A 69,252-nucleotide genomic window follows, 5' to 3' on the forward strand; every position below is an offset into this window, starting at 1 on the left:
CATCATCTGCCAGGCATTTTGTTGTAGAAGTTTATGGAGTTGGTCAAGCACGAGGAGGGCTATGAAGATGCTCAGAGGGCTGGAGCCTCTCTGCTGTGGAACCAGGCTGAGGGAGCTGGGGGTGCTCAGCCTGGAGAAGAGAAGGCTCCGGGGAGGCCTTACAGCAGTCTGTCAGGGCCTGAAGGGGCTGCAGGAGAGCTGGGGAGAGACTCTGTGTCAGGGGGTGTAGGGCTAGGACAAGGGGGAATGGCTTTAAACTAAAAGAGAGGAGAGTTATGTTAGATATAAGGAAGAAATTCTTCACTCAGAGGGTGGTTGGGCCCTGTCCCAGGCTGCCCAGAGGAGCTGGGGCTGCCCCATCCCTGGCAGTGCCCAAGGCCAGGCTGGATGGGGCTGGGGGCAGCCTGGGCTGAGGGAGGTGTCCCTGCCATGGCAGGGGGTGGAACGAGATGGGCCTTGAGGGCCCTTCCAACCCAGACCAGTCTGGGATTCTGACTTCCCCTTGACGAATCCATGCTCCCGTTAGTTTTCTTCTTTATGTTCCTGGAAATTGTTTCCAGGATGAGCTGCTCCAAAATTTTAGAAATAAATCTAAATAATCTAAAAACTGGAAAAGCACAAGAGCCTCCATACAGCTGAGGGCTGCCTGCAGATGCCTCTAGCACTGATGAAGTGATCCTGACCAGGTACAAGGCTGCAACCTTGCTCCTTTCCCAATAAATCAGGATCTTCTCCCAACTGCAGAGAACTGATTATGTTGCTTACAAGCACCCTCTGGTCCAAGAACCGCAGCGCTACGTGGCAATGATTGGGCTCCCTAGGGGAATGCATGCCTTCAGGCGATGAGGCCCTTGTCCTTAGAAGAGGAGTGGGGACTGATTGTGTTAGCAGTGCTCTCAGTCTGCTGATTTGCCATCAGCAGAGCAATGAGAACCTACAGCCTATTTGCAACTGGAAGGTTTGCATGCCGTTTTGAAAGCCCCTTGTGTTTCTTCGGGTTCTGTTTGGCCTTCTAAATCTTCTATTTGTGTTCCCGTATAGAAGGAGACCCTTCGGGAGGGACGGGCACCGTGACAGGTTGTCACACCACTGCTTCTAGGTCCACCCACTGGCCAAAATCCAGCTACTGCTCGGTGGCAGTCAGGGTGTGAGTTCAGGCTCCTGCCCTGTGCCAGAGGAAAGAATTGAGCTTTTGTGACATTCTGGGTCTGTCAGCCAGGAGCTTTGGCTTTCTGATGTGCTGAGCTGCGGAGGAGGTGGGTTTTTCATAGATGGGTTTGAGAATAGCTCCCGGGCTTGGGAATTTTTTTGGTGAGTCCTATTGGCAAGACTTCTATTAAATGGCTTTCCTCACCCTCTGATGCTGAAGATTTTATTCTAGATGTGTAGCAGCTAAAGAGCAATCTCAGAGCCTTTATCACCTGATCAGTTTTGGCTTATATGTGAAAGATCAGTATTTTTTCTCACTGCCTCGGGGCCTGCCTCGTGTGATTCACAGGCTGCCCTCTCCTTTGAAAACTTCCAGGGACCTTCAGAGATGTGAAGGCTTTGAGATTAGTTTGTGGGTTAAAACCATCAACAGGGAGGCACTGATGGCAGCAAGTACTGAGTGCTCAACCTCAGGAGCAAACACTTCTCACTGTTCCCAGGAGCTTTTCTCCCGTTGGAAATTCTCCATTTGCTGTACTCTGGTCTCTCCAGCAGCCTGCTTTGTGTCACCCACCAGCGACTTTCCTAAAGACTGAAATATGGGGCTCAGTACAAAATCAGTGTGATTCTCTCCCCTTACAGCGTGTTCCTCCAGAGGACAGAAGAAGAGACTACAACACAGCAGAACAACAGACTGATCCTTGTATCTGCTCTGTGAATAATGGACTCTGCTCTCCGAGACTCCGGCACTTGTTTCTCTTGAATGCTGTTCACCAGATCCAGATCTTTTCGAATTAAAATGTAAATACTTTATCCTGTGTTTATTGATATTGTGGTAGTGCCAGGGACCAGCTGCAGGTCAGCTTAGTGCTGTGTAACTGGGAGGGGAAAAAAAGGTTCTGCAGGACGTTGTTTGCACAACGCCACTGACTTCTGATAATCTGTACCAGGGACTTCTGCAAAGTCCAGATGGAGATGCTCAGGCAGCTCCTGGAAGGACACATGGTGCTTGATGGGGTGTTTAATAGGTAAACCACATCTCTCTTTTGGCCCAAAACTGCATTTTCAGGCACTAGTGGGTTTCACCTGGGGTGTAGTTTAGTGGACAAGTACGGCTGCTTTTATTTTTCTCAGTGTTGGCTTGCTGGAGAAAACTCTGAGCTGAGGAGGGGGAGTGCTGGTGCTGGGGGGTAACGGATGAGATGCGTTTTTGGGTATTTTGAGGTGCTGGTTGAATAACTGGTCTGTGAGAGAGGAGGCAGGTCTCATGGGAAGTCTGTTTTCTGTGCCTGTTACACGTTTGCAGAGTGAGTTTGGAAATGAACCCTTACCTCAGAGGACTACAGTGACATTTTATGCATCGTAGAGGAAGACAGGACTTTTCAAGGATGCAAAAATTGTCAGGTACGTGAGTTGCTTTTCATGTCAGCCACCTCCAGAGCCTACGGAGCCTTCACTGCTGGGCAGCTCTAGACTTTCTCATAGATATTTATGTCTTATGTCAGGAGCAATAACGGAGTCCTGCTCCTTTCTCCTCCTCACCAAAGGATCTGTGAACTCAAACTTTGTTTAATCGAGTGCTTAGGCTGTTAAGGTTGCCTTTCTCTTCCTGCAGGCCAGCAGGTGGGATGCGCTGTTTGCCTTGAATGTGCAGGGTGACTTCACCTGCTCTTTATTGCAAGAAGTCTCTAGCGTTACTCGAGTTGTAATTCATGAAGTTAGTGGTAAGGAGGAGAAAATGAAATAAAGTCTGCAGGGCTTTTAATTGCTGATAAAAGGGGGGCAAACCTAACGTTTCCACTTCTATGCGCCTTGGGAGAGAGAAACATGACAAACTCCCTGTCTGTATGGCTGTGCTTCATACCTTACCCCAAATTATGCAGTCGCTCACAATAAATACGAGTGTGATCCTGCAGTGAGTTGTGCTCTTTACTAAAATCTTGCTGTCTGTCTGGGTCAGGTGGGACTGGCTGTGTTTTTCTGTACCCAGGAGCAAACCCATAGCTTTCCACATCAGTAAGCAAAGCCCTACATGAATGGGGAGGGAAATGGACACTGGGGTGGAAAAGCTGCAGTGGAAGATCAGAACAGATGAGACCCAAAGACAACAAAGCAGTTAATTGCAGAAGGGACAGCATGCACACTTCTACAGATTTTTCCTCTCCTATCTGCTTTCTCCAGTTTCCGTTCCCCGCAGAGCTCGTGATTGTGGCTTTCTGGCATTCCCTTTTTCTTTCTGAGCATCAGGAAATTGGGAAATCCCAAAGCCTGGCGTTCGGTGCTGCATTCCTCTCCTGTTAGTGCAGGAATGCGAGAGCACAGCCTTATGTCTGTTGCTGACAGTCCTGGCTGCGGTCCCTCTGCTGCTGGTCACCGGCCAGCGTTAATACACCCCAAGCTCTCAGCCCTATAACTGTGGGCAGCAGGGGATGAGACCAAAGCTGTGCTCCCACCCTGTTGTGCCCCTTGCACGGGACACCCCGCTCTGGCAGGCGTGAAGGCTGGTGCTTGGCTGCTCGGGTCCTGGCAATTGTAGCATCTCCAATAACGTCTTTGGTTTACAAAACAAGCCAGGTGAAGTAGGTGCCAGGGATATTACAAGGAGGTTTTAAGCTGCACATGCTTTACTTGCTGATAAATCACAGGAGAACCTCAATGGTACAGAAAACAGGGTTTTTCCCAGAAAGATGCTTAACCCTTTTCTCGCCTCTCTTCTGCTTCTTATTCCTCCTGCAGGAAGAATGCATTTTTCCCAAAGCATTTTTTTCAGCACCGTACCACTTCATAGCCCGTTAGTTGTTTTTACTCTCCCAGTCCCTAAGGTGTGATCTCTAGTTTGAGAGCTCGCAGCAAGTGAAGAGCTCAGGAATCCCTGTGGTCCTGCCAAGACAGAGGTCTTCAGCTCATCGCAGACTTCTCCACCTATTGCTGTGGGCAGAAAGCTGGGTAACTTTTTTTGGACATTGCTGCTTCACACTTGTAAAACTCGTATAGCAGCCAGGAACCCACATTCAAGTGATACTCTAGCAAAACAAGCGGTGCTCCTCCAGCACCGCTCCTTGTGTAAAGCCACGAAGAGAAAATGGATGGGTTTTGTGTGGTTTGAGGCAATGCAGGAAAGTGCTGGGATTTTGCCATTGCACCGCTGCACCGTCCTCACTGGGAGAGGATGGGGGCTGGAAAAATTCCCAATAATTCTTCCCCCTTTATATGTGTGTGTGGGGGTAATACAGTTACCCAGCAATACATGAAGACCTTGCTAGGGAAGTAAGCCTATGGAAATGAACCAGGGCTCAGGAGTTTGCTTCAAGCACAGATTTAAGAGGAATGCTCCCTGCACGGAACCATTTAAAGCTCTGCTCAACCTCCCATAGAACACAATGGAGTTGCCTCTGCAGATGCAGTCCCAAAAGTATAATGTTCCCCTGCTAGGGCTCAGCTTTGGGAAGAAATCAGGAATTTAGGGCTAAAAAGGAAAAGAAGGGAAGTCCTGATAACATGGTCAGTGATCACAGTTATATATTTTGTCTTCCATTTGCTTTCTGCCTGATCGTTTCAAAGTGTTTTGCTTAGTTTTATTTCTATGCAGTGCCTTGCTTTATTCATGGGCAAAGCCTTGGTTGGCGATCTTTGTTTTTCCTGCAGTGCTTTTCGAGGCAAAGCTCAAAGAACAGCAAAACAAAACCAACCAAACAAACAAAAACAAACAAATAAAAACACAGGAGGACTGAAAATAAAATAGTTTTCATGTTATATAAATATATTGTTATTTTTATATAATTATATTTTATATATATTATATATTATATATTATATGTATTTTATATATAATATAAATTATATATTTATTTTTATATAATTATATAATTATATAAAAATATAAAAATGGTGGTGTTGGCATTGATTAAAACCAATACACACTTTTTTCTGATCTAAAAAAAATATATATATATTTAACTTCATGGCATGGATTCACCTTGCAGGCTCACTAAGCCCTGACTTTGTGAAAAGGAATTGATTGATTGTCACCCCAGATGCATCAGAAGAAGGATGTAGATGTTTTCTTTGAATGTGGCACTCCCTTCAGTGCCAGGAAGGTGTGTAGCAGCAGTTCAAAGCCATGGAAATCAATGGGAAGGTCCCTGGAGAGGCGAGGCTGGGTTTGCTGCATGGGAAGAGCACAATCACATTTAGGAACCTGCTGGAGCAGGCATCTGCAGGAAAGCCACTAAGGTATGTGTCTGACAGGGGGTGGTGCTGCTGCAGTAATTGCTGCATGCAGATCACTCTTGGGAAAGGCTGTCCACTGCCTCACACAGCTCCAGGGCCTTTCTCTCCAAAACCCCAAAGCTGATTGCCGTGAGCAGAACAGAAGACCAGGACCCAGAGCCATGCAAGGGACCAAGAGCACCTTTTCCTAAGTCTCTGACCTGCATCTCTCTAATCCAATCTCGTCTTGATGCCTTTACAGAGCACCTAGTCTTTGCGATATGAAGACGCCAGCTCTAATATTAGGCTAGCAAATGTAATCTGTCTAGGTCAGGCCGCAGTGCACGTGGGGCCTGGCTGGAAAGTCTCCAAAAGCTGCTTGTTTCCAGTCCGTGCTGCACCTTAAGCCCTGGTGACCTGCCTGTGCTGCCTGCTGTCTGAGCAGGAACGGCGTTGCCACTGCTAGTGAGAAGCCACAAGCCTCTCTGCAACTTTCCCTTCTGCTAAATTTGCAAGGCTGAAGCATCGGGCATGTTATCGGCACGTGGGGAGAGCTCGCTGTGCAAAACAGGGGCTCAGTACCATCTCTCTGACTGCTCCGTGGAGATGGAGCAGGGGATAGTTAGTAAAAACCTTGGAAATGTGGGCACAGGCTGAAAATAGAGGGCTTGGGGCTATTAACAACACACTGCTGGCCAGCGACTGGTCTCTGAATAGAGCTGGGAAATATTTATTTAGGGTAACAGCAGCAGAAAAAAAAATCTGAGCAGTGGGATAAGGTCTGGGAGAGCAGCACCTTCGAGCAAGGTGTCATCCAGGGGGTGAGGCCAGGGGCTAAGAGCCTGCCCAGGGACTCCAGCATCTTATAAAAGGACAAAATGGGATTATGCAAGCAGGGCTGCTCATGTAAGCATGCCCTACAGTGCATCCAGCGCCAGCAATTACGAGCAACCTTGCTTTTCTTGGGCTCGTGCCACGCAAGTAGTTTTTAGACATAAATATTTTAAACGAGCTGTTTGCGTTCTCGTTTGCTTGTAGCGTACAAACCTCACAGCGAAGGAGATCCCTGCGTCTGATTTGCAGCATGAAACAACCTCATGGCTCCAGCCCAAGACAAGCACCCACATCCCTGGCATGCAGACGGCTGCTTCGCATCATCTCACCGTGCCGCTGATGGGAAAGGGAGGTCAACTCAATACGGGTTTCCTGGCCGGGCAATCAGCGGTGGAAATATCCCTTGCTCCCTGTATGAGTTGTCTCTGATTCCCTTAGGTACTTGCAGAAATGCTGAGCAGCTTGGCGTGGCCGCGCATCCCATTTCTCATGCCCCTTGAAGTATGCAATATTGATGAAAATGAGCGGTTTGGGGTGTTAGCAGGAGTTTGTCTGGAGCCTGGGCTGGATCCTCACCCCATTTTGTCTGCATGCTCTGCCCTCCTGCCTGCAGACCCGCGTGCAGTCAGCATCCGGGCTAAACACAGGCTTAAAACCTGGTATAAAGGTAAAAGGACTCCTTTCTGGGTTACCTTTAACTCAACAACCCCACTGAAATATCAGTGGTCATTAAATCCTACTGTTGTTTCCCGTGGAGGTCTGTTTTCCTACAGACGGCATCTGGGAAAGGCGCTGGCACTTGCCACTGCTCCTCCCAGCAAAGGGACCTTGGGAAGATCTCAGAAGCCATCTAAACCATCCCTCGGCCCGAGGCAGGATCCGGGCTGGCTAGGACCGCTCCCAGCGGGTTCACCCAACCTGTTCCTAAAAGCCTGAGCGATGCCAAGCTGCCTTCTCTGCCCGTGCAGCCTGGTGTTTGTGCTCTACTGAGAGAAGACTCGTCCTCGCCTCGCCTCCCCAGCCTGAACCAGGTGCTGTTCAGACTCATCTAAATCCATTCTTGGTACCACTTTCCACATGTATTTATTATTATTATTACTACTACTACTACTTTTACATCATTCATCTTAGACCCCAGACAGAAATGCTGTTAAACAGTGGGTAAGGGATGGAGAATCCCAGTGTACCAGAAATCCCCAGACTATTTTTGAAGGCTTTCCCGTGCGTTTAAACTGCCTGGCACCACTTAGACGCCTGAGGTGCTTTCTGTGGGCAAACAACAGCAGTGGTATCTCATATAGAGGATGAGGCAACGAGATGCTCCTACTCCTACGATGGCCTTGGATGGAGCTTGTAATCTGCTTTCTAGAGACTGCCCGTGGAGAAGCAGGAGACCAAGAATGGTCCCGTCTGAGAGCCTTCTAGCCTGATGCACAGAGCAACAGGAGCAAATCCCAGTTAGCATCCAGGTGTTTTCTTCATTTTCAAATTGTTTCCTAGGGACCAGATTCGGTGGAGGGTGTAGCCAGAGAGCTGGAAGCTCATCACCTCGAGGAGCAGCACTTGGAGGAGTGCAGCACGGTGAGTCAGGCACCCGGTCCTGCTGGGGATGGAGCACCAGAGCTGCTCCACAGGACACAGAGGGAACAAAGCCAACAAATGGAGGGAAAAAATAAATAAATAACGGCTTTACCGGCAAGATGACAGCATGTCGGCTGCAAGGAATAGCCAGGGCTATGCGGTGCAGGAGCAGTCTTTGTCCTGCAGCCTCCTGCTGGGTAAAGCAAGGGGTGGAAGGAGCCTGAAAGACACGAGAGGCTCCACAGGCTGCGTGGAATTTTCACAGCCTGTGGCCATTTAGGGTTTCTAAATGCCCTAGGAAATTCCATTTGGGGGATTACTTGCCCTCCAAAAATGTTTGCCCACCCAACGTTGAGCCCTGTTGTGTTTGCTGAGACAGAAGCCAGCTGCCCTAACTGGTTCCAGTTGCTGGGGGGAAGGAAGCCCAGCAGCCTGTGCCACTAAATCTTCCCTGCTTTTGTCCTTCTCGCCGTGCTGAGGCTCAGGGACATCTCCATGTGCAGCAGCCATACCCAGAGCAGGGCAGAGACAGCGATGCCATATAAGTCATTGATGCCACTGCCACCCCAGCTGGTCGCAGCTCCTTTAATAGACCCGGGGAACATTTTGTGGAGTGCTCCTCACACACTGGCTTCAGCAGAGGTGTTAAAGCCCAACCTGGCTGATTCTCCCCTGGAACAGATGGGGAGGACTCAACACTGACCATTGTGGAGGTCTGGATGAGGCTGGAGCCTGCAGCAAATGGGCTTTCACCTCCTGCTTCAGCCTGAACCACAGGTTGAGTTGTGGTCACGCTGATGGTGCTTCAAAACTCGGGGTTTATCTCTCAGCTCACCCCAGCCCTGTGCTGATTGTCCCTGCTGTGGTCCCTGGGGATGAGAATTTGTATGTTAGCATGGCAAGATCTGATTGCCAAAAACCTCTGATTCCCTTGGTCTTGGACTTGTTTGTGCCAGGGGATACTAAGAGGGGTATCTGAGTTTCTGATGTTGGGAGTAGCTCCCAGTTTAGCCCAGCACCACTACACAGATGATGGGATCGATGCTCTGTTGGTCTCGGATGGGCAGAGATGAGTTACACCAGGGGAGGTTTAGGTTAGAAATTAGAAGACATTTCTTCTCAGAAAGAGCAGTCAGGCACTGGGACGGGTTGCCCAGGGAGGTGGTGGAGTCACCGTCCCTGGGGGTGTTCAAAGAAAGGTTGGACGTGGTGCTTGGGGACATGGTTTAGTGGGTGACATTGGTGGTAGGGGGATGGTTGGACCAGATGATCTGTAGGTCTTTTCCAACCTTAATGACTCTGTGATTCTGTGATGTGGAAGGCCAAAACTCCATTATCCCACCTTCATACACCCTATTCTGCCTAGTTCTATACTGGTCCTTCCAGGAAGGAAAAAAAAAAAAAAAAAAGAGAAGAAAAAGAAAAAGGAGAAGAAAAAGAAGGGAAGGGAAGGGAAGGGAAGGGAAGGGAAGGGAAGGGAAGGGAAGGGAAGGGAAGGGAAGGGAAGGGAAGGGAAGGGAAGGGAAGGGAAGGGAAGGGAAGGGAAGGGAAGGGAAGGGAAGGGAAGGGAAGGGAAGGGAAGGGAAGGGAAGGGAAGGGAAGGGAAGGGAAGGGAAGGGAAGGGAAGGGAAGGGAAGGGAAGGGAAGGGAAGGGAAGGGAAGAGAAGAGAAGAGAAGAGAAGAGAAGAGAAGAGAAGAGAAGAGAAGAGAAGAGAAGAGAAGAGAAGAGAAGAGAAGAGAAGAGAAGAGAAGAGAAGAGAAGCTTCCCTCCCTGCCCTGCAGTCTCCGGGGTGCCAAGGGTTAAAGCTGCAAAACCCCACGAACTTCCTCCTTTCCGCAGCGCCTCCCCCCAAATGACGCCGCTTTCTGCCCAAATATGTCCGTTTCCTTCTGAAGAAGGAGAAACCGGAGGAAGGAGGGCAATAAAACAAGAAACGGAGCCGGACAGCGCGCCCCAGCGCAGCCCTGCCTCCTCCCGCCCATGCCGTTCCGCAAAGGTAGGGCTGGGTGGCGGGGGGGCGAGGGGTGGCGGCACCCTAGGGTGCACCCCCCGGCCCGGGGTGGGGAGCAGGGAGGGCACTGGGGTGTCCCCGGGGCCTCCTTGCAGCGGTGAGAAATGGGGGCGCCGGGTTTTGTTGCATCTCCGGTTTTCGTGTTGTGGTGGGGCACAAGGATGCTGCGATGGGGTGGGAGAAAGGCAGGCTGCGTCCCCTTGGTTGTGGGGTTTTTCTTTCTCATTGCTACAGGGGAATAAGTCAGCTCCCGGTGGTGGAAGGGAGGAGAGGGAAGCAGGAAGGTTTCCGTGCTGTGTTTTGGGGATGCAGGCTGAGAACGGCAACTTGAACGCATTGTGTGGGTCCTTGGGAGATGCTCAGCCCAGTGAGCTGTGCTGGTGGGAAACTGGGAGAAGAAATGCTTTCAGGAGGGTCATCCCACCCAGGCAGCCCCCTATCACACCGTTCTGCTCCCCAATGCCCACATCACCTCTTTTTTTTCCATGAAACCCCATCCCAGCAAGCAGCAGTCTTGCCATTCCCCAGCTTGGCAGCATGGGGCAAGGAGGACCCAACCTTGGGTCCCCAAAGCCCTGGTGGCCACGTTTGCTGCCCCTCGGGTGGGTGGACGAGCTTCCCATCCTCCTTGGGGCTGCTGTGAAATGGAGGCCTTCACATCACCTCCCCTTCCTCATCATGGCGTGTCCCATCGGGGGATCGAGGTGGGGATGCTCAGGGTGGCTCCTTGTCCCAGGAGCAATACGGGGAGGAGAAACTCAGGGGAGAGAAGTCTTCTCCAGGAGGCACAAGGGCAGGGGGAGGTCGAGACATGCAAGGACATGGGGAGAAGGTGCTGCTCAGCCTCTCACCCAGACACTTTGCTGGAGCAGATGTCTCCAAGCTGGTGTGCAGCTGGTGCCGTGCTGGGGCAGGGGGTACCACCGCGGGGATCCTAAACCCTGAGGTTGGTGGGGCATGCAAGGGCATCAGGGGAAGAAATGGGGCTTTGGAAGAGGCGTCTGGGTTGGGTTTTTCTCCCTTCTCCCTCTTGTGGGGAGGACGGTTTGGGTGTGCGGTGGTTTGCCCGCAGCCGTGTTCGCTGCGCCCCTGGTCTCCGGCGCGGAGATTTATGTCGTCTTTTAAGGCTCAGTGAAAAATGATGTGGTTCACACCCTCGCATCCTGACAGCACAGCAGGTTTCAGGTCCCGATTTAATTTTAGGTGATAAATGGTTTCGTTTAGAGAGGAAGGAGGGAGTGGGCGGTGGGCAGTAGGAGGAAAGCAGAGCATGTCAGGCTTTAAAAGCACAGAGAGAGAGGGGGAGCCTCCCGTGTTGAAGGGCTGCTCACCTGGCCCTGCCGTGTCCTCAGCCTTGTTCCCAATAACAGAAACCCCACACAGGTCTCCAGCCCTTGGGGACACGTGGTGGGGCTGCAGGAATGGGGCTTTATTTCCTCGTGGTCCTTCCCTGCACGCCTGAATTGGCGAAGACCAATTTATCGTGGCACCATACCATGCCGCGCTCGCTGTCACCACTGGGTTCTTGGGGCACTGCAGGTCCTTGCCACCCTGCTGTGAGCAATTCGGTCCTGCACCTACCTACCTCGTGGCCGCTGTCCCAGCCATCGCTCCTCTACAAACCTCCTCTAGAGGTCAACCTTGAAACGCCAGAGCAGCTGCCAGCAGCTTGCAGCTCCTCCAAGAGGACCTTGGGTAGGTCCAGCGCAGCTCGGAGGCTCGTGTGGATGGGGTTGGTCCATATCCTTGAGCCAAGCCGAGCTCATGCCGATGACCCTCCCAAGGACCCTTTCTTCTTGCAGATGGAGGCTGGACAGTGCTCTGAGACCACAATAGGTCTGTGGGAGTTTGGATGAGAGCCTGCTCCTCGCAGGGGGAAATGGGGACTCCAGCCAGCTTGGCCAGGAGGCCGAGCAATTCCTTTGGGAGCCTTTTTGGGGCAGCACCTCACCACAGGGCTTGCTCCGAGCATCTGCAAAGAGGAGGCTGTGCCTGGAGGCTGCTGCTCTGCAAATCCCAGGTAGCCCGAGGCACACGGAGCCTTCAGGACTTTCCCTGGGGAGGCCCTGAGCCATCCTTGCACCCCTGTGCGTGCAGAAACGGAGTATCCTGCGGGCCTAAAATGCAAACTCCCCCCTAGCTCTGCTGCCTTCTCGCTGCTTGCAGCTTTGGCGCCGCTTTCCTGGGTCTCCCTGACAAATCTGTGCTGAATTCTGGGTGTCGTGGCTCTGCTCTGCCTCCTTGCACTGCAGGCACTGCAGGCAGTGGCATCGCCCCAGGGTCTGCGGTTCCTGCCCGCAGCAGCCGCCGTTCAGCCAACCTCAAGGCTCTTTTGGCAGCTTCAGATAATAGGGAAAGTGTTTCTGGCAGGGATGCTCGAGGACAATTAGAAGGGACGGGCAGGAACTGATTTCTTACAGCATCAGCTGGAACGTGCTGGAGAAAGTCCCCTTCTTGGGTGCGGGCAAACCCCAGCCATGGGAGCTCCCAGCTAAAACGCCCTGCCCCTGGCCCAAAAAACACAGTTTAATTACCGATGTGGGGAAGAGTGGGAGCATGTGCAGGTGATAAGCAGACAGGATCTTGGCAGAGAACAGGGCGTTTGTCACCTGTCAAAGGACAAATGAGTTTCTCGCTGTGCTGCAGGCTGGGAAGGAGCAGGAGATGAGGCTGAAAGGCAGCGAGCAAAGGTCGAGCACGGGATGCTGGTGGCAACGGGCTCCCTTGGGCATGGCCACAGCAACTGGGCAGGTAGAAGGGGCAGGATGGATGCGAGGCGTTTCCCAGCTGAAATAAATAATGGTTGATATCACGAGTAAGGGTCTGGCGGTATCTAAAGGCTGGGGCTGGCTTTTAGCCGTTGGACAAGGAGACCTGCTGGGGTTGCTGGTCATCAGGGCACGTTACTGCTGGACTGGGGGCCGTGGAGAGAGAGCTGGTGGTGCTGAGCACGCTGTCTCTGCAGGGTGAGCAGGAAGAGCTGATAGCAAGGTGGAGATTAGAAGAGCCATAGGTGTGGTGGACCTGCTGACCCAGGCTGGAGGACGCGCCGTCTCCAGACAGGGCTGCTGGGTGTGTTTTGGGGAAATCCCCTGGGGAGCGTGCCCTGTGGTGCGCACGGAGTGGCCGTGGTTTGTCACCACGCGGCGGTGGGGTCCTGTGCAGCATCTGGAGGAGCAGCCACGGCTCGTGGGGGCAGGAGAGGAAGGAGGGATGCTGGAAAACGCACAAGGGGGGGTGGGTCTGGGGGCTCCTAAGGGGTCTGTGGCTGAAACCTGAGCTCTGTCATTATCAGCTGGGCTGGTAGCAGGAAGGGAGGTGGTGCCCCGTGATTGCTGCACACGAGTTGGATTAAACATCTCTTCCCCGGGCTGAGAGCGGTCTGGAGGGCGTCCTTGCACGTATCACATGGGGCCAGATAGGTCTCGCCTTGCTTAACCCTCTGGAGTAAGGTCTTCATCACGAGCCAGACATCCATGTCCCCCCAGGAGGCAATGGGCAAGCAGGATCAGAGGAGGGGTGGTGATGGTGGATGGGGTCTACAGCCCTAAGGGGACCCCTCCAAATCCAGTGCCCACAAGGAGAGCCAGATGCTTGGCTTCACGCTGGCAGCACGCAGCCGAGATGGATCCAACCAAAGGGCTAGGGAAGATGAGCACCCACCATAGAGGGGAGAACAGCAGGCTTGAAAAACCAGCCCTGACCCAGGTCCTTCCTCCCTACATCACACCAGCCTCCCGGACCGATCCACTCCCCATCAGCCGAGCTGTCTGGAGATCTTGGAGACTGTGACAAAAACCCCAAATTCAGCCCTGGAGCCACTTGTAGGGCAGAGACCTGCTCTGCTGCACCTACTGACCCCGCTACAGGCGTGCTGGATGTCCCACAGCACCTCCAAACCGGTGCCGGAGCCCTGGTTTGCAGTGTCCCCTCTGGGGGCACGCGGATGTCTTCTGGCCCTATTTCTGCTCGTTGAGGTCACGGGAGCTCTTTGAATGGTTAGGGGGAACAGAGGTGCTTTTGGCACACGAGTACGAAGGGAAGGGGCAGGCCAGTGCCACATCCTGGTGCTATTTTTTCTCCGCGTCCCTTTATTGCGCTCTTCCCTTAAATCACAACCCGTGTGTGTGTGTTCAGGTGGTAACACACCCTGCTGCAGACTTTTCCAGGGCGATTCCAGCTCAGGGCGGAGATGTGCCTTTCTGCAGGTTCCTGGTCCTTAAGCGGGTATTTTCTCTCCCCTTTCTGCTGCTTTCTGGCTTGCAAACCCGTGCACTGCTGCGTTTGCTGCTCACGTCAGCTCTCGCTCCTCTCCTCTCTGCTTTCCCGGCACTCCTCGGCATTTCGGCTCGAAGGGGGATTTACGAGCACGGGTGAATTGCTCCTCCGGGTGACGCGGCTCAGGAGAAGCAGGCGGGAGCTTCTGGGGGGGTCTGAGTGTCCCGGCCCCCCCTTGAGTCCGTCCTGGTGTCCGTGCCCGTGTGGGCGTCTGCTCACAGCCATCTGCTCAAAGGGCAGGCAGGAAATGTGCAGCGGAGCTGTCTCTGGCTTCCCTGACTCACCGGCTCGTGCTTTCATTAAACCATCGCCTTGTTTTCAGCCATCACCTTTCCTGGAAGACTGGAAACTCCCTCGTGTCCCGCTTTCCCCCCGGAATGTGCTTCTTACCGGGGTGATTTCCTTGTGGCTCTTGGTTTAATTTGAGCTCCTTTTGCCTCGCTGGCTTCTGGAGCAAAAACACGAGCAAATGACCCAAACTCACAGGTATCCGTGCCCACATCCCATCCATCCGAGCACGTCCGTGCTCTCCTCAACCCCAGGAAAGCACTTGACGAGTATGACCTCTCCACTGTCTTTGTGACATTAAACTTTTTTTAGCTTTCATAGCATTCATTAAGAGCTTTCAATGGGTTTAAGGAGTCACCGTGTCCAGGGGTTGTGCTGGAGCTGGACCCACCGCCCAGCTTTAAATGGGGGCAGGAGGCTTAGGGCTGTTTCAGGGGGGCTGTGATGTCCAGTGGGGATTTTGGGGACCCACGGAAACCAGACGGTGGGTTAAGCGGGTTGTCAGAGCCTCTCAGACTTCCTGAGTCTGGGAATTTAAACCACGTAAAGATGTAATTCCTGATAGCATTCCCTAAGCTGGGAGCAGGCAGACGTGCCTCCAACCTGCCTTCCCAGGGCCAGACACCCAGCAGGCAGCTCGGGCTGCTGGAGGAACCCTCAAAGAAACCCTCCTCTTGGTCTCCAGCCTCCCTCTTGCACCGATGGAGGACTCTCCCATCCCATATTTACATGACGAACAGGCAGTGGCACAACCCAACTGCTTTTTACGCGTGCCACCAGCTGAACACCGTGCCCAGTGACCACCTCATGTCAAAAAAGCCCACCTAGGCGTGCGTCACCCCTTCCCAACACACCCTCAACTACAGGGAAATTCGTCTTGCCGTAAAACAACCCTGCCTCCCTCCCCATCGCCTCCCTGCTGCGATGACAGGAGCTTCATCCCTGCATTCTTGCGTGTGGCAGGAGCCATCCCGCCTGGTGAAGGCGAGCTCCGGAGGTGTTCGCCTAAAATCAGATGACCGCGGGCTCTTCGCCGAGGGACGTGGGAGGATTTCAAAACCAGCAGCCGGCAAGGCGTGATCGCTCTTTGCCTGCCGCGTGCGTGCACGCACGCACACGGGTGCTGCCTTCAGTCTCCACAGGGCACCCAGCAGTTCATGAAACACAGACACATTTTCACAGCTGAAAGGCTGAAAAAAAAAAAGGTGATCAGGGATTTTTATTTAGTTAGTTTTTACCCCAGGGGCATCATGCTGTTGGTTCGTATTTGGCTGCTGAGTTTCTTCGCCCCTCTCCCCAGTCCTTTATTCCCCATCTAAGGGTTTAATCCCCATCTGAGTCCTTTAATCCCCATCTGAGATTTATCACTTGTGGCAAGGGAAACTGAGGCAGGGGAGGGTGCAGCGCTGTGCTGGTGGCTGTGGCTTTTTGGAGACCTTCAGGACCCGAGCAGAGAGGCGCAGGGCTGCAACGAGCCCGTGCTATTTCTAGCAAAAGCAGTGATTTGATGCCATGGGACGACAAGTCTGACGCACTGTACCTGGCTGCTCATGGCCATGACACTGCTACTGTACCGAAACGGGCTGTCCCCAACCTCCCCGTGCCCTGGGGCTTCATGGGGAGCTTTGGTGAGACAACCCCGGGGCACCTGCTGGTGGCTCTGCCCCAGGATTTGTGATCACGCTGTCCTCTACGTGTCTGGCTGCATCCCATCCTGGGCAGAGCATCCCTCCGGGTGCCATCCCCACTGGAGCCCGGTGCATCCCCAGTGATTTGGGGCCACGCACACAATTCTGCAGGGTGCTTGCAGTCTTGCTGCCGGTTCCTTTCCGGCAGCAGCGTGGCAGGGATCCAAACCCCTTATCTGCAGCTCCAGCGCACTCCGCATCAAACCTGTCCCTGCCGGAGCACGCAGCATGTGTCCCCTGTCCCAGGGCAGGGACATCCCGGTGTGCATCGCTGCTCCGCACCTTAGGGTAGTGTGACACATGGCTTGAACATCAGCCCGTGTAGGTGTTAAAACCCCACCCAGAGAGATTTGGGTTGGAAAGTGGGGAAAGCTGTATTTGTTCTGGGAACAGATTATCTGAGCTCAGGCTGCAGAGGCTGGGGTGTACAAATATCTCCCTGTGAAACAACCCAGGTAGAAACGGCGCTGCTTTGGGGCTGGGGAACATGAAATATTAAATTTACTAGAAAAAAAAAAGGAGGTGCTGCTGTGTTCCCGAGCAGCCTCAGCCCTGGTTTTGGCTCGCCTGGTAGGACCGGCAGCAGGTTTTTGGGCAGGGACACGGCAGGGCTGGAGTTAAACCAGCTGCAACACAAAACCCCTTCCAGACGAGATGATTTATTTCCCTCCCCGAGCACTCCTCTTGGCAGCTCGCTTGCCCGAGCTGACCCGGGGAGAGCCCTATTGCAGGGCAGCAGGGTAAACTTGTTTACGGCTTCTTTTCTGGCAGGCACGCGGCGGATGGTGGGGCCGTGGGGCTTCCGAGCACATGCAAGCCCGCGGAGCGTGCACGGGCTGTGCACGCCCTGCTCACGCGTGCGCGAGGAGGATGTCCTCGCTGCATCCACTTCCCCAGTCACCAGCAGGGACACGGGCAGCAGGAGCTGGTGCCTGGGTCTCCTCCACCGAGGAGATTTCTAGGAAAGCTCGGGAACAGCTCGGCTTGGTAAACAGCAGAATTTGTTAAACTCGCTAGGATTTATTGCGAGTGGTTCCAGGGTAAAATCGGGCATCCTGCCTCCTGCACTCACATCTATTTTCAAGCCCCCAAGGGGGACGGAGCCCCCCTGCCCGTGCACAAATTTCAGTCCCTGGGGTGCTCTGGCTGCTCCTGCACTTCTGGTGCCTTGCTCGTGGGCTTCAAGGCAGGGACTAAATGCCCACCACAGAGCTGATTTCTGTGTTGGGATGCAAGGAAACCAAGTTATTCTGCCCCTAAAAATACAGATGGGCACTGCCAGTTTACTCTGCATGAGTGGAGAATAAATTTATCGTAGCCAGGGATATAATTTTGGAGGAAACTGGTCCTTTCAACCCAGGGTGTGACCTGGGCAAACATCCAACCTTGATGCCAATAGGAGACTGTAGCACGCCCAGGGCAGAGATCGGAGTTTTTGACTTGGTTTTAATCCTGCTCAATGATTTTCTTAGAAAGCCCTCTGATTAATGAGGGATTTCTAACAGGAGCAGCAGGATGTGGCAGGGGCTGGGGTTTGGGCTTTTGCAGCCCAAGGAAGCTCCTTCACCCCAGCACCACGGGATGCTGCCCGGTTTTGTGCCAACACCACTGCTCCGGGGACGGACCCACACTGCGAAACAACACTACCTTTGCAAAAAATAATAAAAAATAAATTTAAAAAAGCTGTTATATTTTCTCCAGTCTGGGTCCATTTCCCAGCTAGAGACCCAGGTCCAGCTGACAGCTGAGGACAGGGCTCTGGGGTGCGATGAGGGAATCTGAAACAGCTTTGCTACCAAAATTGCTGTGTTTTGAACCGTGCCCTGAGTGGGATGAGTCAAGGCAGAAGAGGCACCTGTCAGCAGTGATATGTTTGCTTGTTTCTCCAAGGTTTCTTTGCCAAAGGCAGGCAGTGGGTTTCCACCTCAGGAGCTGGGAACAACACGTGCATGTGGGAGCACGGTCTGCAAACCCTTTGGTCCTCTTAAACGTGAAATTGCCTCTGGTTGCTGCTGGGTTTCCTCTTCCTCAATCTCTCTTCCCCTCTTTTGTCTTTTTTATTTTTTATTTTTTTAATTTTTGGGTGCAGCTGAGCTGCTCAGAAACTAACCCAAGTCAAACACCGTGAATCCGAGAGCAATTTAACAAACCATCAAAGAATGCCCAACAAATTGTTGTTGCAATGGCAGCGATTTGCGTAACTTGGTGGAGAACACGTGGGTGGAAAGAGGGCTTTTCTAGAGACGGATTTACAGTCTGAGAGCCAAATTTTGGAGAATCTATTGGTACCTTTTCTGGTTTGGGCTCTGGCTGTGCTACCGGGCTGTGCTTGCAGCCGCGGGGTTGAGTTGGCGCTGTCGCCGCGGTGGCTAACGGCCCGGCTACGAACGAGACGAGACAAAGCAGCGAGGGATGTGGCTGATGTGTGCCAGGGCTTAGTCACCCCGTTTCATCGATGACTTGACTCTGTCTGAATGCAAAATGACCAGATTTTAAAGTAGCATCAGAAGGCAGCAGGGATGGAGGCGATCGCGTGTGATCCCGCACGTGTCCCGCAGCCCGAGGGAGCCGTGCTTGTCCAGGCTTGGTGGGCTGTGTGGGGTGGGTTTTTGGGGCTGGCCACCTCTGGAAGGAGCATCAGTTTAAGGCGAGATGGGGAGGGGACCCACAGCACATCCCTGCTCACAGCATGGGCTGAAAATGAGGGGGAGTGCAGCTAATGCGACCCTTGCCTTCACCCCAAGCCCACACTGGTGGGATGCCCGGCAGCTGGGGCTGCAGGAAGACCTTGCTCTTACAGAGCTGGCAAGTTTGGGAGATGCTCTGGGCTCCATGCACACCTCCGTGAGTGCCAGCACACACAGGGGTGCAGACTGGGGCTCCCGTTGGCTCAACACATGGGTTGGGCGACCCCAGAGCCTCTCAAACCCCAGAGCCTGCCTGACCTCAGAGCCTCTCCAACCACACCATCACGATGCTTTGCCCAGCAGCAGGAACGATGCGCCCATCACTCAGGTGCCCCAAACCACCCAAACCCAGGCAATAAACGCATGGCACGAAGCAAAGGCAGGTTGTGCCTTCATCCTGAGCCCGGCTCGCTTTCTGTACTGGGAAGCTGGCAGGCGAACCCGCCCGGCTGCCAGAGCCCGTGGTGACTCAGGACGTGCTGTAGCAGTTGTTTGGATGCAGCCTGAGCCCGGGGTAAACAGCCGGGCAGGGAAATGCGAAACCCTCACCCCGACCTCGCCGTCACTGCCAGGACGTCAGCACCAGGGCGTTGCAAGCAGGGACGTGCTGAGCCCCCCAGCACGGCGCTGAACACGAGGACACGGTGCAGAGGAACACGTGGGATGAGCCCACGTCCCCCCGCAGCTGTTTGTTTGGGGTTTGAGGAGTAGGAAGGGGAAATTGCAGCCCCCTTAGGGCAAGGAGTGTGCGCTCTGATTCCCCAGTGAGCGGTGGTGCCAGAAATACCGAAGCAGGTGCAGTACGAGTGGTTTTCCCCCTTCTCCATCACACTCGGTGGGGACAGCTCATGGTCAATGGGATGGGAAACGTGTGCGTCCATCTGTGCGTCCCAGATCTCATGGCTCTGGTTCTTAGCTCAAGTGGAAGCAGCTGGCTGGGGAGAAAACTGGGTCATTCCCAATGTTACGAAGCATGGTGGCTGCCCTCCTGTTCCCTACCAAACTACCATGTCCCCAAATGCCAGTTGGCTGCTATCTGCTAAAGTCCAGGGCAGAAATCTAAATGTTCAGCCGAGTTTTCTTCTTTCCTTTTCTTTTTTTTTTTTTTTTTTACCTCCCCCCCCTCCAAGAAGCTGTTAACTGCTTGTCATTGTGGCTTGGAAAATGCAAATACATTTGAGAAAATATGTTGGCAGCAAGCTCCCCGTATTTCAGTTTGACCTAATATCTCAGAGAAATTTCCCGTTAATATTTTTCATGTCTGATTGGAAAATATCAGTGAAAAAAGAAACGAAATTCTGTAAATATTTTTGGAACATCTTAGACTTTTCTTTTTTCCACCTAGGTCTCATGGCATGGAAATGATTAAACAAAATACATAAATTGAAAACTTCTGGTAGGAATTAGATAAACTGAAATATTTTCTCTACATGCAGAACAAAATTTGAGAAAAGCCTGATAAGAAAATCTGGTTATTTAACCTCTGCATTCCAGCAAACTGTGCAGTCTGCTTCCATCAGACTCAGCTCCAGAAATTGGTTAAGTCATTAGGAGATCTGAAAGGTTACCTGGGGCTGTGCAGAGCTCCAGCAAGAGATATGGAAACTCAGCCTGGCTCCCACAGCTGAAGACAGACCTCCTTGAGATGTCCATCAAGAGCAGATCCTCATCTTTCATCAAGATATCTTTCATCTCTTGATCATTTTCATTCCTGGTTCAGAGAACTCAGAAATCCTTGCCATCTCATGATGGATTTTCAGTTGGCTGGTCCTTGGACATCTTTCAGCATAGTCGTGGACCTTCCTATTCTGAATTTCAACCTATTGACCATACACGCTTGGTTGTTTTTCACAAACATCCTAAAAGTCCCTGCAGGTCTCAGGTTTAAAAGCATGTGACAACAGCCTGGGACACTTAGACCTCACTTCTTGGTGGCTTGTGGTTTCCGCCAACTGGATGGAGAGGTGAGCCCTTGGGGAGGGAACAGGGAACCGAGGAGTGGTGCTAGTCCCAACCATGGTTCTTCTCAGCTGGGATCGAGGTGTGGGATGCTGTTGGGCAACCATCACCTGCCATTGCCTGCATGGTCCCAGCCCTGCAAGGAAGCAGGGACGAGCAGGTTGTCGATACAGCAGACGTGCTCACAAGGGCGTGGAAAGATACTCAGCACGTACGCAGTTTCGAAATGTAGCTCCTCATCAAAGCTTCATCCTAACTCCCAGTGCGGGTTCGTGTCTCGAGGAGCAAGGCTTGAGTCTTGAGGAGCAAGGAACTGTGTTTTGGATCACCTCATGCTGGAGCCTACCAGGATTTGCATCGGATGGCTTGGCTGTAGACCATGCACTGAGCTCTCCCCCCATGCTCACAGGCCATGGATACCTCCAGGATCAACTTAACCTGGTTTCAGTGTCCGTGGCAGGGCAGGTGAATCACTCTAGGAGTGCCCATTTCTCTCTGCAGATGGTCAGAAGCGACCAGCTCCTTGCAGACACCCAAAGTGACACAAATCCTTCCCAAATACTACCCACAGCCTTCTTGTGGATGCTCCCAACAGCAGATCCTCCCAGGAAGCTGCCCTGTAGGATGGTGTTTTATCACCCCTGATAGAAAAAACCCATACCAGGACCTGCACTGATATTAGCAAGGGATGATAGCAGAGATAAAAAAACATCCTTTTTCCCAGGCTGTGATTAATCTGCCGCATTTTGCTGCCTACGAGCACAAACCACAAGGTTTGCTTCCTCCCTAACCCCAGCCACCCTCAGGCTAACCTGAAACTTTCACAGTGCCGTGGCCAAGAGCTTCGTGTTGGTGCTTCTTGGCTTCTTAGAGGAGATTCCCCTGCATCCCCGGCAGCTGGCTCGGTGACATCAGTGCTCCTGGGGAGCCTGCCGGTCACCATGGCACTGCTGAGGTTGTCCCTGTTACATCACAAGGTGAGTCAGTCCCCAAATGAGAGGCCTCAGCCTTTGCCATTGTTTGATTTAATAAGCTGGGATGATGAGATAACGATCCTGGCCCTTAATGAAAGGCAGGTGCAAATAAGGCGTTGGGCAATAATTCAACAGCCGGAGTCCTGGGGATAATGAGAGGCTGTGATTTCCGGAGGGTGACCATCTTCCACCTTAAATAGGCTGGTCCCTAGGGTGTTTCCGATGGAGGGCTGCATCCCACGTGCACCACGGGGCTGGGGAATTAAGCTCCTAATTAACCCGACCTCCTACAAGCCACCCCAAAAAAGGCCATTTAAATGACCCCTGTAGCAATCTGTGCTCAGAGTAGGGCAAATCTTGGACCTGCTGCATCGTTTTGCAGCACAGATTAGGTCTGGATCAGGCATGAGCAGGTGGCCCTATTTCTGCTGATGTATCTGGACAAAGCACCGTGGCACCTTACCGGTTGTGCCAGCAGCAGGGCAGGGGCAATCTGAGCTGGCACAGCCCCACCTGGAACACAGGAGCCCTATAAGCACCCTTTTCTTCCCACCCAGCAGGATTTTGGGCTGGGTCAGTGCCTTGTGGTTGTGGCATCTCGCTCAGGAGCTGGGTAACCTCCGGTCGAGTTTAGCATCTCGTGGCATCACACCCTGATTCAATCCCGGGGCTCCAGCGGGGGGATTTCACACCCGATATAAAAGCACAGGGCAAGCTGTGAAGTGTTTGTTTGATATAACTGAAAGGACCCATCAGGAGGAGGCACAAGGAGGTGAATATTGGTGTCATGGAGACAGTGGCAGCGTCAAAATCTGGATTTTTGGCTCCCTCACAGCTCCCCACCCTTTGACCCTCTCTGTTGGGACCAAGCCTGAAATTCTTCAGCCGGATTTCATTTCAAGGGAAAACAGTATCAGATGCCTGAGACCGGAATATCCCCGGCTCTTGGCCGTGTAATTACCCTCTAACAATTTTAAAGCCCCGTGTTTGTCTCTGCAGCCTAGGGAGCCAGTTGTCTGTCTGATTTAGCAGCTTACGGGGGGGGAGATGTGTTTTGCACTTGCCTTGTGAGGTCGGGAACTTGCACAGGACGTTGCTCAAGCTGCTTGGACCCGTTTCTGAGCAGGCTTTCAGCCGGTGTTGAGAAATGTTCCTGCTCCAATGAACAGTGCAGGTTCAGAATGTTATTTCCAACTTATTTTTCTTCCTTGAAAATTACAGGGGATTTTCAGACCATAAATTTTATCTCCTCAGCTAGTGTCCCACGAGATGCACCTCGCGGACAGGCCACGGGGACCTCATCCTGGTGCTTTCTGTGGGACAGTGTATTGGGGTAACTTGGAAGAAGAGGTGCAGCTGCATCAGATTTTCTGGTTTAGGCAAGACTGGTCCATGAATCAGAGATGAAACCCCTTCCGTGGGATTTTAAATAGGAACATCGAGCTGGGAGGCTCCTTTGGGGTCATCGCTCCCGGCTCCTGGACACCCACCTAAGCCCTTGGGCCTTACTGGGACTTCCCAGGGACCTGCCAGCCCTCTCCGAGATCTCAGCACAGATGACAGAAGGACCCTTGGGGATTCTGCTCCTAGCTTGGGGAATGCACTTTAAATCCAGGCTCTCATCCTTCTGTCTTCCGCATATTCATCATGGGCAGGCAATTCATTGGTACCTCTCCCGTTTCCTTTACTGTTTGCCTTTAACTCACTCAGTTATAACCAAAAGCACCTCCTTTAAGCCACAATCACTTTTGCCCATGCTGCCTTCTCATCACCTGCACCTTTGTCCTCTCAGGCTGCATTTCCTTTCCTAACACCACAGTATTCACCCACTTTTTGGGTGTCTCTTGCCTCGTATCAGCACCGGTGCAAATATCTAAACCACAGCACTGCCGTCCTCCCTTTGCAAAACTCCTTGCAGTAAATCAGGTGCTAACTAGGCTTGAACCCCCATCCTTCTGCTTGAAGGGTTCCCGAATGAAAAGAAAGGAAAAAAAAATTGCTTTTAGCAAGGCTGACGGCATAGCAGGAAAGAGGGTTGACTTCAGGAAAAATTTACTGCCCCCCAAATAGTTTCTGTGTAGCACCGAGTGCGACAGCGACAGCACGCAGGTGCTCAGAGCAGAGGGGCCGAGCAAGAGCGACCAGGTCCGAGGGGTGAATACGGCCAAGAAGGCATTTAGAGAAAACTAAAGGGAGCCTCATTTTGCTGGTAGAAAGTGATGTGAAATGTTGCTTTTTTTTTTTTTTTTTTTTTTTTTTCCTGCCTGGCTAGCACCATTGCTGCAAGCCGGCTCACGTGCACGCGAGCTGATTTTGGCACTTGTTGCTGAAAGCCTCCACGTGCGTTTGTGCAGATCCCTCGTGGCTTTTCCTGCCTCTTGGCTGCCAAGAAAAGGCGAGCTCAGCTCCCGGCATGGCGTTTGACTGGGGCCGATGGAGTGGGGTTGAGCAATGTTGAGCCTCGTTCCTCCCCGGGGATTTCCCCTTTTTGCTATCAGCCCTCCTTCCTCGAACCCAATTGATTTTTTTCCCCTTCTCTGCTCGCAGCTATTTTAAGAAAGGTGCTGCCTGCACCGACTGGCAGATGCTGGGTGGCCCCGAGTGCCTGCTCTGTGGGGTATTTTGGTGCTCGGCTGCTCGCCCCAAGCCGAGTTGCTTACGGCTGGGGAAGGAAGCTGTTTCGTTAGCACGTCAGGTCCAGTTGCAGAGTGCAATAGCGTACAAACGGGACAGCCTGTCCCCAGCTGGGGGAACGGGTCGATTTCTTGGGTGTTTGGGTGAAGGGAGGAGGGCTTGGGGCACAAGATGTTCCCTGCTCTGCCCCGATCCTGCCTGTGGGCTCAGCCCTCCCAGTTGCAGAGGTGAAGGGGGGATTGGAGACTGAACTGGGCTCTCCCTGCCGTATTCCGGACAGGGAACCCATTACCACCACAAGCAGAACGCTTTAAACGTGCAAGCACAATCGCCATGAGCAAAAGGCCCAGCAGCTTTGCAAACTCTTCCAGGGTTCCCCCCAGAAGCCCCCCCAGCAGCGACAGCAGTTCCCTGTCCAGCAGTCAAGAGGAGGACGCAACCACTTGGTTACTCCCTGACCCTCCTGAAAGCCCCTGCCTCCCCCAGAGTGCTGCAGGCAGCTTTCTTGGCTTCCCCATGGTCCCCCTGATTCTTTTTCGGAAGCGAGAAGAGTTTTTTTTTCAAATTTGTTTATAAATACCCCTCCTCTCTCCCAGATGAGTAATTCGCTCAGTTGCAAAACGGTGCCTTCAGCGCGCTAGCAAGATGTTGGGCAGCTGCTGGCTTAAATTTTGCAACCTGCCTCCGAAGGGAGGATTGTGCCCATGTTGCAGCCTGGTAAACTGAGGCTGTGCTGGAAATTGCTGCCCTGCCGTTAACCGAGCTCACCTATAGCTGTATCTTCGCGGTGATGCAAGCCCAGCCCTGAGCCACCACCTCCAAATTTATCCGTGCGAAGAGGCACTCGGGTTCCCCGTAAGCTGCACCCTCTCCTCTTTGACGCCACGATGGCCCAATGCTGCTCTGAACGTAGGCATGAATGGGACTAGTGCTTTCCTTACAAGCTTCCTTTAAAGGAGAAAAAAGGAAAAAGAAAGAAAAAAAGGTGATGAATCACGGCTTAGTCAGAGTTGGGGCTGCCGTTCCCTGCATTTTGATGGCGTGGGAACGGTGCCGGGGCTGGCTGCCATCCCCTGGGTTGGTACCCAGGCAGGTTCTTCCCCAGGGGATGGGGATTTGAGCCCAGGGTTTGGATTTTGGGCCCCATACAAAGCCTTTTTCCACCATTTGGGATGGGCTGCTAGGTCATTTTGGTGTTTCAAAAGCAGGGACAGAAAATAAGGGAAAGGAGGTGTTTGGATTTTGGTATTTCAGAGAAGTCCCCAGGCTACAAACCCTGTAAGAGATGGGTTCTGCTCTCACAGATTTGGGATTTTTCCCCCATTCCCACTGGATTCCCACTCGAAGTGATTTGATCTGCAGATTTCAAGCTCTGGCTTTACATTTCTTTACCTCCCGATGCACCTTGTGCTGCCACCACCCTCACAACCAAGAGTGCCTTATAAATAGTAATGATGCTCCTTCCAGCTGACCTCACTTGGAGCAGCTGGGTGTTTGTGCCTTTGAAAACCAGGCCACTTATTTAGGAGTTTAAGTATGGTCTAGCTTTCCGCTCCAGTTATTTAGGCGTTTTTAGCCAAGAGTTACTAGGTGGATCTAATTTGAAGCGACTGTGATTTTAATTCAGGCAGAGGTTCGCTTTCCTGCTCTTTTCGATGCTCTCAGGGCGGTGATTTTGGAAGCGGCTGAAGCTTCTGGGAAAGCCATGGAGAGGAGCACGGAGCTGCAGGAGGAAGGGAAATGCCCCAAATCCTCGTCCCACATCAGCACGTGAATTTCCTTCCCTCTTCTGAGTCACGTTTTATCTGGGCACCAAATTCTTCTGGCCCTTCGTGGGAAAAGATTGATTTAGCGACAGTGGCAACAGCATCCGATCAACCTGCCTCCCTCCAGGGTGGCATAAAACCTGACGCTGAAATGGATTTTTGGAGAAATGGGGAAAAATAGCCAAAATCTATCAAAAATAATCTTCTGCCCTCTCCTGAGGATGTATTTTGTGCATTGTCTTGGGGGGGCACATCTCTGTCTCACTGATTCACCCCCTCCTCGCCAGTTGATGCTCTCACCCTCTTCCTTCCCACATCCCAAATCTCTGCATCCTTTTTCAGCTCCCACACAGTACCATTTTTTTTTGGTCTATGAATATATTTTTCCAGCGTAGCAGACTGAGGGATTGTGCACTTTTTTTTTTTTTTTTTTTACTCCATCCATCTTGGCACCATGTAAGGAGACAGCCAAAAAGATATTCTTTGTCATAAAAACACATGCCTGTTTTTCTAGGGGAAGATGCCCTAAAATAATACTGGAGGCTATTCAGTATGTAGCCGAGATGCTAACTTGCCAGTGTTTTAATTTCCGTGCAAAATTTGCTTTATTTAGCAAATCAAGCTAGAATAAACTCAGCGGAGCACTTCCCAGCTATAAAATATTGAACTTTCCCCACCAGCCACCCAGCATCCCGCTGCTGCCTGGGCATTGCTCGGGGTATGAGCATCCCAAAATCGTGGTTTTAATTTTAGGTTTTTTTTTTTTTTTTTGGAGGAGAAAGCTGGATTTTCCCCACACCTTTATTTATTGCCCTTGCCACGTTTGGGTTGGAAGTAGCGCTTTTCACCATCGAATCGAGGGTAGCGAGGTCACCTGCGGGAATCCGGCTAATGGGTTAAAAATCCCGAAGCGTGGCTACGTTTGGGATAAAATCGCCCAATACGCACCCTAATAAAATATACCTCTATGCGTTAATTGCGCCTAGCGGAGGCAGCGCAGGGGAGGCTCCGCAGCCTCCGCTCCTCCATCCCCGAGCCCGGGCGGAGGCCGAGAGGTGGGGGGAGGCTGCGAGCCTCCCCCGGAGCCTCCGCCCCAGCCTTTTTGCGCGGCCGCGGAGCGGGGCGGAGGCGGAGCGGAGCCCGGGCACCCCCCGGGCGGAGGTGGGGGGGTGAAGGAGGCCGGGCCCCAGCCCTGCCTGTGCGACGTGAGCGACGTGCGGAGCCTCCGCAGCCCCCGGCCTCCGCCTCCCACCCGCCGCGGGCCGGGGAGGGGAAGGGGGCGCGGAAAGGGGGGGGGGGGGGAGGCTGCTCGGGGGAGCCCTTGGGTTTAGAAAGGATTTCTTTTTTTTTAAATATAATTGTGGTTTTAGAATGAGTTTGGTTGTAGAATTGCTTTGGCTTTAGAATTATTTTTATTTTTTTTATTATTATTTTCTATTTTTTTTTTCTCTTTTATTCTTTTTTTCCTTTTTTTTCTCTGTTCTTTTCTCAATTTTTCTTTTTTTCTTTCTTCTTTTCTCTTTTATTCTCTCATTTTTCTCTCTTCTATTTTTCTTATTTCTTTTTTTTTCCTCCTTTTTCTTTTCTCTTTTCTCCCTTCTTTCTTCTCTCTCTTCTCCTTTCTTTCTTCTCTCTTCTTCTTTCCTTTGCTTTTTTCTCTTCTTTCTCCCTTCTTTCTTTTCTCTCTTCTCCTTTCTCTTTTCCCTCTTCCTTTCTCCTTTCCTTTCTCCTTTCTTTTCTCTCTTCTTTCCCCCTTTTTTCTTTTTTCTTTCCCCCTTTTTTCTTTTTTTTTCCTCCTTTCTTCGTCTATTTTCTCCTTTGTTCTTTTCTCCTCCCATCCTTTCCTTTCATCTCCACATTTCTCCTTCCAACACCCCATCTCCAATACCCCCTTTCCCCTCCCCACCCTCTCCCCATCACCTCCCACACCCCTCTTTCTCCCCACAACCCCCCCATTTAACCCCCCCCCCCCCCCCCCCAAATCCCCCCCATCCTCCAAACAAAGCCTTTGTCCCGCTGCAGTGCGGGGGGGCCGGCAGCAGGCGGCAGCGCCGCGCCGCGCCCCCTCCCCGGCTCCTCCGCCCTCCTCCCCGGCTCCCGCCCCCCCCCGGGCCCGCCCCGGAGGGCGGGGACCCGCGGCCCCCCCCCGGCCGCCCGGCCCCAAATAGGAGCCGGCGGCAGCGGCGGGTCCAGTGCGAGCGGAGCGTGGGAACGGCGGCGGCAGCAGCAGCGCGGCCGCTTCTTTTTTTCCCAGCCCTCGCTTTCAGCTTTCTTTTTGATTTTTAGAAAGGAGAAAGAGGAGGAAAAAATCCGAATATTTCTATTTTTTTTGGCACTTTTTTTTTTTTTGAATTAAAATTAGCGGCGGGACTCGCCCACCTCCCCGCTTTGTGCCCCGTCCCTCCTTCCCCCTCTAAACCCTCACCGAGCGGCAAGCCGTATTTTATCGTCTCTTCTTATATTTTTTCGCCCCCCCCCCATTTTTTATTTTTTTTTTCCTTCCACCCCCGTTTTGCGAACGCCCCAAGGTGGACGCGGAGCGCCAAAAGACCTTGCCTTTAAAAATGCCCATGGAGCTGACGCAAAGCCGCATCCAGAAGATTTGGCTCCCCAATGACAACCGGCCGGCGCTGCCCCGCCGCTGTGAGTAGTAGGAACGACGTGATAAGGGGGGGGGAACACCTTGGGGGGGGGGGGGGGGGGGGGGGGAGGTCCAGCATCCCCCCGGTAGGAGGGCGGCGGGGGTGGGATGCGGTCCCCCCCCCTTCCCTCCTCCCGTGCACCCCCTTGCGATGCTCTCTCCGAGGGTAGACCCCCACCAAGGTGGACCCCCCCACTCTATTTTTCCATATTATCCGTGCAGCCTGAGTGTGCCCTCCTCCCCCCCCCATAGCATCTCTGTGCATGCTTCCAGCCCAGGAAGGTGCAGCCTGCCTGGATCTGGCCCCACGCATGTCCTGACATTCCCTCCCCCTCGCTTTCCACCCCATAATACTTAATAGGATTAACAGGGAATAGGGCAGGTTGCTCCTAGGCTAGCTCAGCTGGGATTTTACAGGGCATTCAGCACCTTGCCCTGATGTTTGGCTTGACTGGGCTTTTATTGGGGGGGGGATAAGATCGGGGATTTAATAAACCCAAATAACCACCGGCTGCCTGCGCCTCGCCAGCCCTTGTGCCTGGGGGAGATAGGAGGCAGGTGGAGGGGAGGGCAAACGAATTGCCTGCTCAGCGTCCTGCAGGAAAAGAAAGCGTGGGGGTGTTCAAAACCAAACCCCACGCTTAAAAAAATAAATACGAGCCGATGCTCGGGTCGCCCGGGCGCTACTATCAAACGCGGCGTGAATCACGGCTGATTTGGGAGCCGGCTCTTCTAACTGACCCGGCAGCTGTGCCACCCCACGGAGCCCCCAAACCACCCCAGCTCCCAAATAAGCATCGCAGGAACCCGCAGAGGCTGCGGAGAGCGAGGATGGAGGCGGCGTTTTGCAGCCCGGAGAGGGATGGCAGTGGGTGAATCAGTCCTCCCGCTGCCTTTTTTTTTTTTTAAAAAAAGTTGCTCGTGTTTCTCTTGGCCAGAAAGTTTACCCACTTTTAAGAGAAAAAAAAAAAAACGTTCTGGATGAATGATGCCGTTAATTTCCCCGATGAATCACGGCTGCTGCCCCACGGCCGTGGGTCCCGGCGTGCCACGAGGGATGCTGAGCCTTGTGTCTGGGCACATGTGCAGGGGAAGGCACCGAGGAAATGGCTTTCGGCAGCAACAGGCTGAACATCTGGCTGGCCGTGGGGCAGAAATGGCTGGGCTGGGGTGGGACCGGTGTAATGCTTTGCAGCTGGGTCTGAGCTCTTTGGGTTTCTTTATTTTTCTCAAGGACTGACACCTTTGAAAGAAATCCCCCGAGCACGTGGTGCCTCGCTGTGTTTTTTTTTCCCCACTAATTTATTCACGTGGTTTCTGACAGGGGAGAGCTCCCTCTTACAGAGGAGAAAGCTAACATATTTTAATATATGAATATAATCATAGTAATATGATTGTTGTTTCTCGGGGTGGGAACGAGCCGCGCTCGGCATCATTCGCTGCGATCTATGGGAAGAGCCCGGCTGGGCGTTTTTTGGTTTTGAAACCCGTGGCTTCCCATGGGCGATACTAATTCCTCGGCAGCAACAAAGAGCTCGGGCACAAAGGCGTGGGGCCGGGAGGCCGGCGTGGAGGCACAATGGCGAGCCCCGGCCTCCCTCGAGGCCGGCACCGTCCCCAGGGCAGCATCACCATCGGGCCGCTCGGTGCAGGAAATAATTAGCCCGATTGTCCTCCTCCTCTTGGTCGCAGCTCCAAGTGATGCCTTCATCTGGCCCTTTGACGGCGATCCATTCAATTTCTGCCGAGCTGCACGTCTCTCACGTAGGGGCTGGGAAAGTCGAGGCGGTGCAGGGAGGGGGCCGGGCTGGGGGATGCTGGAGGAGAGGAGGCAGCGGCCGTGGGCACGTGAAACGTGGGATGCACGTCCCAGGGGTTGCGTAGGCTCCCTGCAGCCTGCACGCAATGTATGGACAGGAGATGCAGCTGTCTGCAAAATGCAATGGGGGAAAAAGGTGGAAAAGGGGAGCCCAGGGCTCACACGGAAGATGCGGCGTGGGTTTTCGGCAAGGGGGGGAGCGTGTGGGAATGCTGCCTACATGGAGACAGTAAAAATGCCTGGAGTAGGGAGGCAGCTATTTTATTTAACCTTTTATAGATGCGAATTTCCATTTTTATTTTTCTCCTTCCACCCCCTCCAGCGAAGCACGGGAGCGCACCCACGCTGGCTCTCAGCTGCTGTAAGGCACGAGATGAGCCGCTTCTAAATATACAGCTCGAGCCTTTCACAAGCCATCCCTGACCTTGACTTACCTGGGTAGATGTCGATAATGAGTGATGAATATGCATTGAAATCCCTGATAGCTTTCCAGGGTGGTGAAAAGAAATGATGAATTAGGTCTTTGTGAAGCGCCCGGAGCGAAACACGGGGCTCGGTTTCATCCCTGCTGCAAAGTTTCCTGGAGCTCGGGGCGGGCTTTTGTGATTTGGCTGGGTTTGGGCTCGGGCTCCTGGTGAGAAGGTGCACACGCCGTGCCCAGTGCTGACCTGGCGTTTTGGGAAGTGCTCGCCGGGTCCATATTAAGCATAATTTTTCCATGCTGTAGGGGGGACCTGGATCGTTCCTTCGACAGCAAACTGAACTGGGAGAAATTCCTCAAATACAGGTGTTTTTGCTGCTTATGTGCACTCAGCGTGAGCTCTGGAAGCTCGATTTTTATCTGTCTGGAGCCGAGGGGGCACGAAACAGTACCCAGCATTGTCCCTGTGTCAAATACTATTATTTTAATGGCCCCAAATCCTCTTGGCTCTGATCTTTGAGATCCTTTGTCTGCTGGCAGATAGAGAAAGGAGGAGCTGTCTATTCAGGTACAATTTTTTTTCCCCTTCCCTCTTTAATTTATTTTTTTTTTGTGGGGAAAAAGAAAAGCCTCAAAGTTTGTTGGGCACATGGGACTGTTGCAGTCTGTTCTAAATGGTCAGAGGGGAAAAATGTTTTCCTCTGGTACACCTCGCAGCCCCCCTGGGTACCCCGGCGTGCAAAATCAGTGCCTGCCGCTGAAGCCGGTGGGAGCTGCCCTGGGCTTTTGAAACGCAGCACCGGGAAGCCAGGTCACACAAAGGGAGCGAGTGTAAGGGCAGCTCCGTCCTCAGGAATGCGGAAAATTTAAGAAGAAAGAAATCCCTTTTGGAGAGTTTTATCATCTCTTGTCTGCTGAGTCTGCTTTGGCAAGACACCCAGGCAGATGATGAGTGGCTCTTTGCTGTTCTGGCACTGTAACTTGTGGCCTTAATTCGGTTTCTTTAGCTGATGGATTTTTTTTCCTTGATCCCACGTGCTTCACATGCTTTCTCTTCATACCTCTCAGTCTGTTTGCCCACCCCTGAGAAAAAATCCCCCCAGCAGCCTCTCGTATCCCCGAATCGTGCTGCCACCGCTGGTCCCACCTGCCCTGCGGCGGGCAGGGGAGCTGGGGCGGGCGCACTCTCGGCCAGCCCATAATTAAACCACATTTTACGGCGCTGCCATCAGCCATTCACTCCCTGCATTCCTTTCCCATGAGATCTCCAGGCTCCGGCGGCTTGAAGGGGAGATGAGAAATCCCCCGGAGGGGCTCGCTCCTCGCTGCCTTTGCCAGGAGGGCTCCCTGCACGTGAGGCTGGGTGGGATGAGAGGCGGGTGGCTAATCCAAATTCCATTAGGCATCCTTAAGATCTTCCTTTCCTGCCAGTAAAGCACTTGGCTCGGTGCCTTGGCCTTTGGGATGTGTAGCGCCACGTGAACGTCAGCGTGGAGGTGATGTGGGGAGGCAGGGCAGAGGGATGCTGCCGGTGCGCAATTTCCTCCCAGTTAAACCAGTGCTCTGGAGTTTACTTTCTAAAGGGTTTTCTGGGGAGGAGCGACTCACCTGGGCAGCTGATCTGTCTGCATTTCGTCTTGCAATTCCGTTGAATCAGAGGAGTTTCCTTTAGCTGGCCAAGTCATCGCTCTGGATTTATTTCCAGCTGTTTGACGCAGGACCCTCTTGAGGACAAAATGTAACCAGCTTAGGTTCCTGGGAGAAAGGGATAAGTCACTCCTGTGTATCTTCTTTTAAATGCTGATGGTTCTGCAGCTGGCTAATGTTAGGGTCCTGCTTTCCTTCAGGAGGAGGAAAAAAAAAATTTGCATGTGTATCAGCTTAAAAGCTCGCCAAAGTTTTTTGAAAAGTTGCTCCTGGTGGGTGGAGATCTGAGCACAGACCTGGTGTTTCAGTGCAGCGGCCGCCTCTGAAAGCAGTCTTTGATTTCTTTTTTTTTTTATTCCGAACTGGTGCTTACTGTCTGAGACACTGTGAGTGCAGATGGACGGGCAGGAGGTGCTGAGCTGGTGGTGGAAAAGCTGACCGAAGGCTGCATTTCTTCCCTCGGATGGTGCCGTCTCCCACGCCCTGGCACATGCCCAGGCTGCTTGTGGCCATCCTTTAGGTTTTCGTAGAATTGTCCAAACCACAGGGACGAGGGCTTGTGTTTGCATTGATTTTTTTTTTGCAAATGGGGAAACTGAGTCACGGAGGAGCCTGGGGCAGCTGCAGTTTCCTTGCTTGCTTTGCAGCCATCAGGATGTTCTCCTCTGGCTGTCAGGGTTGAATTTGGGTCAGGGTGGCTGAGCTGGGGCGCTTGTCTTGCTGACTCACGGAGCCATCTGTCCCTGCTCTGGCATGTATCCAGCAGATCTCATCATGGAAATAAGTTGGTGGGTTCCCTTGCTTGGGGTCTAGGTTGTCCACCCTCGGGAGAGGGGGATGCAGAGGAGATGCCGCAGAAATGATGGTGCATGGGGAGCAGAGGCTTTGGGTTTTCTCTAGCTTCCAAAGGACATGGAGGAGGCTGGCTCAAAAGCAAGTGCCGTGCAGGGTTGATAACGAGATGCGCTGGTGGATTAACGGCTGCTGATGTTTTGCTTTCTCCTCTTCCTCCTCATAGCCTGTGGGCCTCAGCTCGCCAATTCCCCCACTGTGATAGTGATGGTTGGCCTCCCGGCCCGGGGGAAGACCTACATCTCCAAGAAGCTGACTCGCTACCTCAACTGGATCGGCGTCCCAACAAAAGGTGAGGAGTTTCGCTGGCTGCCTAGGGAAGGCACCAGGTTCAGGTCCTCAGGAGGTGCTCCAGGAGCTCAGTCCCATGGGAGGTGGAGGGGCATCTCACAAAAATATCACGGGCTCAATATCGACATCCTCCTGCCCCTTCTGCTGCACCCCAGGCTCTCCACCTTGGACACCAAGGAATGTCCCTGAGTCTTTTGCTGCTATAAGGATGCTTTTCCTTGGTCCGTAGCTAGAAAGTGTCATCCATGGGTGCTGCGCAGCTGAGCTGTGCTGGTGCACGCTCCTGGTTTTGACAGTCTTTGCCTTTCCCGTGCAGTTTTCAACGTGGGCGAGTATCGCCGCGAGGCGGTGAAGCATTACAGCTCCTATGACTTCTTCCGCCCTGACAACGAGGAGGCCATGAAAGTCCGGAGGTAAGTGTGGGACCTGTATCCCAAACAGGGTGCCGGAGCTAACGGTTAGCATCCGGGTTACCCTGCTTGTTGTGGGGTGCCAGAAGGGCTGGGCTGGAGCTAGAGATCTCCCTGCACGTGCAAGGATCATCTTTAGGTGATTTAGAGGTGGCAAGAGCTGAAAATTTAGAGCTGTTGAGGTTTGGTGGTTTGGGGTCCACAAAGCAGCCTCCATCATGGGTACTCTGAGGTCACCTTCAGGCTCACCATGAGGTCCGCAGCAATGTTTGGCCTTTACTTCTTTATCTGCACTGAAGAGCATCTTGGTGCTCAGTCTTTCAGTAGGTTGAGCCTCAGATGTCCCTGTGAGGGGGACAATGGGGCCAGGTTTGGGGTCACTCACCACCTTTGTGGGGGTCTGTGTGCCACTTATTGTGAGGACATCAGGACCACAGGGCTCTCATCTCTCTTGCAGGCAGTGTGCCCTGGCTGCCCTGAGGGATGTCAAGCAGTACCTGACAGAGGAGGCTGGCCAGATCGCGGTAAGAGATGCCCTCTGTGGTAGCTGGCAATAGTCCTGGTCCCAAAGGTGCAGCTCACCTGGTGCAGCTCACCCAGTGCAGCTCAGGGCAAATCACCTGTGGGAAAAGGGGCCGCTTGCTCACCCCAGGGCTTGTCTGGTGCTGACATCCCCATGCTGCATCATTGGCCCTGATCTTGCACAGAAATGGGGAAATCAGGACTTTGCAGGCTTGCCAAAATCAGAGTTGGGGATGAACAATCCCGTCCTGCTCTGTGGCTGTGCTTCCTTTGTTTGCTAACCCCTACTTTGAGATCCTCTGGGCAATCTGCATCCTCCCCACTGTCAGCTGGTGTGTTTCGCATTTAAAATGTGATGAGGAAGCTGTGACTCTTATGTAAGCTAAGAAAGCTTTTTTCTTTCTTAACTTCTCTCTCATACATCCTATAAAATATTTCTTGCTCCCAAACCCCAGCACTTCATCAGTAAATGCTCTGGGGGCTTTCCTCCATCTCTCAGGCTATTTTACTGAGTCTGTTGCTTGTCCCTATTTTTTCCTAAAAGTTCCCTGAAATTAGGCAGCTGGGAAATGAGGAAGGATGTTACAAAATGCCCTCCATGAGAGAGAAAAGTGTGTGGCTTTTCTGAAATCTCCACTACTTCCCCTGGTTTTAAGTTGAGGAAGGGTTCGGTGAGAAACCAGACATCCGTGTTGATAACCAACATTTTTCTTTAAAGGTTTTTGATGCCACCAATACCACACGGGAGAGAAGAGGGATGATCCTAAACTTTGCCAAAGAAAATGGGTTCAAGGTTGGTACCATCAGGCTGCTGCGTATGTTTCATAGTCCACAATAGTGAAAAAGTAGACATAAAGAATATATTATTGTGTTGTCCTGAGGATGCTCCACTGTAAGGGATTTCACTGCTGGATTGATCAATGGTGTGTGAACCCTTCCTGGTCCTGGAGAAAAGATGGCATTGGGGTGGAGGGAGTGAAGCTGGGAAGGAGGCTAGGTTGAACAAGAGCTGGTTGAATGTCCTAAACGTAATTGCTGGTCTTCAGCTGAGCTTTGCTTTGCCTTGCAGGTGTTCTTCATTGAGTCTGTCTGCAACGATCCCACGGTTGTTGCCACCAATGTTATGGTAAGCATGGAAGCAGCTTGTTTTGTTTTCCCTCGTGTAGGGTTTTCCACCTGTGCCCAACTGGGTTCTTATCAGAAGACATCTGACATCTTGCCAGACTCAGTTGAGGGTTAGGAGTTTTTTAATCTCTTTATGACACATTTGTCCTGGGATGATGAAGGAGCCTTTCCAGGGCTGCCTGGAGGTAGTGAAAATAAAAGTTGTGGTGGCCTGTCCCCAGCTCCCTTCTGCTCTGTCTGCATGGCTGTTAATGTTTAACTTGTTATCAAGGAGGGATGTGTATTTAGGCTGCTTCAGTGACCCCCAAAGTCCCTCATTTTGGAAGTGATGGGTGTGGTTAAGTGTTTAAATCCCATCAGAGAGCAGTCAGACTTGGTGTCTTCAGCCACATGCAGCTTTACAGAGTCTATTGAGGTCTGCTTTGAGAAGAATAGCAGCTCGACTTGGAGGTTTCTTGCCACTAGCTGAGATCTTGGCTGGGGGAGCAGCATAAAAATTTGCTTACTGGCTCCTTTGGGAGCTGCTGGATCTCTGGTTTCCCATGAGCAGAAATGCTTCTTTGCCATTTAGGCTTCCTTGGACAGGTGGATGCTACTTGGTTTACCTAGATATGATTAATGTCAATGGAAGTATCCTTTCCTCCCCTGGGCTGTGCTCCAGCCTTGTCTCCAGTTGTAGGTTTGCACTTTGCCAGTTGTCTTAAAGCATCTGGGAATGTGTCATGGGATATCCAAAGTCTGAGAGAGGCTTTTCCTTGGGTTTAGTTCTGCCCCCAGGACTGGCTGCACAATGGGCACCAGGGTGTAGGGGCCATCACTCGGCATCTGCTCCTGCTGGGAGCTGCTGCCCTGTGGCTCGTTGGGTGGTTGCACACTGCCTTTTCCCTGACACTGCTAAAATGTTCAGTTTAGTTCTTTTTTTATGATTCTTTTGCAACACCCTGAAGCTGTATTTTTGCAGGATTTAATCCCTCCCTTTGGAAACTAGTTCTTGAAGGGCGGAAAAAAAATGAACTACTATCTCAGTGTAGATTTTTGCTCTACGGGGTGTTTGTGGATGAATAGTGCTTTTCGTGCTGGGATCAGTGCAGAAAATAGCTGTGAGCCTGGGGTGCTGTTGCTCACATTTCTTGGCTGTTATCCTGTTGGTTTCAGTGTTGCTTGGGAGGCTAGTGATGTGTAATGCTGCTGCTCAAACCCAAATCTTCAGGAAGGACGACCTGTTAGAGTAGCTCAGGCGGAACTCTGTGTGAGTTCTGGATATTCCTGTGGCCCACTTTGGGTCTCGTTCACTTCTTTTCTTTCTTATAGTAAGTGACGGCTGTGAAAATGTCTCAGTCAATAGCTGGATCTTGGCAGGGCTTTGAGATTATCACAGTCTGACTGTTGGATCCCTGCTGCACCCACAGCCCCAGATGGGCAGCAGCCTTCCTTACCTGCCTGGAAAGCTTCCTAACCACTCCTTTCGGTGTGTTTTCTCCCCTGCTGCAGGAAGTAAAATTGTCCAGCCCTGATTACCGGGACTGTAATTCGACCGATGCCATGGAGGACTTTATGAAGAGAATCAATTGTTACCAGGCCAGCTACCAGCCACTTGACCCTGATGACTATGACCGGTAAGAAACTTCCTGACCTCGGATTGGGCTGGCTTTGAATGCCTTTTGTCTTCCTGGAGAGGAGTAATGAAGTATGGGGTTGTATTTCACTTTGTGTTCAAGTACGTGACCATGCTGGAGTAACATATGGCCAAGCCTTGCTGTAAATTCAGGTCTCTTCCTTGAATACTCAATACAGTTTTCTCCATCCCTCTGCCAGGGGGCTGGGCAGTGAAACCTTCCCAGGCTCTTGTGGGTCCACATGTGCTGGTTTCTGGGGTGTTTTTTCACAGTCCCAGTTAAAGGAAGGGATTGCTTAGATAGACTCAAGGTTGAGCAAGCCCTGTGGTTTCCACCTTTGCTGTCCTGCATGACTGTGTGGGCTGCAACGTGTTGCCTCCCAGCCTCTCCACTGCTCACAAATACATCTGTGTGTGCCCTGCACAGATAATCCTGGGCCAGCTGAGTGCTGTCCTGGGGTGGAACGTGCCCCCTGCTAGGTTTAATCCTCTTACTGCTGCAGGGAGGAAGGGCGATTACACTGGTGTTACTTAGCTCTCCGTGAATTGCCGTTGCCTATCGGCTTCCTGTTGAAAATAGCCTGCAGGAAATCCTTTTAGCTGGGTGATTATATTGACTGAGATACCTCACCAGGCTGTTTTGTGGGGGTGGTGTGTTTTTCTGCTTTCCCTGTTGGCATCCCCCTCATCCTTGTTGTGCTTTCCCTAGGGAGCTTTCTCTCATCAAAGTCATCGACGTTGGTCGGCGGTTCCTGGTCAACAGGGTCCAGGATCACATCCAGAGCAGGATCGTTTACTACCTGATGAACATCCATGTCCAGCCCCGCACCATTTACCTGTGTCGGCACGGCGAAAGCGAGTTCAACCTCAAGGGGAAGATTGGAGGCGACTCGGGCCTCTCCAACAGGGGCAAGAAGGTAAGGGAAAGGAATATTCCCCTGTGGCTCTGGTAGTGATGTGGCTGTAGGAGACGCTGTGTTTGTATATTTGGTGCCACCTTGGGTACTTAGAAGATCCATCTATAGGGCTGGTTAAATTTGGGCTTGAGCGTGGCTTGAAACAAGACTGTAGCCACTGGAGTTGCATGCAGTTATTTGATAGAGGCTGGTCTGCAAATGTCTCTAGGAGAGAATGTCTTCGTTGTTTGGGTGGGTTCAGCCCTAACACAGGCAGGGTGGGATGTAGAAGGACTGCTGCCACCCTTCAGTTGAGCTAGTCAACTCCAAGGGTGCCTTCAGTTCTCTCACTGATTCTTCATGGATGTGGTCAAGAGAGCTGCTCTAGGAAGGGTTAATAGCTATTTTGGCTTGCCATCACCATTTTGAAGTCCAAATCAAGTCAGCTAAGGTGTGACTGTTATCAGGGACTACAGAATACATCCAGTTAGCTCTCTGACAAATAAACTGCTGTGGTTAAGGATGGTCTGGGATCTTTCACATCATAGGAGAGGCCAGGTTGTCATGGGGCTTCTTGGATGCTGCTCCTTAATTATATTAGTTTGCAGCTCCTGCCATTCTTTGTCTGCATGCCCCTTGTAGCTTTTGGGAATAAATGGTGTGCGAGGCTGCTCTTCACCTTAGAGCAAAAGGCCAATACATCTGCCTACAGAAGGCAAAAGAGGTCCTGGGGAAGACTTACTGGGAAGCAGGGAGGAAGGCCCATTGGGAAGCTGTGGATCAGGAGTCAACCTCTTCTTTGTGTCCTACAGTTTGCGCTGGCACTGAACAAGTTTGTTGAGGAGCAGAACCTAAAGGACCTCAAAGTCTGGACCAGCCAACTAAAGAGAACAATCCAAACAGCAGAAGCACTCCAGCTGCCCTATGAGCAGTGGAAGGCACTCAATGAAATAGATGCTGTAAGTACCTTTTGGTTGCAGTAGGGAAGGCTGGATTGTGGTGATCGTGGGTTGGCAAGAGGGGGAGATAGCTCTGGCCTTTTCTTAATCTTGTATAGATCTCACCTTTTATGGGGAAATTTTCCTCCTGAGGGGGGGAATAGTATTTTTCCTGCTCTAGTACTCACAACTTGGCATTGAAATTGTACAATATGCAGAACCTTCAGGATTTTGGCTTGAATAAGTAGGTTAAGATGACATTTGCTTGGACCTGCCCTCTATCTGATCTCTCCAAGGATTAAAGACAAATGCCTTGGAGAAGGGTTTGTGTCTTAGGTGTGCTGATGCTTTTTGATTTCAGCATGGCCCGTAACCTCTTGGCTGTCCTGTTCTTGCAGGGTGTGTGTGAAGAAATGACCTACGAAGAAATCAGGGACCAGCATCCAGAGGAATTTGCTTTACGTGATCAGGATAAATATTACTACCGCTATCCTTCTGGAGAGGTAGGCCTGCAAGGAGACCTCCAGAGATGTGGCAGTTATTTGAGCATGGCCTATTTGTTTTCATGCTACTTGGGCATAGAAGACAGGAGAGTAGAGGAGAAAGCAGATGCTCCAGGAAGCAAGAATTAAGAAAGGGTCGGGGCTCCTGTTTAACTTTTGCTTTTAGCTCTTGTAATATGGTATATGGAGATCTCATTAAGAAGCACAACACTTAACAAACAGGCTAAATGACTTCATAGTCAATTATTTGGGAAAGTCCAAAGGCCTCCTAGTCTAGCCTGCGTCACTAGGTCCACTCAGTCTTGTGGTGCCAAGGTTTTTGCCTTTCTTTCACTTCCAAATTAGTAATTTCAGCCCCTGCTGTCTGCGTCACTTGCTGAGGGCTGATGTTGATATCTTTGTTTGCTCCTGGCATGGGGAACATGACCTGTTTTCAAGGTGTGACACACTGAGGTGGGAATTGACGTCAGTCTTCGGTGATGCTTTAGGTTGTGAACTGGGCTTTTTTAGCACCAAATTAAGCCACGTGCATTTACATTTGGGAAATGTAAATGTTTGGAGACATACTAATGCCAGCATGCCTAACAAAAGAATGTCAGGGAATGGCTGGCATTGACTCTAAGTGTCTGGGGTTCCTTCTGGGTGCCTGTCGTGGTTCTTTATGAAACCCTTCAAAACCCTGGCTGTTGGTTTAGTTTAGTCAGAAGCATGAAAATAATAGATGAACCAAGACAATGCCCATTGTTCTTTGTAAGGTCTTTGTTTTCCTGGCTCTACACTTATCTCCCTGCCCTTCTTCTGTCCCAGTCCTACCAAGATCTGGTGCAGCGCCTAGAGCCAGTCATCATGGAGCTGGAGAGACAAGAGAATGTCCTTGTGATCTGTCACCAGGCGGTCATGCGCTGTCTCCTTGCTTACTTCTTGGACAAAAGTGCAGGTGAGCTCTGTGACCCTGGGCTGGGGGCGGGGGTTGATCCTGCTGCAGGAGGGATGACGGATGGAGCTCTGAAGAGATGAAATAGGGGTTCCTGTCCATGCAGGGACTGGAGAACGCATTCCTTTAGTATGGGATGGCTTTTAGGTGTTGAGGAAGATTTCCAAACCTGCTTTTGGAGAGGGGATGGGGTAACTCTCTTGCTTTGCTTTCTCTGCAGACGAAATGCCCTACCTGAAGTGTCCTCTTCACACAGTATTGAAGCTGACCCCGGTGGCCTACGGTAAGTGTGGCGTTTCTCCTTGATGTGCCTGGGTGTTTGACTTGTGCCTCCTTTGGGAGGTGGGCAGGGCTCTGGGGTGGAGCATCCTGCACCTCTTGGCTTTTCTGACAGCCTCTCCATTTCCCTGTGCTCCCTTCTGCAGGCTGCCGGGTGGAATCCATCTCTCTGAACATCGAAGCTGTTAACACCCACAGGGAGCGGCCAGAGGTGAGTGTTGCTCTTCCTCAGCCATTCCCTGGTGTCCCCCTTTTCCCTATAGTCACCTGGCAGTGAGGATGCCTGGGGTGGGCATGGGGAGATAACTGCTCAGCCAGGTGCTTGGAAGTGCCCCTGGAGCATCACAGGGGTTCTTGCTCTGCAAAGATTTGGCCAATCAAGGGTTTTCCAAAGGAAAATGACTTGCATGTGCCTGCTTCCCAGTGTGTTTGCTCAGATGAAAGCTCACCCAGGGATGGGTCCTTCCTGGGCTCTGACTTTCGCCTTTACAATCATCTGCTTGCCCAAAGAGGGAATGGAGCACTGGATGGAGAAGGTGGCTTCTCCCAGGTGTCCTAACTGGCTGGCAGAGCCCAAGCTCAGTGGCTTGCCCAACATCTCCATCCTCTGTGGTTTTTCCTGGCATGCCCACAGCTCTGTGTGGCTACCAGAGTGCTGTTCTGTAGGGTGCTGGGGGAAAAGACCCCTTGCATGGAGGAAAAATCCCATAAGGTCTGGTCTGCTCCATGAGGAGCTCGGAGGCCAGAGCAAGGGGATGCCAGCCCGGTGTCAGGGCTGGACAGCTCCCCAAAGGGGACCCCGTGTCCAACTTCCCAACTTGCACGTAGCAGTGATGGGTCCCAGCTGGTGGTGGGATGGTCAGATCCATCCCCTTTCAGGACACATCTTCAGGGGTGAATCCAATCCTTCCCTGTGGTGTGTCAGGGCCGTTGATGCCCTTGTCCATCACCGTGGCTGGGGGGCTGCGTGGCGCGGTGGGGACAGAGTGAGGCACATGCAAAGCGCTTGGGTTCCTCTGCTCGGCTGTGCGGGCGCTGCCCCTCCATCCCACCTGGCTTGTGTTGGAGCTTGGTGCTGACCCTCGCTGGCTGCTCTGTGCGATTTCCCCAGTCTTTCTTATCAGCCCGGGCTCGCTCTTCTTTCCTCTTCTTGCTTTCATGCCCTGGGGCAGAGGGGCTGCCTTTGAGGAGCAGACCGATGGGCAGGTCTCTGGCGTGCGAAATGGTGGCTGTTGATTACTGCTGTGCTTTGTAGTAATACCTATTTACCTTTTTTTGTGATCAAAGGCTCAGGTGAGGAGAAATTCTGTCTCACTTCTGAGTGCAGGGCCTTTTTTCCTCCCCTTCTTGGGAAATCACACTGCGCTCTTGAACGTTTTGCATCAGTTTCCTTTTTTTCGGTGTCCCGAGCCTTTCAATACATCCAACTAATCCTTTGCACGTTGACAGCAATTGTGGGGGAAAAGCAGAGGCTGCTTTAAGAAAAAACCAAAAACAACCTGCTTCTTTTTTCTTTATAACTGTCGCCTTCTTCCCTTTTTTATTTTACTTTATTTTTATTTACTTTTTTTTCTTTTTCTCACTCTAATTTAGGAAGCAAAGAAGGGACCTAACCCGCTCATGAGACGTAATAGCGTTACCCCTCTAGCAAGCCCAGAGCCCACCAAAAAACCTCGCATCAACAGCTTTGAGGAGCATGTGGCTGTTTCTTCCGCCCTGCCAGGCTGTGTTCCTCAGGAAGTGCCCACGCAGCTGCCGGGACAAGTTAGTTAAACTCTTTTTTTTGTTTTGTTTTGTTGTTGTTCTCGTTGTTTATTGTTTGTTGTCCTCCTCCTGTTGCTCCTGAAGCTGAGGAACGGCTTGCACTTGTCGCATCCTGTGCTGCTGTCTCTGAGATGCTCTCTCCCCGCTTCTCCTGTGGCTGCTGTCCTCCTGCATTGCGTTGGTTTCAGGAGCACCCGGTGAAGGGTGGCTGTCAGCCCTCTAGTGGGTTTTGAGAGCGTCGGAAAGCCCCAAAGCTCTGGGCCGAATCGAGCAACTATGTTAATTTAGGAATTGCCTTCACGTCCCCTGTTTGACATCGCTGTGTCACAGGATAACGGTTGAGGTTGGAAGGGACCTCTGGGGGTCATCTGGTCCAGGTCCTGCTCAGGCTGAGCAAAATAGAGCAGGTTGCCCAGGACTATGTCCGGATGGGAGCCAGTTCTCTAGACCAAATGGCTCGTGCCTTCCTCCAGGATGCACTCAGCTCCACTGTAGACCTGGGCATTGCGATAAGGCCAGGATTCTTGGGCTTCCTTGAAGATGCTACGAGGACCCTTCTTTGCCTGTGGGTCTTTCTTCCTTCCCAGAGCAATAGGCAAAACAGACCGAAAACGAGTAGAAGCCTCTTTGATGCACGAGGCATGGTGAACCCAGTTGCCTTGTGCAGCCCTGGGTGAAAACCTTTTTTTTTTTTTTTGCTGCCCCCCTGCTTATGTGTTCTCTCTCCTCTCACCCACCCGTGAAAGGATGAAGAGAGACTTTTCTTGGCGCATGCTTCTCCAGGAGCAAAAACCTTTGGTTATGGAGCTGGGGTGCTACCAGAGATGCTCATGAGCCCCTTCGCCGTGCTGCCTGTCCCCCTGGCTCCTTGTTGGCTCTCGCTGCCTGCTTTTCGTGTTGCCTGGTGTCTGCTCACACCAAGTGGGATTAGGAAGGGTGCCGTGCTCCAACCACCGCTCTGCTTTGCACAAACCTTGCCGCCCCGGCTGGCTCCTCCATCTCTTGGGGCTCTGTTTGGGCTGGCTGAGTCTTGCGACAAACCCTCCTTTGCTTTGGGGTTTGGAAGTGCTTGGATGCCCCTCGCTGCCACCTGCTGCCCCCTGCCCTGTCTCCTGCGGCGTTACTGACACCTCTCTTTCCATTTTCTCTCTCTCTCTCTCTACAGCCTTTACTAGGAAAGGCATGCCTGTAAGTACCTTCTTGCGTCTTATTTCCCTTCCTACCCTCTTCCTGTGTTTTCTTGCCAGTGGTTATTTTGTTGTTGCTGTGAAACCCGGCTGGGACATGGTTTTCTTGGAGTTGATATTCCTGGGTCTGAGTGTGGGATTTGGGTGCGTCTTGGGAGTGATAAAGAGGGGGCTGTGGGGGCTGCTTTGTCCAAACCACAAGTATCCTACCTTGATAAAATGCCTCAATTTGGTTGGGAAACAAAGCGAATTGTCACTTGCAGATGCTGCCTAAATTCCTGCCTCCTCCCTGAATAGTCACTGGATGGGAGATGCCGTTGGGTTTTCCTGGAGTTCTCTGAGGCAGCACTTTGTAATGTAGGTGATAGACCCAGGTGGTCTGTCCTTCCTGGGGGCTGAGTTGTGTCTGTGAGTGATGGCACGAGAGAGATTCCTGGGGAAGGCTCTGACCTCAGCTCCCTGCAGGCTTTTATCACCTGCATGGGAGCAGGGACATATTTTGGGGAGCTGGGCTGACCCTGGGTCCTGGCATCTGTAGTTCTGCCAACCTGGATGTTGGGAACAGTCAGCCCAGACATCTTGGGCAGAGTAGACACAAGGATGCGCTCCTCATCTGGCTCTATTAAGAAGGCAAGATGCCTTCGACATAAAATTCTCTGATTAGGATTAATTGAGGCTTTGACACTTAAACTCAGTGCTGTTAGATCCTTGTGTGCTAGGGACAAGATAGCTTCTGGTTATATCCAAAGCATTTGGACTCATTTCATGATATTGCTGAGTTAAGAGAGCATCAGCCACTGAAAAATGTGCTCAAATGTCTTCCCAAAGACCAGGGAGATGCTGAGGCTGGCATAGTGCCCAGGGGTCTCTTTGTCATCTATGGTTTAGATCAGCCTATGTGCATCCTTGTCCTGGTTCATTTTGTGGGCTGAAGATGAAGGAATTTGCTATAAACTGGTGCTGCTTTTGTGTAACTGGCGAACCTCGTGTTTCTTCCCTTTTCCCCAAAAATGATGTTAGAAAAGTCAGACTTGGCTTTGCTGATGGGTGTGTTGGGGAAGAGCATGCTGATGCTCCTGGGCGAATGTAGAGGTTGGGTTGCTCAGCATGGCCTGCATGCCCATGCTCCTTGCTGCTCATAGGCACAGAAGCCCCTGGTGAAGTGCCTGGTCCTCCTGGGGGTTGCTTGCAAATTGGCTTTGTTTTTGTCCATCCCTCCATCCACCTTTTTCTCCATCCATGTTGCAATAGTAAAAGCACTGCATGCCTTGGTGCCAGCTGGGACATCAAAAACATGAGTCAGGGGACAGCTGCTTTGGGTTGTGCTAGACCCTGAGCTCAGCTGGAGCAGGTGTGATGGTTTACCCATCCCAGGTGGGTTGGGAGCAGCAAGGTTAAAATCTCCAGCCTTCCTCCACCTATGGCTTCCTCCAGGGAGCCTTCCTCCACCTATGTGTGGGGCTAAAGGGTTGGTTTCAAGGGAGCCTGGAAGACCCCGTAGACCAAAGGCTTGGTGGCACCATCACTGCTGTCACCTTGTATGGCTGTCCTGTCCCTGACCATGTCCCCCTACAGCCTGTATGGAGTCAGGGGAGGTGGAGGTTACCTCCTTTCCCAGTTTGTGCTGCTTGGAGGCACTTGGCAGTGGGTGCTCGGTTGCATTGACCATCACTAGTGGGGGCTTGTTGCTATCCAGAAGAACCAGGGGACACCTGTAGAGGCCAAGGGTACAGCTGCATGCCTCCTGACCATGGGGTTGAGCTGGTTTGGGTTTACAGGACTAACTACTGTGTTTTCTTTTCCTTCTGCTTGGTTTGTGATCCAAGTTGCACTTTGTAATGACAACCCAATTTAAAGTCTCTCCTCTCCCCTCCCTTCTTCTCCCCTTCACTTTTCATGCTTAAAGACGACCCGTTTGTCACTTTCTCAAAGTTTTCTCTTTACTAATATTTCCAAGGTAAATGGCTGTTGGGTGCATGTGGCTTTTCCTAACCCTCACCCTGTCTCCTTAGATAATGCAGACCAGCTTGTCCCACTCTGTGGCCAGGCTACGAGGTAGTCGCTGGTGCTTGTAAGAGGCAGTTTAGGTAGTAAAATACTAAAAATGCTAAGAAACCTTCCTAGCTGTTTCCTAATCCCTTCCCCTCTGACCTTTTGTGTAGTTCTGTGAACTGGGAAACGTCTTTGTGGTGGTGGTCATCTCTTTAGGTGTCTCCTCTGTTGGATGCTCTCCTCCAGGGGCTGATGTTTTGCTGGGTGTCTCTGGGTTTGTGGTGGTGGCAGCAGGGCTGTGCTTGAGGCAGCTCTGGGGCCTGCAGGATGTCACGGGTGAACGTTGCTCCAGCCATTCCACCACTGGTGATGGCTGGTGGCCATGCCAACTCCTTGGCAGTGTTGCTGCTCTGTCCTGAGCTGCCTCTTTTGGGGTGGTGCTGAGGATGGTCAAACGGTGGCCTCCACACACCAGGCTGGGGGGACGCTGCCCAGCCCCAAGGGAAACTGGAGAGATGCCTACAGGGGCTCCTGCAAGGATTGTTGTGTCCTGTCTTTGTCTTGCATGGACCAAAGAGTGGCTCCAGGCTTAGCTCAGTTTTTAGGGGTATCTTTGGCAGGTTCCCACCCTGCAGATGATAAAGCTGGTTGACGCTCAAGGAAGGGATGTAGGTAGTGAGGCGGTACGTCTCCTCCCCAACCCTCTCCTTGGGTGGATGGTGTTCTCTCCCTCCATGGTGGATGCTTTCGTAGTGCCCCATGTTGTGGCTTTGTTACTGCCTCTGTCAATGTGCACGTAGAAGATGCTGGCTGGGGTGAGGTCTGGTCCCAGCATGACCCCAACCGTGCTCCTTCCCCTCTCGTTGCAGAACATGAACAACTCGCAGAAGCCATCATGACTCTGTCGGCGCTGTCGCAAGGCCACCAGCGATGCCAGCTCCCATCCCATCGTCATTTCTTGAAGCTTGCTTATTAAACCGGTCTCCTCCGTTTGCGGCAAGGTCGACCCTCGGCTGTTTCTATCCACGCCCGTTCATCTGCAAACTGCTCTGCCAAAGGGGGGAGAGAGGCGGGAGAGTGAAGGAGAGGAGGGAGACGAGCTCCCGGGTTCACCAGGTCTCCAGGCTTGCAGCATTGCTCTCCTCTCCGGCGTCCTGCTAGAGCATAGCAAGCTGTAAAGTGCTTCTAGCGCGCAGAAGTCTTCAAGTTTAATTTTCCTCTGTAAGCGGTTTTGATCTCCTTTTGTATAGCTGATTGGTACCCGTCTGTCTCGGGGTGGAGTGTATATATGTGAATGGTGCGGGGTTAGTGGAGAAACGGGGGGAAGAGGGGTGGGGGGAATGAAGGGGGTTTTGTTTTTATTATTATTATTATTACTAATTATTTGGCAAGGAAGCCCCTAACACGCTGTGCTGCAGTCCTTGACCCGCACCAGCTACAGCCCGCCACACACCTCGTTGAGGTGCACAAGAACTGCTGGCTTTAACCGAAAAATAACAGCAAAAATTATATATATAAAGCCCCATGTGTCAACTGATATACCTTGGAGGGGTTTGCAGAGAATATAGATCTGCTGAAACTGGCCATGAGCTGCTTGTAGCATAGAGGGGGAACCACACTGATGCTGGCTTGGGCAGACCCCAGCCCCTAGGGCTGCTCCAAGTTCAGGTGTGTTTTGATTTTTTTTTTTTTTTTTTGGCAAGGGGACTGAGTGCCAGTTGAGGTGATGTGCTGGTAATTGGCCTTCCCTTTCCTCTGCCTTGAAGGAAAGAGATGTAGGGGGTGAGAATGCCTGCAGTGCTGCAGGAGGTAGGTGGCCGGGCTGAGCTGGACGTGTCGTGCAGGCGAGTAGGTCTCTTGGATGGAGGTGGCCAGGGGTCTGGCCAGCTCCTAGGAGTCCCTGTGTGTCTGCAAAAAGCCACAAGAAGAGATATTTTGTCTTTTTTATTTTATTTAATCTATATACATGCACACGCGTGTGTGTGTAGGTATATGTATATATAGAAACCGCTTGGTTTTTGCACTTTATTTGTGGCAGGAGCTAACTATTTTATTTCTTTTATTATTATTTTTTTTAAGCTGTGCCTCTTAACAGGGGAAGCCTGAATGCAGGCAACTTTTTTTTCTTCTTTTTGCGTGCTGGGAAGCTGGGACTACACAAAAGCAGTAGTTATGGCTTCTGAGGTGTGCGTGCGTGCAGGGGAAAACAGGGCAAGGTCCTGGCTTGGGTTCCTTCAGCCCTTCAAACCACCTTCCTGGTGGCTTGAGATACAAGAACCCTTGGCAGCCCAGCCTAGGCTGCGAGCCAGCAGTTAAAGGACAACTTAACCACTATTGCTTTGTGCAAAAATCTGTGGTTCCTTGCCCTGTCCTATGTATTGCATTTTCTTCATCCCTGTCTTGTGCTTTTTCCCTGCACGAGTGAGCTGGAGGCAGGAGGTGAAAGTGGTCAAGTCCTCCTGCATCCCCTTTTTTGGGGGGGACTGGAGATGGGCAGCCCTTTGGTTTTACCCCTCCTTTGGCTTCCTTCTCTCCCCTGGGTAGGAAACAATATCCCTGCAGACAGGAGCAGAGAGTTTTTGGGGAAAGTGATTTTCTTTTTTATTTTTTGATAATTTTTTTTTGGGGGGGTGGGGGGGAGGTTGGTCTGTTTGTCCTTTGGGAAAAGGCGAACCGCAGTGCCTAGCACTTCCGTCTCATGCAGCAAAAACCATGTTGCATGGGCTCAACAGCAGGATGGGTTTGGGACCATGCTTAGTCCCTATCCAACCCCAGGAGCCAATCCTGGTGGTGCCCTGCCTGCATGTGTCCATATGTGTATATTCCTGTACAGATGAAACAAAAACACTTCCACCTCTTTTTTTTCTTAACTGCAATAAAGCAGAGTCCTGCGTGCATGTGCGGTTGACGTCTGCCCTTTTGGTTTCCCTGACTTTGAGAGAGACGAGTGCCTGAGCAGGGCGGCTCGCTGGCCCTTGTAGCCCATTTCCTGGGGAGTTATCTTTCTCCTCCTGCTACCAAAAGATAAGCTGGCAAACGCAAACATGATGTCTGGCTGCCCCTGATCAATCCTGTAAGCGTGTAATTCTGCAGATGTTTTGGCATGTATTTGTGTGTGTGTACATATATAAATTTATATATATAAAAAATCTGGGAAAAAAACACCCTTAAACTATTTCTTCCTCTGGAAATACTAAAAGTCTCAGTCCCACAAAAAGATAAAACCTGGTCATGTTTATTTTTCTTTTTTTTGGATGTATTTTCCTTTTTTTTTTTGCCCCCATCAAGAGGGAGCAGCAAAGTGGTCCTCTCTTGCTTGGGGGTAGGTGGCAGGATGGTATCACCCCCATCCCATTGAATTTTGGCTAACAGCCAGGACCAGGCAGGGATGCTGCAGCCAAGAAAGGTGGCCAGAGGGGACTTGTCGAACCACACCAATAGTTCCACCCCCCCCTTTTTTTTGGTTTTGTTTTCCTTTGTGATACTTGAATTTATTTTTTTATGATTTTTTTTGATAGTGAAATGCTTTTTATTTATTTAATGTATACTGCAGAGCTTGGAGAGAAGGGTAGTTACTTGGGATTCTTTTTTTGTGTGTGTGCTATGTTAACTGTTCTGTATATACGTCTGGAATAATTGCCTGATACAAAGCTGTGCCAGCTTAAAAACAGGGTATGCCTTTCAGAAATTTGTATATTTTGCAGTTGCTGGACCAATAAAATATCTTGTTGAAATAAGGATGTGACCTGTCTCTTCCCTTGCTTTGGAATCATGCCCTCGGGCACCTCTCCTGCAGTGTGGGGGCCCTGGGGTGTGACCCTTGTGCAGCACCATCCTGCCTTGCACATATGGGGACTGCTCCAGCCCCATGCCTTATAAATCCCTCTTGGCCCTACAGGGGCTTCCTGAGAGTCAACAGGGAGAAACTATTTAGATCCCATACCCTGGCCTTTTATTCCAGCCCTGTTGCAGTAATTTTATGGCTTCTGTTATGGTTAATGAAAATCGTGAGTGGGGTTTAGGGTAGGATTCATCCAACCAAGTGCTGATACTACTGAAGTGTGCCCCAAGCTCTACCCACTGCATCCCTCATCCCTATTAAAATGGAGTCCAAGGTGCTGTGCAGAGCTATGTCCTGCCTCAGTCTTTGCCTTGGCCTAGCCATTTATTCAAGCCAGGCATGGTTCTTGAAGCCAAATACCTGCTTGAAATGATTTGGTGTTAAAGGAAGCCATAGGGCTGGCCCGGAGCTGCCCTCTGAGGTCTTGTCTGTCTTTGTCCCCAAGGCAGGAAAACACTAGATGTCACCTGCCAGTGAAGCTGTCAAATTCCATGTAAAGAGAATTTTTTTTGTTTTTGTGTATGTTTTATTTACTTTTTTTTTCCTGACTCCAAAGAAGAAGTGGGAGAGGACTCCCAGGGAGTCGTGTAGTTTGGATATAATGCTCCGGAGTGCATTTGGGTTGATTTTCCTTGTGTGGTCAAAGGCTCATAGTCCTTGGCGATGAAAGAAAAAAAATAAGGAAAACAAACACACCTGTAGGTTCAGACCATGGGGTGATGGGTGACCAACTGCAGCCCCTGCTCTCATCTTCCCTGGGGTTTCAGAGTAGGAGGAACCTTTGGGAACCAAGCCTTGCTGCGATGTGCAGGTACTGTCTGCCTTCTCCCCTTGGCCCCCCTGTTCTGTAGGATTTTAAGCTTGACTGAGACAGCTACAAACCTTTTTCCTAGTTTTCCTAGGTGTATCTGTAGATAGGGGAAGTGCTGATGCTCATCCTTGCAAACATCCCAGCAGCACGGCACACCTGTGCTCACCAGGAAAGCCAGAAACCACAAGACTTATTTTTTTTTTACTGGCCTCCCCAGCCTAAGCAAGGACAAAACATTCCTGTCTTATTTCAGGGCAGGGAGCGTGGCCTTGCACCCGCCTTGTGCACAGACCCAAAGGGTACAGCAGGCTGAGGTTGTGTGTAGACACAACAGCAGTGCTGCTCCCCGCATCCCCGGGCGGGCAAGGGCTGTTGGAAGCCACAATAATCTTGTCCTTGTGGGGAGAAAAAGCTTTTGCCTCCCAGGGCACAGCTGTGGGTAGCATTTCCAAGGCTGTTCTGCAAGAAAAAGCTCCCCATAAAAAGCCTTTGTCCCTTTTTCTGCGTGCAGGGGCAGGATGGGGACTGTGTCGCACCACCTGTGCAGGGGCAGGGGGGCATGGTTCAGCGCCATCCCTGCAGCATCCTTTTTTTTTTTGCACAACTGCAGACGTTCCTTGAGGCAGGGCGGATTTAAAGGTCACTCCTGACAGCGGGAACATTGCCCTGCTCGCAGCCGAGTCCTTGTCATTTCGCTGGGTTCCGTTTTCATTAAATTAAATAAATAAACCCCAAGCTCGCTGCCAGCAAACAAGCCTAGAGGACTTGTGATTGCCATAAAAAAAAAAAAGAAGCAGAGCAGTCACGCTGGCTGACTCAGCTCTGATTGATGGCTCAGGAATGCGTCTGATACGTGCGAGGGATTAAATAAACTGTGGGCAAACCTACACAATGCAGCATGCTGTATGCAACGCAGCCGGCACCCCGCTCACCTGCCTGCGGCTGGGGAGTGCCTGCCGCCGCATCATGGGATCTGGGGGGGGTCGTTTTTATTTTCCACTGCAAGAAAAAAAAAATAAAAGGATTTTTTTTTTTTTAAGGGGGAGGGTTGCTTTGCATGGAAACTGTTTGCTGATTGAGGGTTTTAATAGGGATTATTTAGCTTTGCAACAGTTCCAGGTAGCTAACTGCAGGTGTGCATGTTTTCTGCAATGGGATGGGATATGATGGGATGGGGGCAGCTCTGGGCTTGTCTCCCCAGTCTCCCCAATCTTTGGGTGTGATGTAGCCCATCCCATGTGCAGCCAGGCTCAGTGTGGGTCCAGGGGATGCCAGCTTGCTCCTGGCACCACGATAAAACCCTTTGGTTGTACCTCCCACTGACAACCCCGAGCCCTTCTCCTCCCACCTCCTCCCTTCTGAGACATGAAAATAAATCGGAAGCCCAGAAACCTCGAAGAAAAGCAACCCCTCTTGCAGCTGTGGGAATGGGATTGGCAGTGCCTGGTGGTAAACCTAGCTGGGGCAGGAGAAGGCCAGGTGGATGGAGGCACAGCAAAGTGAAGAAGGGTTCATTTGTAGTGATGCTCACCCATGTCCATCGAGGGGTCTCCAGGCTATCTATGCCTTGGCTTTGCACCAGCCACTGTCCTACTGGTAATAAGTTGGAGAACCTACCTGCTCTATCCACAAATCCTACAGACATCAAGTGTTTTTTGAAAACCTCTCTGAATTTAAAGGTCAAGTAAAAAAGGATGCAACTGGAAGGGAAAAATCTCCTATTGCACAGTGCCCTCCTGTCCTATGTACCACCCTGTGGGAGCAGCCATCAGAGGTGCTCAGAAACCTTTTTGGCCTTCCAGTGGCAGATGCTTTGTGACAACCCCTTGCAGCTTCCTGAGCAAATACACAGTTTTTTTATTTTTTTTCATTTTTTTTCAGGTGATGCGGTCAAACTGTATTGTGTCATTTCCCTAGCCACCTGCTTTTCCTTTCTAATCTCTTTCCTCTTGAGGTCCGACCTGTTGGCTACGGATGATCCAGCCTCCATTCTCCACAGCCACAACAGGACCCGGGGGACACCTTAAAGGTTAGGTCCCTTGGGTCCTGCTGGGAGTATTTCTGGGAAGGAGATGGTTAGAAAAGGAGAATTGAAAGCAAATCTAGCTGTCAGCAATGCTAGAAGAAATTGCATTGCATGGATGGGGAAACAGCAGCGAGAGCAATACTGAAATGGTTGGCATCGCCCTGAAATTCTTGCTCAGTGCCTATGTTCACAAAGTTGGCTTCTGTCTCGTGTCCCCCCCTTAAGTGCCCTGGTGCACCCTGCTGAGCCTCTGCCCTGCCCCGTGGCTACCAAAAACTGACTTTTTTTTTCTTCTTTTTTCCATGGGCGAGTAGTTACAGAGCAGCTGCCCTGAGCATCCTCTGTTGATGGAAGGGACCTGAAACTCTTCGGGGCTCAGCCTGCCTCCCATTCAGCCTACCTCCCTCTGCAGAACATCACCTCGGGCTTCTTCTGACACAGGAACACCCCCTCTGGTGAAATGTCCCAATGATGGGGTCAGAACAAGCTCTCCATTTTATTTCTTCCCGAGAAACAGGAACCAAAACTGCCCCCGCCAAAAAGGGAATAACATTTTGAGTGTTTTGTGTTCAGAAACGGGGTAGGTTTGTCTTGGGGCTACAGCAGTGCCCTATGTGGACCCCAAACCCCATCTGATTGATTAAGGGAGGCATGTTTTGGCTACATCTGAATTTCACTAACTCCAAATGTGGATGGACTCCCTGTTGGAAAGAGTCAACAGAACCTAAACAGAACCTAAATTTCTGCTGGTTGCTTCTCAACGCTGGAGGTTGGACTTTGGGGCTTTCTGTGCTAGGTGGTCCCAAGTAGTGCACGGGAAACCTACTCCTACCCAGAACCAGTGGTGTCCACACTCAGAACACACAAAAAAGTCAGTCTCTGGCATACTGAGGGCTACCAATTCTCAAATCTCCTGGCAGGCTTTCCCGTCATGATCCACCATCATCCCTCAAGGAGCCAGCAGCTCCAAACCAACCAACAGTGGGCTAAATGCCTTGAGAAGTCTCCTCCAATGTTATCTTCCATGATCCTAAGGAAAAACTGATCAGCAGCATGATAAGAGCACGACAAGAGGGTGATTGAGTCTGGTGAGCCTCGTGGCAAGGCTGACAAAAACCCAGCTGATGCATCTGGCCACCCAACCAGTTGGCAAAGAGGGACTATCTTAGACCTGCTGGTCTAAGAAGACTTGGACGTGTTCCTCAGCTATGGAGAGAGCATGATCTGAAGGGATTGTAATGAGATAAGGTCTGAAACCACCCAAGCTTTGTGAAATGCTTCTCTCCAGTACAAGGTGCAGGCTCTTGGATTGCACCCACACCTCATGTCAGACACGGTAGACGCTACTCGGCCTTTATTGCCACGACAGGTATCTCCATGCTCTTTGCACTCAAATCCTTGCTGGCAAAGATTTGTACCAATGGGTGGCCTGATGTGGAAGCGGATGGCAGCTGAGGCTGTGACCAAAAAGCAGGGCTGAATGGGAGCTATGAAGAGAAGCAGTAATTAAGACCTAACAACTAATTACCATTGCGGAGGGCAGCTCGAGAAGGAGCACAGCCCCAAATCCAGATATTTCTAGCTGCAGCTCAAACCCCACAATTAAGCCGTGATTTTGGTCATTATGAGGAGGTATTTCCAGAGCTGGCTCTTGCCTTCTGCTGCCTTTATCCACCAAAACAACTGACTCAGCATCAACAAAAAGAAAACCCAGCATTTTGATAAATGTCATCCAAACCAGACTGGAGAGTGTTGCACTGCGTTGGATGTTTTCACCAAAGCTGGATGCCAACCTGTGGGCAGAGCTGCCTTTTCTTGAAGACAGGAGAAGGCTTTTTGGCTGGCAGGGGATGTGTTGGTTTAGGGGAGGCGAGGGGTACCTAAAAATACTGATGTTCTCCCATGGGAGCAGGAGTCCCATGATACGGCAGCATAGAGAAGCAAATGTCACCGTGCACTTCTGTGGTTCTTGGTCCATCTCTAGCCACCCGTTACTCCAGGCATCGATGTAGAAGGGGAAGAAGGGAGGGCAAAAATGTCTCATACAGCTCTCTGGTCACCCCATCCACTCCGTGCCGCAAGCACACCATCCTTGGAGGGACCCTACAGGTGAATTGTACCATCGACCTAGTTTTCAGGGTGGTGGTACAAGTGTTAATAGCTTATTTCCTTCCCGTCTCTCCCACTGGTGATGCTGCAGGGACTGTGACTTACTCTGGCTGTTCCAGGGCTGCTCCTTCACCTTCCGGCCAGGATTAATGTCACTCGCCCCAACAGGTGCCGCCACCCTCGCAGACACCCTGACTCACCCACTCTTCCTTTTGCCCAGCCTTGATTCATCTGTGACAAGTGGCAGACGTGCTCTCCTGCCATGCATCCACCTCTCTCCTTCTAACTGCCCTGCTCCATGTGCCAGGAGTTTGCCCCTTCTCACTCTGTTTTTTTTTTTTTTCTTTTTTTTTTTTTTTTTGGTGCAGTGTAGGCATCCCCTGAGCTTGTCTTCCTTGAACAGCATCCCTTTTATCCTTTGACAGACTACAGGCACCTCATTCATTAACACATCCCATAATTGCTCACCCAGCAACAGCTCCCCCTGCCCAGCTTCTGCTGTGTGGGTACCGAGGTGAGACATCAGGTTTTTGTGGCTGCACTGGTGGCTTTAACCTCCTGGAGAAAGGAGAGAGAAGGGAGCTGGGGCTGTCCCCGGGGCAGGTTCCAGGAGCAGGAGGTTGCCTTTTCCACCTGAGATGTACCCAACAGCAGCATCAGTCATTGCCACAAAAATCCCAACCCATTTCCAGCCAGCACCTGGATTTATGTTTTTAATATTTTCTCAAAGCTTTTCCTAGGAGGGAACCATCTCTTTGGGTGCATTCTCATTGAATTTTTTGCGCTGTCACAGTCATTCACACGGTGTGAATGAGCTGATCAGACTCCAGACTTCCATCTAGGAGCTACTTGGAGGATGGAAGTTATTTTCTTATTTGTCTATAAACTACCCAGCAGGGACAAGCTGCTGTATAAATAAGGGGTAATAAAGTAATAACACACTAATATTCACCATAATTAATTTGTAAGAATGACTGGGATGCCATCCCATGCTTGCTAAACCAGAGCACAGGCTTGTAGTGAGTATTCCTGAGCTCAGACATTGCACAGAGGCTAATTTTGAGCCTCTTCTTCTGGCATGTTTTCCCCTGACTAGCTCTGTTGCACAAAGGTGAGAAATGTAGGTCTGCATACATCATAAAGTCATTTATAAGAATCAGCAAACACTGGAGAGAGATGGGACTGGAAACAGTGAATTAAGTCAGGAGGATTGCAACAAAAGGTCTGCAGGACTCATGGTTAAATTTGGGTGAAAACCAAAACTTTTGGTTCAACAGAGATTTTCTCTTTCAAATTCAAATAAAAATAAAAACATCTTCCTGTCTAAACAGGATGGAAAGCAATAACTTCAAAATTTCCAAAGCTCCTTTCCACCCATTAAAAAAAAAGATATCCTTGTCCTCCGACAGCAATGGCAGGGGGACAGGTCCCAAGGGGATCCCTGTGCCTTGGAGAAGCCTCCATCATCCCTTGCTCTGACCCCTCTTGCGGTCCTCCATCCATTGAGCTGAAGACATTTGGAGCAAACTATTGGCCTATTTTTGGGAAAACATAGCTTTGTTGGGAAATACCGTGCTGGATAAATTCATGGTAACACTGGGGGATAAAGAAACAATAGTGATAGAGTGGGGGACCGCTCTTTGTTGTTCCTGGAGGAGGAAACGAGGGTTTCATTGCCCTTATCTCAGGTGGGGCCAGACACACGCCTTGCCCACACAACAGGTCACCTGCAGGCCCCTCCTGGGAGAGCCAGCAGAAAGCAGCTACGGGCTGAGGAATGCAGATAGGATTCAGCGCCGCGTCTCTGGCGTCTCGCTATCTCCCCTTGAAACGCTCTTGGAAACCACGTGAGACGGATGGCCACCAAGGCCCCAGACAGGCTGAAAGGGCTGGGAGGGGTGAGCTCAAACAGAAAGCCCACCCGTGTGTCTGCGGTGGGTTTAGTGCAGGTATTAATTACCTTCCTGTCTGCTAAGCTGATCTGAACGTGTCTGTGGCCGGCCGCTTTCTCCTTGCAAAGCCGCCGCTGCCTGCCCGCCTGCACGGCTGCTCCGAGGGTCAGCAAGGACAGGGCAGGGCGATTAAGGGCCGTGAGGATGTCGGGCAGCCCGGGAAGGCTCTTTGCGAAGGTGATTTGCCCATGAGAAGGCTGACTCAGCAGCGACGTGAGGGTTAGGAGAAGGCAGGTGATCGCACGCCTGCCACGGGGCGAGAGCACACGCGTGCTTGGCCGCTGGGATTTAGCTGGTGGGCTGCCACTGTGAGAGCTTGAGCAAGTGTCTGAGCCCACAATGTGAGTTTTTCAGCTTCTTCAGGAGGCTTTATTTTTGTTTTCTGCATAGATGCAACCAGGGAATCCAACCCTCTGGTAGTTCCCAGTGGCAGTGCAAGCAAGGCGTTGCACAAAGCTTCCCTGTCTGGTTGTGCCAGTGGGTTTATCTGCTGTTCTGGGAAAGAGAATTGGGCTTCCTGGCTCGTCCTCGGTGGCACTGCAGGGGTTTTTGCAAAGCGTGATGTTTGCTAGCAGCAGGCAGGACCCCACACAGCCGCAATGCCAAGGCCATTCCTTGACTGCGTGATAACAGGAGCTCTCTTGTCTGTGCATCCCTTGCAGGTTATGGATCAATGTCAGTGCAAAAAGAAACACAAGCAATAACTAATAATGATATTCTGCCCAGGAAGTCGATATTTAAAGTGCTAATGAGCACAAGCAAATTTGCCACCTACTTCAAAAGGGGTTGTGTTTGCCCCCAGTGCAAATGTCAGATGAAATACACACAGCAGCTGTTACATCCCTCCATTGTTTTGAATGGGTGATTCGAGATAAACACCTGCGGGACCCATTGTTGCAAGTGCTCTGAGTCCAGTTTTGTGGGATGGTGCTCAAAGCCAGGCCACGTGGGAAGTCTCAAGCAAATTGTGCACAAATGCCAGAGGTCAAGACACCTCTGTGTGAATAAACATTTGCTGTGGGGAAGGCTTAGGAATAAATGTGCTGAAAGAAATGGGCCTAAGATCTATTGCAGAATCAGGACTTGTCTCCTCCATTGAATTGGATACATTTTGCATCCCATTAGCTGTTCCCCAACTGCTCTTGGTTATCATCACCTCTGCTTGTGGTGGATGAGACAAAGCACAGCACTGAGGCATTTGTTGCAAAACAGATATATTCCAGGGTGGAAATCCAGTAGCATCTGCTTTCAAGTAATTAACCAAGGAACCAAAGCAAATATGCACAAAGAGCAAATGAAATCATTGAGATTGGTCATGCCTGCAGAAAATAAAACTGTCAAGGAGCTTGTTTCTTATGCTGGCTAGGATTATTTATAGCTGCGCTGTCTGCAGGAGCTCGCCCGAGCAGGAATGGAGCAGAGCAGAGGCTGTGGGAGAAGTCAGCTCCTTTTAAACAGGGCTGGGAGTGCAGGCAAAGCCAGGCAAGATTCTTCTGGGCGAGCTTCTTTCCATCAGAAAAGGCTGGTTAGTCAAAAATTGAAGCTTTCTGCAGGAACACGCCAGGCTGTGTTTGTATTGGCAAACCAACAGGGTCAGGGCGAGGGCTGCTCAACCTCTGTGACAGCTGCACTGGAGAAGCCTGGGCGCTGCTGGGCAAGGAGCAGACCAGGGCATGATGCACACCGTGGTCATGCCGCAAGTGGGCAAGTCCCAGTGCTCAGAGCAAAACTTGGTCCCAACGCGTCCCAACTGTTTGCATGTGGAAGGCAGGAGGTGTGGGCTTTTGAGGGGCAGAAGATGGTTTTGCAGCACATTGGCTCTGGTTAGCCAGGAGGGCAGGCAAGTGGCACTGCTCCTCGCTTGCCATTTGGGACATCTCCATGGGGCACCCATCTGATGGAGGGCATCACCCTGCGGAGCAGAGATGGATGGAGATGGTCACATCCTGCTCAGGTTTCTTCCCAAAGCGGTGACAGGGACAGCCTCTGGGAGCAATTTCAGCAAGATGCTCAATGTGGTCACCACCAGGGTTCCATCCTGCTCCTCAACCACAGCGCCCTCCTTCCCCCTCCTTGGGGACAGCCAGGTGAGATGTGCAGCTGCTGCTCCTTGTGCCCCAGCAAGCGCACCTCGAGCAGCAGTTTGCTCTTCCTTGAGGTCCAAAATGGAGCAGTGGGGTGCAGATAAACATCCCTTCTGTCCCTACCTCTGTGACCATCTCCTTGCAGCTGCAAGGCATGGCAGGAGGTGTTGGGCTGCTGAAGGTCCCCTCTTGTGCTAGGCTCTGTGTGCGCAAATCACCCCAAGATGGGTTGGTCTCCTGACCGATGGAAAAGTTGTATTATTATGATTACTTTTAATATTGCTATTATTACTAATATTATTGTAGTTATTATTATAGTTACTATTACTATTGTGTTACTACTATTGCAATTGCTATTACTATTACTGTTACTATGACTTATTACCACTACCACTATTACTATCACTACTACTATCACTACCACTATTACTCTTTCTGGGAGTGTCACGTGCTCATATGGGTACCTCGGGAGGTCAGAGAGGGATGCAGGTGGCACAGTGGATTCAGTAATAGTTCTGTAGGAGCCCAAAGCATTTTTATAGTTTCTTTTTGTCCAGGAAACGTCTGGGAGAAGGAGTGGTAGAGTGTCACCTTACTTATTGCCAGGATTCCCGGGCACGCTTCACTGATCACTGGAGGGATCTGTTTTCCTTGAATATAAATTCCTGGTGTAGCCTCTAGCAAGAATCAGAGATCTAGCAGATGGTGGACTGGTGGAGCCACAAAACACAAGGGAAACTGGACATTTACTCCATCTTTAGCTTCTTGAAGTTGCGTTTAGTAGTGCTGATGCTTTGATTTATGACCTGTGCCTTGCCTGGCACATGCTGCCCTTGGCAAAAATTTTCGGCTTCTCTTAGAGCTGGCGACCACTGTTTAATTATTGCACTGCCTAACCCTCCACCCGGATGGAGAAAACTTTGCAGCAGCCCTCCTAAGCAATAAGGTTGGTTGACTTCAGACAGGATTTGCCTATCCATTTATAATGAAGCCTGTAGAAAACATGTGAGGTTGACTTCTCCCTTGAATAAGAAAGTCTGGAGGCTTTGCATACAGCAGCACTTAAAGTTGTGGGTAGTGACGGCTCTCCGCCAGTAAATGCAGTTCTCTCACATGCGGTGAGTGGAAGAAGTGACTGAGATTTGCATCTTCGCCTGGTTGCTGGAAGCAGTACAGCTGCTCAAAACGAAAGGGCAGAGCTGCGGCTGCGAGCAGGGGGAGGAAGGGGAGGAGGGGAAGGACGTGACCGTGTGTCGCAGAGATTCATTTCCAGTAATCGGTGTGCTCTGCATGGCTTAGGCAAAACCCATGTCTAATTTACGGCTAGGCAGATTTTGGGTAGCTCTCCTATTGCTTGGTCACAGGTCTTAAAGTCTCCTTTTTTTTGTTTCCTTTTTGTTGTTGTTGTTGCCCTGGCAGAGGCAACCATCCATCAATGCTGATCTGATGATGCTTATCTACATGTGATCTCCTGGTGAAAGGGTTTCTGCCAGTTAATTCCCTTGAATTGCCAGCCTGGCAGAACTGGTGTCTTGCCCCTGGACCTACATTTAGCCCTACCACTGTTACACTTGAAAAAATTGAGAGATGTGGGCCAGGTGCTTTGGGTTAGCTGCCACGGTGCTCCTGGCACGGCAACTTCTGGCTTTGTTTCAGAGATGCTGAACACCCTGACTTCACCAGAACCCCCAAGGACTTTGGAAACTCAGGTCTTCAAGTCAGTAAATTGCAGGTGAGGTCAATTAAGTCCTCAGGACAATGCCTAGAGGCTGACCAAGATGCAACCATTGTGGCACAGGGCCTTGCATGGACATGGAGCTGTACATAGGTCCTTGCTGTGCTGAATTAACAATCCAGAAAGTTTTGTACAGAGCCCAGAATTAACAATCCAGAAGGTTTCATGCAGAGCCCAGAGGCTGTGCACTGAGAAGGCAGCGTGGGAGGGAAGGGAGACGGGGAACCAAACCATGCCCATCCTTTAGGTGCATAAATACAACGAGCTCCTTGCCAGCTAGTGTTTGCTTTACAGAACGTGTTGAGAACAGTGTTTATTACTTATGCAAAGCTGTATGGTTATGAAAATAAAGTGTCAGATAAGCCAAAATAGCCTGTTATGAGGTCCACACCAAAAAAAAAAAAAAAAAAAAACCAAAAAAACAAAACCCAAGTGTTTAGGGAGCTGCAAAACCACCTTCTGCTTGGAGCGCTCAGCTGGGAGAAATGGCATCATCCAGGACTGTGCATCACGTCCTATCTGATCACCCACACAATGCACCAGCTCGTTGTCTCCTCCTTCTCTTGCTCAAGGGATGTTTTGACTCCAGCACTGAGCAAAGAGAAAGGCTTATGTGACCTAAATCAGGTTCTGCTTCTGCTCACATCCCTCCAGCTTGAGTAAACAGCAGTGGATGTGACTGAGTGCACATATGGTACCTCGTCAACGCCTCTTCTCTGCTTCAGGTTGTCTTCTCCCTTCCCCAGAGGTGAGTTTGACTCATTCTGTATTTAGAGAGATGCCTCCCCTTTCCCCACACCGCTCATTAATCCTCCCCAATCAGCCAGTCCCCATCCCACCTCTGCACCCTTGATAGTTATGGAGCAGCTTTGTCCAGCATGCCCCTACCTCCCAAACCAAACCCCTCCGGAGGGCTGGGGAAGGTCAGGGGGGAAAAACCCTAGAGAGTGCCAGAACAAATACAAAAAAGGCTCACTTGATCAGCCTGAGTGCCAGCCCCACCCTGGGGTGTGGGATAAACACTGGCAAGTATTTGTTCATCGCCACTCAGCATACAAATATTTGTTTCTCTTTGTCTCATGGACACACTCACATCGACGCTGCATGCCAGACACCTTCCTTCCCAAAGAACCTGGGCTCACTTCTGTCTGTGGAGGCAGGGCAGGAAGGATATCCTGCCTGCAAGGATTTTATAAATATGCTAGGATATCTAGCAATTTGATGTCCGGATGCACAAGAATGTTTCTTTTTGGATATCTGGACTTCCACACAAATGCTCTTCTGGATCAGTCATCCATCCATCCATTTATCCTCATGCATGCACAAATTTTTACATATATATGTGTGCATATGCGCATATGCATTTATGTATGTATATATCTATCCACCCACATTCACCCAGGTATGAATCCAGTGCTGGAAGTGATAGTCTGGATGCCTTGGCTTTAGTATTACATACATCTGATGTCTGCAGAAGTGAATACGTGGCACATGATGCCATTTTTATTTTTGCATGCACATATATACATCTTTTCTCAGTTTGTCTCATTACAAACATGTCAATATAGAGATGCACTTAATACCAGTATGCTCTTATATGAGAATGGGGTTGAGTTAACATACAGTCCTCGATATCTCTACCAGAGCAAACATCAGTAGAACCATTTAATTAAAACCCTGTACCAGTTTTATTTGGTTGAATCAATATGAATCTGATGTGTGCATCAATGATCCGATCATTCTGATGTAGCTACCAAGAAAAGAATGAAATGTCCTTGTATGACTCAAGAGGAAAAGTTCCTGATTGACTCCCATGGCCACTAATGCACTTCATCCACTGATAGACTGAATTAAGCCACGGGGAAAATGTGGAGGTGTGGCACCTGGGAGAAAAGCTTTCCTTAATGGTGAGCACACATGACATGTGATAACTACCCTTTGATCTGTCCCAGCTTTATGGATATTAGGGGAAATGTCTGTGGGGCAAGCGAGTTCAAAATGTTGACTGTGGTGATAAGATAAGGGTGTTTAGCGAGAAGCTTAATTTCCTGCCTAAAATGGTCATGATGACCTGCGATGTGATGATGATGGGCTGCAAGAGGTCAGGGAATGGGCCCCAGGGAAAGGTTTTTTGGAATGTCTTAGGGGATGTAAAAGGGAGAGGAGCCCTCATCCAACCCGAGTGTTTTATGGAGCCAGGATTTTTTTCAGAAATGATCCTTGGGGTGATTCTCCGTTGCCCTGGTGAGTCTCAGGAAGTGAATTTGAACTCAGAGAAGTGTTAAGGACAGCTTGAAGATTTTGTTCTGACCCAGCTCTGTCTGCCCCTTAAACCCACAGATAATTAAGGAGGTGTTTTATCCTTATCGGTGACAATCTGCTTTTATAGTCTTTATGGCAGCAATTTTCTAAGAGGACACAAACCCTCACGGAGATGCCCCACTGCAGCACCTGCAATATGTTTCGGCACCCACACTGCAGTTTAAGTTAAAGACAAAGGTGGGCAATGCCTGGCTCACAGCGCAAGCAGTGGGTGTGATGCTCACTTTAGGCACAGGCGATAAAAAAGACCCTGTACCATCGATACTATTGACTGGATGGGGAGCTCAGGCAGCTCTGGAGAGCATCAGATCTGCTCTGCCCTTTGTGTTTTTAGGATGGATAGAAGGCAAGGCCCGTGTTAGTCACTCCAGAAAGCGGTTCACTATGACACATGATGCACCTGCAGTCATCCCTCCACCGCTCATAGCCGTGGGCACCTCTAAGTGTGCTTTTCTGCCACAGATGCACCTAGCTGGCACTGGAATGACACAAATTTGCACTTTCCACCTAGGAAACCCATGTAGTCCCAAAGCCAAGGCAACATAGGGTATGGCACTGTGCCATAACACATGCACATCCCCTGCTATGTAACACACCAAGGGAGTACTTTCTTCTGCTTTTGCCCTGAAACCAGGAAGAACAGGCAGAAAAGTCTGGGAGGTCAAGGTCATTTTTTTTTTTTTCATTTCAGTCAGATACATCAAGTTCCATAGAAGATACAACATGTTCTATCAGATAAGAGAAGGTATGATGGTTCCTGACCTGAAATCTCACGGTACAGGCTGTCACAAGTTCCCAGCAGCCTTGTGGTAACAGTGGCAGACAGTGGCTTGGAGCTGACTTGCAGCACTTCGGTAATTGGAGACACACCTGTGAAGCTATAAACCTAATTGCATCTCAGGACATTACTGACATCAGGGAAAAGAAGGCCATCCACTGCTCCGTGACCATGCCGAACCCTCCAAATAGACTGGTGGCAAAGTGATGGAGAAGGAATTGCATATGGCTGATGTCCAGAAATGGGTTCCTTCTGTGGTCTGTGGCTTGCTGCCATTTTTATACTCCCTGCTAGACCCGGTAACTGTCATCTGCAGTGTGCAATCCCACTTCTGAGAAGAGTTTCTCTGAGCTTAGCATAAGCCAGCTCCTGCTCTGCACCGAACCCAAAGTGACCCAAGTTTCAGTGGCTGGGTCTTTCCGTGTCCATCTGTGGTGGTTTCTCTGCTGGAAGGGAACAGAGGGGGAGAAAGCTTCGTGGGAAGCCCTGCAAGGTGGCTGTGGGTTGTCCAAGGATCCTTGGTGTGCTCCAAGGTCTTCAGCGCCATCTACTGCCACGCTAGGCTTTGGCTCCCTTGTCATCCCTGCAGGAACGGGTTTAGGGGAGACTTTTAGGCTCATAGGATAGGGATAGTAACGACCATTGTCCTGCAGATCCTATGGGCTAAGTGCAAATTTTAAAATATATTGATGACTGGAAACAAAACCTGGTTCATATAAAAGGCAAGAAAAAGCAAACACTTGAGGAGTTTTGTCTGGCATTGAGCAAAAGCTGGGAAAAGATAATAACTGCGACGGTGCTGTTCCCTCTGGTCTGTTTCTAGCTCTAGGATGTTCTCCACTATCGTGTTCTCTGCTGTCAGCATAAACTTATAAAGTGAAGGTTGAGTAGACCTTTCGGTGGAGGTCAGAGGGAAGCAGAGTGGTTATCACTTTGGGTTTATTGGCTCGTCTGACATCAGGTCTGAAACATTCCTTGCATTAAGCAGTGAAGTAGCGTTAGACGAACATGTGATGGGGTAGGTGTGGCTGAAGCAATATACATCTCTACGTCATGTTCTAATCTCAATCACCTTGAAGCAAGTCGGCTGAAATCTGTGAAGTCACGTTGAATTTACAGCACTTGTAATTAGCTCAGAACTTGGTTCAATGTGTTCTTTCTGGGGAGAAGAACATAGAAGTTCAACAGCCGTGCCAGGACTATGAAAGATCTAATTTGTGGATTGGGATAGTAAATCATCTGTAATGTGTCTCAAGATTCCATCCATATGATAACAGCTTTGATGACCAGGTGCAGAAACCATCTCTTCAGCCATTTGGGAGCTGGTGTCATGCTAAAGAATTTTGCAAGCCAAATTCCTCCCCTGCATTCTCCGGTGGTAGCTGTGGTGGGAAATACATGTGCTCCTCTTTTCTCCCTGCAAGAACCTGGTAATTAACTTTCCAAAGTACAGACCCAATACCAAGTCCATTCAGCTTTGCATCATCTGTAGATGAACCCAAAGGGCCATGCAGAAGCTTCAGCACCTTCCAGTGTCAGTACTCCATGCCGTAGGCAAGGGGGAATGAGAACCATGGTGTGGAAGCATTTTGCATCATCTGTAAATCTATCACAGGGCAGTAAAATTGATTCAACATAATGAACAGGACTTGAATATCTCCTGGCCTGCCTCTGATGTGAGTGGAGGTGTCTGGGGCTCCAGAAAATCCCTGTCCTCAACCTTCTTTTAGAAGAACTTGCTCTCGTTTAGGGAACATATTTTTTGCTCTTGTGTTAGCTGATGGCCAAGAAGATAAGATACATTTGTTTGCATTTAATTTTACTGGTTAGTGAAACCATTTTTAGGAACTAAGATCATTTTGAGCTAATGAGAGGGCTGTGGGATGGCTCCAAGTCACAATTTTCATGTGTTGTGTACATTCAACTTTAAATACCTCTCCTGTGGTCCTTGAACGGTTCAGGGAATCCTGAAGGTAGCCTGGACTTCTTGATTGAGAGATTTGGGAAGAGATCTCAGCAAGCTCCCATACATACCACTTTGCCTCCCCCAAGGTCTGATATTTTGTCAGACCCTCTATGACCTGGAAAATAGAAGGAATCAGTTTTTTTGAGGAATTTGTAACCCCAAAGCAAAGAGATTTTGGAAGAGAAACTGAAAATTTGAGACTGAGCTCATTAAAAAGCTTGCTTTGTGCTACCATCAGGCACCTAGGGCCACTGGTGGTCTGCAAGTTAAATACCACCTCACGCTTTTCTGGTGAGGATTTGATCAGCATGATTCAGCACTGTAAGGAAAGCAGCAGATATTAGAACAAATTAAGAGGTTTCTGTTAACGAAGGTTCAGCACATAGCCTGGCATAATTGCAACCTAAATGCTTCTGCTAGGCTCTAACTGGTGCTGGTTAGTCACCAGCTTTCTGCTGCAGATGATTGGATTAATCTGGAGTCCTCTGTATAGCAACCTGAGGGCTTTCCCCTCCAAAAAAAATAAATAACAACAAGAAAAAAAAGCAGTGTGGTTTCTGCAGAAACAAAACTCCAGTTGAAACACTGGCCCTCTCTACTGAATAACAGTCCCAATGAACACTCCTGCAAAGGGGTAATGAGTAATGGGGACTTCTCCCAGCCAGAGAGAGCCTCCTGAAAAAAAAAAAAAACAAAAACAAAACAAAACAAAACAAACAAACAACACATGAATTTTGCCACATTCAGCAACATCTCTAGCTATTATGATTGTGTTACCTCTGCTGAATGGCAGGAGAAAGGTACATTCATGCAAACGCACCCAAAATCCTAGTGGGACCGCCCAGGTCTCCTGCTGGAAAATTTAATGTGCAGAATGTGGCCTTGATCACCTGCTGAATACTCGAGGGAGGACGTGTTGCAGCCAGCCCTCCTGGAATGGCTTGCAGGCATGCAGTAAGACTAACACGTGTTCTCACCCCTTTTTGGTGTCCTGGGGTTGCCAAACACTACATTTCTCTTTGGCAGCCCTGTACCCTGGCATGCAGACAGCTGGGATTTGGGAGTTCACGATGGGGTTCCTCTGACTCCAGACACACCTGTGCCTAAAAAGGACAGGTCTGGGGTTGACTGATTTCACTTTCCAGTGCTTCAGTTGACCCAGATAAAAAAAGGTGGTAAGGGATTCTTGGAGATCTCTGCAAACTGCATCATGACTTGGTTATGTGGGAGTTAATTATTCTAACTGTTGTAGCCTTTTTACTACCAGTGATTTAACACAAAGGAATCTACCTGAGGTGATGGGACAAGAAACCTTTATAGGGCTCAGTCAGCAGGATTTAGAGACGAGACACCCGAGCTCTGCTCTTGAATCCGTGACCATGACATCTCCAAGACCTCGACCAGGACACTTAAGCACCTCAGTGGCTCACATTACCCACGTGTAAAACAGTGTGAATATTACTGAGCACTCTAGAGAGAGGATGAATTCCTCACTAGAGAAGCCCCGAGAGCCAGGGAATGCAAAAGTGCTTATCATTTTTCTCCCCGTGGCTTCAGTTTGTGGTCTTGGCATCCACGCAGTGCTCTGGAGGGGCCTGTGGCTGCAAGTTTTTGTTTGGCTTGCAACAACCAACATGAGCAAAAGGAATCCACACCTCTGGTAGAAAATGCTTGGGCAACGCTGCCCTATTCTAAACACATAATAAAAGAGATTTTTAAACTTACACATAGACTTTAAGTTGACTGACAACTGAGTTTTTCTACGTGAAAAGTCAAAACAATCAAGTTCAGCTGATGTGGTCTGCAGGTCTGAGCTGAGTGCCTGTCATGTGGCTTCTACCCGTGGGTGCTTTCCTGAGGATGTTTCTCCACACAGAAGTTGCTTCTCTTTTACTCTCAGACTTTTTATTAGTCAGACTGCTGCATCTGACCGCCTTCTCGGAGATGTGGCCATATTCAGCCCTAAGGAGATAAGTATTTTCAAGCAACGATTTAAAAATAGCTAAAATACCCTTTGTGGGAGAAAAGGGGCAACGGGGCACATGCAATCCATTCTCATCCACCACAGGTTCACCTCTTACACCTGTTTTTCATCCTTTGCTCTTAGTTGTGCTTTAGCAATTTCCCTTTTTTTCCTCTCTTTCTCTCTTTTTTTTTTCTTTTTTTTCCCCAGGTCCCCATCAGTTCCGAGTTGATGTGTGGAAGAACCATAAAAGTAAGAAGAGAGCCTGAAGGACACGACTTGGACTCACTTTTCCAAGAGCCCTTCACCCAGAAGAAGGCAGAATTGCCTTTTCAGTCCTGCTTACACGAGCATCCAAACTGCGTCCTCCTGCAGCTCTGCAAGGAATCACACCAAAATCACGGGGAAGCACGATGAGTCACACGCGGGGTGCAAAGTCAGTAAGTGTGGAGCATTTCCAGTGTTCAAAGCAATCAGCGATGTTTAGGGCACGCAAACGTGGTGCTTGAAACAATAGTGAATAAAAACAATTCAGGGAGAGGTGTGATGTTTAACTTGGCCAGAGCTTTTCAGTATTTCTAAAACACATTAAGGTCCTTGGATGAAAGACAGACTGTAAAGGCAGGAATATCATTATTATTAGTTTAGACTCTGCCTTCCAGGCACGTGAAGCAGCAAGATCCCAAGGTCAGGGCAAAACGCACCACATGCAGCGGTGGAATTTGATCCTTGCTGCAGGGCGAGCTGCTAATTAGAGGGGGGACTTTGTACTGCCTCTGTCAATGTTTCCAGTCACAAGTTGCTCACAAGAACTAAAAACGGAGTTTTGAAGCTAGCAGGTAATTTGTCAGTCTGGGACGAATAGGCTGAGGTTTAATTGCAAGAAGTTCTCAAAGACACGAAGCAGAATAACACTCTTAGAAGATTAATCTCTTGGTATGGGAGCTGGCCAGGATTTAGGGACTTAAATATTTAGGGAATATTTGAAAATCGTATTCTCACCTTTCAGACATTAACAGGAAAACAATGGTCTTTTTATTTTTCTTTATTTTTTAATTATTATTATTTTCTTCCTTCTACACTGGAAATTTAAAGAAATAAGATGGGAATTAAAACTGGCTTTTAACGTGACAAGTGAGGATCTGAATGGACTCACTCCTGACTTACAGTCATGGAGCACAGGTTCAACCCGGGCTGTGTGGGAGGGAGCTCTTTGCTCAGGGACTATCAGAGTACTAATCCAGGGATGTTCTTAGCCATGAAATGCACTGACATCACACTGCAATATATCGATAATATCAACTTTAATTAATAAAAAAGAAAAAAAAAGCTAAATTATTCTGACAAGGAGCACCACGAGGTCCTTCCCAGCAGGTGCAGAGGCATCACAAAATTCACCAGTGCAGCATTTCTGCAAAATGTATTCATTTGTGTGAGACCAGGGGCACTCTGGACACTGTGCCCGCTGCTGTCCCAGTTCTGCACACTGGTCACTGTGGAAAGCACTGGGAGGGTTAGGTGCTTTGTGGGGAAGCTGATAACAGTATAAGAGGTGATTGCAAATGCTGTGCTTGACGGTAAAATGGTCAGTGCAATGTCCCCAGGAGACAGAAACAGAAAGGGACAGAGAAAGGCAGCCCCTGTGTGCAGTAGGTCTTCCTTGAACCCTCGGTCACAGGACTCATCAGACTAGAAATGCCTAATCTTCAGCGGGAATGGTGATGTGAAACCAAACAGCCCTTTGCCCCTGGCTTTTCCTCTTGAGCATTG

General features: G+C 50.6%; 1 protein-coding gene and 3 long non-coding RNA genes across 11 annotated transcripts in view; 3 read left to right on the forward strand and 1 right to left on the reverse strand.

Annotated features, from left to right (window-relative positions):
- Window positions 1-1,162: 1,162 nt before the first annotated feature.
- On the forward strand, window positions 1,163-5,518 carry LOC125182640 (uncharacterized). Its single transcript, XR_007162796.2, has 3 exons — window positions 1,163-1,950; window positions 2,456-2,553; window positions 5,133-5,518. It is a non-coding gene; the product is annotated as an uncharacterized lncRNA (long non-coding RNA).
- A 4,099-nt stretch (window positions 5,519-9,617) lies between these two features.
- On the forward strand, window positions 9,618-49,632 carry PFKFB3 (6-phosphofructo-2-kinase/fructose-2,6-biphosphatase 3). Of its 6 annotated transcripts, XR_010833730.1 has the most exons (18): window positions 9,619-9,770; window positions 28,588-28,702; window positions 33,606-33,731; window positions 34,047-34,143; window positions 34,598-34,664; window positions 35,381-35,455; window positions 35,732-35,788; window positions 37,279-37,403; window positions 38,112-38,319; window positions 39,111-39,257; window positions 39,635-39,739; window positions 40,547-40,676; window positions 40,894-40,956; window positions 41,099-41,163; window positions 42,546-42,716; window positions 43,882-43,904; window positions 44,167-44,260; window positions 46,765-49,632. XR_010833730.1 is itself a non-coding variant. In XM_067002676.1 (17 exons), exons 1-17 carry the CDS (start codon window positions 9,627-9,629, stop codon window positions 46,769-46,771), a joined length of 1,725 nt encoding a protein of 574 aa, XP_066858777.1. In that variant the 5' UTR covers window positions 9,618-9,626; the 3' UTR covers window positions 46,772-49,632. The 6 variants fall into 6 exon arrangements, 3 of the variants coding, with proteins under 3 accessions (XP_066858777.1, XP_066858825.1, XP_066858752.1); XM_067002676.1 differs by lacking the exon at window positions 44,167-44,260 and having other exon boundaries at window positions 9,618-9,770; XR_010833716.1 differs by lacking the exon at window positions 28,588-28,702.
- LOC125182647 (uncharacterized) lies at window positions 15,323-21,481 on the reverse strand. 2 transcript variants are annotated; one of them, XR_010833828.1, is made up of 4 exons: window positions 20,295-21,481; window positions 19,514-19,657; window positions 18,329-18,509; window positions 15,323-15,541 (listed from the first exon to the last, which is right to left on the reverse strand). It is a non-coding gene; the product is annotated as an uncharacterized lncRNA (long non-coding RNA). The 2 variants fall into 2 exon arrangements; XR_010833781.1 differs by having other exon boundaries at window positions 19,514-19,661.
- A 17,854-nt stretch (window positions 49,633-67,486) lies between the features above and the next one.
- LOC106038691 (uncharacterized) overlaps window positions 67,487-69,252 on the forward strand; it is a 6,203-nt gene continuing 4,437 nt past the window's right edge. The window contains exons 1-2 of one of the 2 annotated variants that reach the window (XR_007162807.2): window positions 67,491-67,587; window positions 67,693-67,922. This is a non-coding gene — a long non-coding RNA (uncharacterized lncRNA). Of the gene's footprint in view, window positions 67,923-69,252 lie in introns of both variants that reach the window. The other variant, XR_007162806.2, reaches the window with a different exon arrangement.

This window comes from Anser cygnoides, chromosome 1, assembly GCF_040182565.1.
Source record: "Anser cygnoides isolate HZ-2024a breed goose chromosome 1, Taihu_goose_T2T_genome, whole genome shotgun sequence".
NCBI lineage: Eukaryota > Metazoa > Chordata > Aves > Anseriformes > Anatidae > Anser > Anser cygnoides.

Coding starts and splice junctions, on each gene's coding strand:
- PFKFB3 (XM_067002676.1), top strand. CDS start 9,627: ATGACGCCGCTTTCTGCCCAAATATGTCCGTTTCCTTCTGAAGAAGGA. Junction 34,144..34,597: donor GAGGCCATGAAAGTCCGGAG/GTAAGTGTGGGA, acceptor TCTCTCTTGCAG/GCAGTGTGCCCTGGCTGCCC. Junction 40,677..40,893: donor CTTCTTGGACAAAAGTGCAG/GTGAGCTCTGTG, acceptor CTTTCTCTGCAG/ACGAAATGCCCTACCTGAAG.